This window comes from Arachis ipaensis, chromosome B1 (genome assembly GCF_059453495.1).
Source record: "Arachis ipaensis isolate K30076 ecotype BB chromosome B1, ASM5945349v1, whole genome shotgun sequence".
Lineage (NCBI taxonomy): Eukaryota > Viridiplantae > Streptophyta > Magnoliopsida > Fabales > Fabaceae > Arachis > Arachis ipaensis.
The window spans coordinates 91,614,833-91,686,921 of NC_142436.1; the positions used below are offsets into that span (position 1 = coordinate 91,614,833).

Sequence of the window (72,089 nt, forward strand, 5' to 3'; positions counted from 1 at the left end):
TTCCTTCATTCCCTTGATCCAATCTTTGCCTCCTAAATATGAAATCACTTAACAAGAATATCAAGGCATCTAATGGAATCAAGGTGAATTAAATTTAGCTATTTCAAGACCTCAAAAGCATGTTTTCACTCTTAAGCACAATTAAATGAGAAGTTATAAAACCATGCCATTTCATTGGATAAATGTGGGAAAAGATGATAAAACCCTCTAAATTCAACACAAGATAAACCCTAAATATGGGGTTTATCAACCTCCCCACACTTAAACCAAGCATGTCCTCATGCTTAAACCAAGAGAAAGCAAAGGGTATCAACATTTATTCAATGAAATCTAACTAAATACAACCTAAACTATATGCAACTATCTACATGAATGCAGTTGCTTGGTCAAAATAAATCAATGTCCAAGAAGCATATATGCACAAAGGCTAAGGGTATTAACAACCATGCCAAACCACAATTGAATTGAGCTATTAAATATTTTTACAAACTTGCATGAGGAGTGATGATCATAGGTGGAAAACATGTGATTGAGCATCAAACCCTCACCGGATGTGTTTGCACTTTATTCGCTCAAGTGTTTAGGGTTGATTCACTCAATTCTCCCCTAATCATGCTTTTCAAGATTTGTTTTTCTTCTAACAATCAACATCTATTCAATGCATGCATACAAATATCATGAGGTCTTTTCTTTAGGTTGTAATGGGGCTAGGGTCAAGGTAGGATGCACATTTGGTCAAGTGAGCTTGAAATTTGAATCTTTGATAAGCTTAAACTTCCCACCTAACCTATGACATTCTATACAATTAAGTTCTAACCTAACTACTCATTTTTTTTACTTTTTCACATACTTATGTATTTTCTTTTCTTGATCACAACACATATGCATTGATTCTTAGTGACTTTCGCTTTGCTTTGGGGCATTTTGCCCCCTTTTTTTTATTTCTTTCCTTTTTTTCTTTTTTATAATTTTCTTTTTGTTTCTTTTTCTTTTTCTTTTCTTTTGTTTTTCTTAAATTTTTTTCTTTCAAACTATATACAAGAACATCAATGCATAAGGTTTATACATTTAGTCAATACATGAGCATGTACCTAATTCCCAAATATTTACAACAAAAATACAAAACTACCCTTTATTAACCCAATGTCCTAAGGTTCCCACACTTGAATGATACACACACACTAGCCTAAGCTAATCAAAGATCCAAATTAAGGACATTTATTGTTTTCTTCTTTAAGGCTTGTAATGTGCTAAAATTATGAACAAGTGGGTTAATCGTAGGCTCAAATTCGTCTAACAATGAAAGATAAAAGGTAAGGCTATTTGGGTAGGTGAGTTAAGTGAAATGATGGCCTCAATCATATAAATGCATGAATACACAAAATAATGGACATAAAGAATCAAACAAATCAAAGATAACAATCATAGAAAGATAATAGTGCACACAAGAAGGAAAAATAAGTGGTTATAAGATGTAACCACACAATTAGGCTCAAAACTCACAAGCTTGTGTTCTTAGCTCAAAAATCATGTTCCACGATATATATATAATTCAAGCAAGTTTTATGAAAAGTGTTCACTCAAATCAATTGAAGTGCCCTATAGATAAAAATCTTGAAAAATTTAATTATTTTGACTAAGCTTATTGTGTATATATATGCAAGATTAAGATAATGCAAGTAAAAATCCTAAAAACCTAGAATGGAATGCAAAAGTGTTGAGATTAGAAACTTGTCACCCAAAATCGCCGATCGGTCGGACGACCTCCCCACACTTGAAGATTGCACCGTCCTTGGTGCACTCAAAGATGAGCAAGGGGATATGGCGACTTTCCGAATTGCTACCTTCAGCTGGTAGATCAACCGGTTGTTGCGCGTTCTTTTTTCCATTTCTATTTTTGCTTGTGGTGCATCATTCATGAAAAACAAAAATATAACACCATAAGTTAAGAAAATACAAAAGCAAGGAAGCATACATTGTTGGAATGAGGTAATAATCACTAGAATTGAGTGAATGAATTAGTGTGACAGTAATGACAAATGAGCATGTGAATTCTAAATTAGGCACCTTTTAGAACACACACTAGCACAAAAGGCGTTGTCACAAAATAAGCATGCACTTCACTTATCCTAGTGTGCTTGAGATGCTTTAAGTAAACTTGTAAGGTAAAACAAGCATTAAAGAAGTATGAAGGCATTCAAGGCTAAAGTATATGGATGCATATAATCATGAAACACAATGCATTAAAGTAAATGCACAACATCCAATATCAAGAGTTTTCCTAATCAAATAATAAGGTTCAAATCACATGGTGGCCAAATCATGCAATTCAAGAAGAGTTACAAGCTCGAAAGCAATTCTCATCACTTGGTATTCTTAAAAGGTAAGCATGAAAAATGCAAAACCAAGTAGCAAAATATAACCTCAACAATAGAATCCAACAAAGATTATAAACATAATGATGTTAAGATAACATCCCTTTTTAATACTCAGCAGCAATTAATGGTAAATAAGAATAACAATCCAGCACTTACAATGAAAAAGAGAAAATGAAATGAAAACTAACTAAAACTAACTAATCAACTAACTAACTAACTAATTAGTTAACTAAAATAAATGGTCATCAATGGTGTCTGGGAGTGTCGGATGAAGGGTAGAAGAAGGGAATAAGAAAGGAGAAGGAAAGAAATGGAAAGAAGAGAAGAAAAGAAATGTAGTGAAGGAAGGACATCCATGCGTATGCGCGCATGGCGCGCGCGGGCGGATGGTGATGCAATGAATGCGACGCGTACGCGCACATGGCGCGTCCGCGTCAATGGCTTATTTCGAGAGTGACGCGTATGCGTCATATGCGCGTACGCGTGAGTTGGTTTGTACGAAAGGCACAATGTGCACACAGCGTTCGCACAACTCTCGGGTTTTTGGCTTGGGGGTGGAATTTCTCAATCCACGTGTGCGCGTACATGGCGCATGCCCGCGGATAGGCAAAAATTCTTGATGCACGCGTACGTGTGCAGTGCGCGTATGCGCTGATGGTGCTTTTTTTTAATTTTTTTCTATGTTTTGGCACCAATCCAAGCATTCTATGCCTCCAAATAGCTACCAAAACACCATAAACCTTATTTAACATACTAAACTACCAATTATACTCAAAAAAATAAACCAAAAACATGAATTCAAACTAATTACCAATATGTACAAAAAGAGAAAATGAAAAGAAGTTACCATGGTGGAGTGTCTCCCACCTAGCACTTTTGTTTATTGTCCTTAAGTTAGACTTATGGGAAGCTCCTCTCAAGGTGGCTTGTGCTTGAATTCATCTTGGAACTCCCACCGATGCTTGGTTCTCCAATGTGCCACAAGATTTCTTATTTGTTGCACTAAGTGTTGATGGAGTTCTTCACAAGCTTGGGACTCCCAAAGTTGATCCTCTTCTTGTAATCCGGGATTCCACACTTTATTTTCACACCCGTCTTGAAGTTGATTCTCATTGATCCATGTGGGTGCCATAGTTTTGGAATTCTCTTTCAAGCAACCAAACAACATTCTAGACCCAAGCAATCTAGTTCTACACCAACCGTTGCAATTAAGCTTTGAACGTGTAACCTTTATGAGCTTAGAATGATATTTCCAACCACTAACCATCTCCCTTTTGCTCATAAAGCCATAAATATATCTAAGTTGACCATCCGTCTCAAGCAAACCATATTCAAGGGGAATAATAAAGCTTGAATATAAGGAATTTACCCACTTGAATGAAAGAATGGATGCTGGTGGCTTGGGGAGAGGTATCTCTAATGTGCTAGCAAGCTTTATTCCCTTGTGTTCTTCCTTGGTTACCTCTACTTCTTCACAAATTTCTTGAAATTCAACCCTTTTTTCATCAATTTCTTCAAACTCTTCTCCGTCACTCAAATCATAAATGGGAGGTTGAGAGAAATCTACCTCCACATCGCTTTCTATCTCATTGGGAGAGGGTTCTTCAAATTCAAAGGATTCGCCACCAAGAAGATTGGATGCATGGTCTTCATCACCAAGGGAACTCAATTCTTGCTTCACTCCCTCCATGTCCTCATTCAAAAATTGTTTTGGAGGTTGTGCACATTCCTCCTCAACATCAAATTTAATCTTCTTGGATGGATTTTCTATGATTTTAGCTTCCCATGGAGGTTCCGCATCCCCTAGGTCTTCAACCACTTCTTCCTCTTCTTCAATGATCATAGGCTCCTCCAATTGCTCTAATACAAAATAACACTCCTCATTTTCCACCGGAGTTTCCAATCTCTCCTTATGCTTTTCAATTAATTATCCATATGTGACCATGGGAGTGCTTTGAGTGCTCAAATATTGGGAGGTTAAAATGCTTACTACCTTGCTCAAGGTAGCCACAAATTCTAGTGTCTTCCTTTGCATTTCTCCTTGCCCTTGAAGTATAAGGCTAAGGGTTTCATCCATTGAGGATTGGAGTGGGAAAGATGGTTCATTGTCTTGGAGAAAAGGTTCATGATAGGAAGGTGGTTCTTCTTGGTAAGGATGTGGTAGTGTGTATTGAGGTGGTTCTTGGGAGTAGTGATCTTGGAATGGTGGTTCCATGTATGGCTCATGTGGTTCAAAAGGTAGTTGGTATGGTAGATATGGATCAAGGTCATGTGGAGGTGTTTGGTGAAAATAGGCTTGTGAGTGTAGTTGGGGTTCATGTTGACGATATGACTCATAGGCATATAGTGGTGGTTCTTGAAAGTCACTAGGAGATTCACCATAGCCATTGGATTGGTATGCATCATAGAATGGCTCTTCTTTATAGTGCATTGGTGGAGGTTGTTGCCATGAAGATTGATCATTGCATATGGCTCCTTCCACCTTTAGTTATCCCATCCTTGATACACATTCTCATTATAGTCCTCATTTTCTACAACATAGTGAGAACCAAACTCATAGCCAAAGTGAGAATTCATGATAGCAAGAGAAAATGAAAATAAAATCAAATAAGAAACAAAGGAAACCAAATCCTAAAACTAGCAAGAACTAACAAAGAAGCAAAAGGCAAACATATTCACAATATTCACATATATACAATAACCAATAACACAATACCATTGCAATTCCCCGGCAACGGCGCCATTTTGATTATATGGACTTTTGTGTGGTTTAGAATTTCACAAATGAAATCTCGTTGTAAAGTATAGTTTCTAAACTAACAATAATCCTTTCATACAAAAATTTGTTTGTCACAAGTACAAACCCCTAAAATCTATAAACTGAAGTATTTAAACCTCGAGTCGTTCTTCCTAGGAATTACGATGAAGTGTCTTGTTATTGGTTATGAGGTGTTTTGGGGTTTTTGAGATAAGAAACATGAAAAGTAAATGGAAATGAAATTCAAATAACAAAAAGGCCTTGGCAAGGGTTGGTGGTCAAGGATCTCTATCCTAATCACTAACCACAACATGAGAATTGGCAAGGATCAACCCCACTAAGTCATCCTCTAACTAATAAAGGAAAGTCAAATGAGCTGTGTCAATACAAGTCCATAAGTCCTAGTTCTCCACCAATTCAATTAGTGAGATCTAGAGTTAATGGCTCCCAATCGTCAATCACTTGGACATTAGTAACTCAAGAGTTCCTAAGTTACCTTCCCAAGCCAAGAGCACTAAAATTTTACTCTAAATTCCAACTAAGCATTTTATCAAACACTTAGAAGGCATAAGAGGAAAGCATAGTAAAATTGCAAGGAATGTAAATCTACACTAAAATCCAACCAAGCATTTCATCAAACACTTGGAAGGCATAAAAGAAAAGCATAGTAAAATTGCAAGGAATGTAAATCTACACTACTCAATTTTAAGGAATTAAACAACAACAAATCAAATCAACAATAATGGAACATGAATCATAAATTGCATTAAAGAAAAATGGAAGAACAAAAGTGCATCAACATAAAAGTAGAGAATTACAAGAATTAAATGCTAAACTAGAGAGAAGAGATATAGAAGAAGAAGAATTGCAAAAGGAAAAGTAAATTAAAGCATGAAATTAACCTAGATCTAAGAATTCCTAATCTAGATCTAACCTACTACAATAGAGTGAGGTCGAATCCCACCGGGATTGATTGGTCAAGCAACTTTAATCAGAGGAATGCTCTAGTTGAGCTAAGCAGAAATTGAGTTGAGATTTGCAGAAAAGTAAATGGCGGGAAAGTAAATAACAAAAAATGTAATTGCTGGAAGTAAATGGCAGAATGTAAATGACAGAAAGTAAATTGCAGAATCTTAAATGGGGATTTGGGGAAATGAACATAAAAATAAATGGCAGAAAGTAAAGAGAATGGGTAAGATCAGAAATGGGGGATTCATTGGGCTAAGGAGATGTTGTATTCTCCGGATCAAGTTCATTCTCATCTCTTCCTCAATCAATACATTCATTGATCTCCTTGGCAATCCTGAGTGATTGGATTCCAATTCCTTGGTCTAATTGCTCATGAGAAGAGATGAAGTATGGTCACTGATTATACCACATGTATTCCCAAATCAAAGTGTTGGAAGGATTATATGTCACTATATCCATCCAAACTCCAATTTGTTCCAACATGAGAAAGCATTTCTAGCATGATCTCTTCATTCCTCTTCCAAGGTTCCGAAGAGAACCAAGTATGAATAGCTTCTTTTCCAAGAAAACTACCCAATTGGATTAAGATTGAAAGCCTTCTAGTAAAATCAAGAGAAAAGAAAGAAGAAGAATAATGAAAACCATTATTGATCCATCAAATCGTAACAGAGCTCCCTAACCCAATGAAAAGGGGTTTAGTTGTTAATAGCTCTGGAAATGGAAGAAGATAAAGAAGAATGCATTCTCAAATTAACTAGAAATTACAGAGAAAGTAAAATATACAGAGTGTAGTTCTCCAAAAATGCCCAGCTGCTCTACTAGTTCAAAACTACTCCTATATATACTACTTTTCTGATCTTCTAGTTGGCTCTTCAAGTCTTGGATATGGGCCTTCGATCTTGAGTTGAAGCTGTTACAATCTTTAGTGGGCTCAGCTTTGCTTGCAGAAAAAGTGTGAGTTAGGCATGGAGGTTAGTTAGGACGTTAGTGGTGTTAACGTTAAGTGAAAATGTGGGTTCGAGAACATTAGTGACGATCACCGTTTTCACTAACGTTCCGAACCAAAAACGATCCACGTAAACTTCAACATTAGTGGCACTAACGTGACCACTAACGTTGCCTCTTGGTCCTTCGCAAACGTTATTGGCATTCACCTTTTACAATAATGTTGCTAATTGCCTCTTTTCCCCGCGTTAGAGTTCACGTTAGTATAACTAACATGACCCTTAACATGGGCATGCCTAAGCTTCAAGAGCATTAGTGACACTTACCTTTGTCACTAACGCTCCAAACGCCCCTCCTTCCCACGTTAGAGTTCACATTAATTAGATTAACGTGGTGGTAATTGCCATCTCCAACGTTAGTGACAAAGGTGAGTGTCACTAACGTTGGCCTATCACTCCTTGCTCCACGTTACCCTTCACGTTAGTGGTCTTAACGTGACCCCTAACGTGCGCAATGTTGGCCTAGTCCAACGTTAGTGACAAAGTTGAGTGTCACTAATGTTGGCAATTTCTTCCTCCTCCCACGTTAGAGTTCACGTTAATTATATTAACGTGGCTCTTAACGTGGCTTATGTATGGCCTTTTGGAACGTTAGTGGTATTCACTTTTACCACTAATATTGGAGCTCCTCTTTTCTTTCCACGTTAGCTCCCACGTTAATGTAACTAACGTGGCAACTAACGTGGGTGACGTTAGGATTTTTGTCAGTAAAGAAGTTCATAAAAACAGTCGTGTTGTAGGTATAGTCTCTAAACCAACAAAAATCCCTTCGTACAAACGTTTTGGGTGTCACAAGTAACAAACCCCTTTTAAAATTGTTAACCGAGTATTCAAACCTCGGGTCGTCTTCTCAAGGAACTGCAAGGAAGTATGTTCTTATTATTGGCTATAAAGGTTGTAATCGGGGTTTAGATAAATAAATAAATAACGTAAAGCAACTTTTGGCAAGGTAAGAGAAATTGGAAGTCCAACTTGGTTATCTCCCTCAACAATAATGAAAGTTGAATCTAAATTTCACTTAGTTAACCTTTACTAAAGTAAAGGAAAGTCAAGGGACTAATTAGTTTGACCTTCGAATCCTATTTATTTTCCTAAGAAAAAGTTGGGATTATTGAAGTTCAGTTCAATTAGCAAGATAACGATTATCAATTATGCTGAGTTTAATAATGTTGAGTTACTGATTTCTTAACTAAGACCAAAAGGGAAAAAGTAAAATTGTTGAGGGATAAAAATGTCCTTAGATGGGAAGCAATGATAACACAAATTAAGGAGAAAGCAATCAATAATTGAAATACCTCAAATAATCATTAATTCAAATCATAACATGGGAAGGATTCATAAGTCAAGTTGGCAACATTTATAGGTATGAATAAAGGCATTAAAGTAAATATTAAACCTGGATTGAGAGTCACTCTTACAAACTAATAGAAGTCCTAAATCCTAATCCTAATCCTAAGAGAGAGAGGAGAGAACCTCTCTCAAACTAAATCTTAATCATGAAAGTGAAAATTGGCGAGCTCTCCCTGAATGGATGCATTCCCCCACTTTATAGCCTCTAATCTGTGTTTTCTGGGCCGTAAACTGGGTCAAAAACAGCCCAGAAATCGCCCCCCGAGTGTATTCTGGTACGTTCAGGTCGTGGGCAAGTGACGCGGTCGCGTCGCCCACACAGCCGCGCGGTTTGAAGTTCGCAGATGCGATGCATCCGCGTGGATCACACGTTTGCGTCGCCTAGCGTTAGGGAAACTATGGCATATTATATATCAAATCGAAGCCCTAGACGTTAGCTTTCTAATGCAACTAAAACCGCGTCGTTTGGACCTCTATAGCTAAAGTTATAGCCATTTGAGTGCGAAGAGGTCAGGCTGGACATCTTACCAGTTTCTCCAACTTCTTGTATTCCTTCCACTTTTGCAAGCTTCCTTCCTATCCTCTGAGCCATTTCTGCCCTGTAATCTCTGAAATCACTTAACACACATATCAAGGCATCTAATGGTAATAAGAGAGGATTAATAATAAGCAAATATAAGATCAAAGAAGCATGTTTTCAATCATAGCACAAAATCAGGAAGGAAATATGAAACCATGCAAATATTATGAATAAGTGGGTAAAGAGTTGATAAAATCCACTCAATTGAGCACAAGATAAACCATAAAATAGTGGTTTATCGTTGGGCTATGATGGCTTTCGAAGGCGTTATTGGCGTCACTTTTCTCATTAACGCCACAAGCTTATGCCCATTCCACGTTAGTGGTCACGTTAATTAGACTAACGTGGCTACTAATGTGGCTCTTCCTTGCTTCCTTTGCCCTGAAATCAAGCAAATAAAGTGCATTAAAGCTCTATTCCAAGCCATGAGATCATGCATTATCTAATTTGTCATTCAATTCATGCATAATTCTCATGAAATCATGTAAATTTCACAATGTTTGCTTGAATCAAGATGTAAGTGTGTTTCTACCCAAAACTTGCTTATTTACTAAGAAAATGCATGAAACTACCCTAAAACAGTAAAGAAAAGGTCAGTGAAACTGGCCAAAATGCCCTGGCATCACAACACCAAACTTAAAGCTTGCCTGTCCCTAAGCAAGTACTAAAACATCAGAATGATGAATGAAAGAACGAGAGAAACAAGTTCTTATTATAGAAGTAAAGCTCTTGGTTTATGGGGTTTCATGCATAGCAACATAGGTTCATTCCTTTACTGGTTTCCAGGTCCTTATCATGCTCTTGAATACTTGCTTGATTGCATCCTATGAGATCCTTATTCTTTGATCCTCCCTTTTTTTCTCAGGGTTTATTGCATCCTTAGGCTAAGTGCTCTGTGAGGGGGCAACTCCTTAAAGTAAGCTTTTAGCCAACACTCCCGAACCAGTTGGTTCAAGGTGTTAGGTGTTGAAATACCCCTAAGGACTTACTCCCTCAAGTCTCTCTCCCCCATACATGCACACCACAGGCACATGGTTTGTTATTTTCTTTCCTTGAGGCCTTGGTGTCCAGCACCTCTTTGGGTTACTAAATGTTCTGTAGCAAGGTTGCTCTTGATAGTGGATTTTCAGTTGATAATCCCAGGTTAGTTAACCCAAGTTACCAAGTGATGAGCACTCGTAAGAACTTATTCATCCAAGCAGATCCTTGGTACAAGAACACCACAGACGCATCCCTCAAGATTTAAACCTTGGTGCCTAGCCTTATTTCTTATTATTTTTCTTTCTTTTTCAAACTCTTATTGTTCTTTCTCTTTTTCTTATTAGGATCTTGTTGTTTGGCTAATCTCATAGAATGTGCTTCAAGCATGTACTTCAATACACATAAGTGCCCTCATACCTTATAGGTGATCCAACTTAGCTAATCTATTACCACACCACAAACCTTGAGGACTTATTTCACCATATGAACCCTACTCTAGTTTCTTTCATAACATTCTCTTTTATTAAACTCAAAGGGCAAGCATACAAGTAAGTAGGATGAAAATGAAAACAGGTAACTTGGACCAGCACACATAGACTTAATAACTGAAAATGCTAAAGACAGAATTGAAAATTCCTAAGCTACTATGGAAGCATGTTCTATTTCATACATGATTTTCCTTATTTAAACTAGAAAAAGATAAAACGAAGAAGGAACTCCACCACCTTTTACTCATGGGGATGCCCATGCTCTCTCTTGTTTGTCCTCTTTGTGTCCACTTGTGTTTCCTTGTATCCGTGTCATTCTGGCTCTTTTCCAATCCTCAAGTGCTTTCTTTACTAATTCATGACTCCTTTCAACTATTTCTCTTTCTTCTCGCGCTAATTCATCCCTCACTTCTTCATATCTTGTGATTCCCAGATGCAATATAGGCAGTTGTCTGACTAAGTATCCGAGCCTGGCTTGAGTGTTCACATGATGTCCAGTCTCACTCATGTAAACTCCTTCTGAGAATGCCCTGTATTCATCGAAGAGTTCTGCTTGTTCTATTTGTTTCCGATGCATCTCATGTATGTGTGCACCTTGATGTGCTTGGATGTTGATTAACTTTTGGATGGCTTCTTGTTGTTGATCTTGCTTTTGATTTATCCTTTGGAAAGATTCATCCCATTGTCTCCCTTGTTCCAGTTGCTGCTCCATCAATTGCTTTTGCCACTCCTCCTGTTGATTCATCCATCTGGAGAATGATACTTCTTGGCAGTCCATCATTTGCAGTTGAAGCTCTTTCTGTGCCCCTTGATTCTCCACGTATTGTCTAGATAAGCCATCAATGGCTTCCTGTAATTGGTGCATGTCCAAAGTGGCTGGGGCTTGCTCTTTTGGGTCTTGTTCTTCTACAACTTGATGGGCTGTCCTCTTTCTTATCCTTCGTTGAGGTAGGGGAGATGCAACGGCATACATCCGTCAAACAGTAATTGGGATGCCCACTTTTATCCACTCGGGATCCCCGTCTTCGAACACCACCCCAGCCCTATCACACAGACGAAAAATAGTGTTGGGGTAGCCTAACTTTCCTCCCGAATCGCTTTTCTCAGCCATCTTCCTAATGCCTTGGGCTATGAGTTCGTGAACCTTGATCTCTCTCTCTTTGAGTATACATTGCACCATTGTTGCTCTCTTAAAGTTCACGTCTGAATTGTTCCCGGCAGGGAGGATGGATCTCCTTACAATTTCGAACCACCCCTTTGCTTCGGGAGTGAGGTCCCCTCTTTTGATGAACTTAGGCTTCCTATGGGATCTCGTACCCCAATCAGTTCCTTGTACGCAGATATCCTGTAAATTTGGTCATAATTGGGACTGCTATCTATTCTGGATTGATAGCTCTCTTCTGCGAATGGTATGGTTCGTAGCTTTAACACCCTCATGATGCTCATGGGACTAAAGTCCACTGTTGCTCCTCTTATAAATCTTATATAGGACTCATCCGCCCTATCATACCTGATTACGTTTGCATAAAATTCTCTCACAAGAGTTGCATTTACTTTTGTGACCGGATCAGTGAAGAGCTCCCATCTTCTCTTTTCCACTTTCTCTACGATTTCGGGGCACTCAGTTTTCTTGACTTGAAAGCCTAGCTCATATATGATCTCCTTATCAGTCATCCATCCAAATTGCAATACATGGTAAAAGGTTCTAAATTTTTTCTCATTGAAAGGGCGTTGCTCCATCGGCTCCTTCCCTTTTCTTCTTTTAGAGCTCGATGATGCCATGAGTGGCCTTTGATTCTGTATTTGTAAAAGTGTGGATGGTTGAAAGAGTGTGGCTAAGGGCGTGGGTGAGAGTGTTTTTGATGGAATAAGAGGTGTTGAAGGTATGAGCATTGGAATGTGAAAGGGTACGGACTAGGAACCACTTATATAGAATAGTGGTGAGTAAATGAAAGGTGTGGATTGATGGTGTAGGCTTATGATGAACGGATGGGATTTAGCATGGGATGGGCACAAGGATCATCACTTTTATGATGGGGTTGGTTCGATTTCCAAGCATGTCATTCTTCCAATGTTGCATGGCAACATTTCCCAATGTATTCCCTTTGAAGACATGTGTATTGTCCCCATTTTTGAAGTGGCCGAACCTTCCTTCTTCACTTGTCCCATCAATTTCTCTTTAATCCTTCTTTTATTTCCTATACAAGACAAAGGAGTAGAATTAATAACGTTGAAAGTTGGCGGCAAAATTAGAAAATGGGATAACTACTTTTTAAAATTTTTGTTTTTAACTAACTAAGTGCTATTCATGAATGCAAACCAACTGACTATTTAACTGTCCATGTATGCAACATTGGTGACACCAAACTTAGTTTGTGGCCATGTGGTGTAAAAAGATTTGTTCAAGGTTCTAAGAGTGACATGATATGAATTGCATTTATGTTCTCTTAGTGTGCCTTGAACACCAAACTTGTTCTTCACTATATGTTGCATACAAGGATTCGTTTAAGTGTATGTCGAAGTTGATTTGGAATTCATGAACCTTGCTTTATTAACTACTTTAAAAGCATATAAAACATGGGTTGCCTCCCATGAAGCGCTTCTTTAGCGTCACTAGCTTGAGGTTCTGCCTTTGTCAGGGTGGTTGGTAATGCTTCAAATCTTCTCCCCTCGCAGTGAATCTATCTCCATTGGCTTCATTAAGGATCTCCACATGTTCTAAGGAGAGAATTCTGCTGATGGTGAAAACTTTAGGCAGCTGAGATGGGATGCTGGGGAGATGAGGTGGAATACCTGTGAGATGAGCTGAGATCACCTTATCTCTTGGAGAGAAATCCTCTGTAGGGATATTTTTGTTCCTCCATCCCCTTGATGCCTTCTTCCTTGTTTCTTTTAATGTTACCCTGCTCTTTGTGGCCTCCTTTTCCAGGGAAATTTTGTTGCTGGTCTCATATGATTCTGGTGGGTTTGGCTCCTCTTGGGTTTCCTTTAGCTGTTGCACCTTCTGACTGTTTTGTTTACCAACTAAAGGGATTCCAGGTTGTACTATTTGTGCTTCGGTGCTTGTTTCTTTCACTAGTGCATCATTGTGATCTCTCCTTGGTTCCTTGTTTTCTTGATCTGCTTCTTGTGAGGGTTTGAAAACATTGAATGCGAGTTGTTCATCATGTATTTTCAGTATTAGCTCTCCTCGCTCCACATCTATAAGTGCTCTGGCTGTGGCTAGGAATGGTCTTCCCAATATGATTGGGTGGAGGTAACTCTCTTCCATTTCCAATATGACAAAGTCTGTGGGAAGGAAGTAGTTCCCAACCTTTACCAACACGTTTTCAACCACTCCTACTGCTTGTTTTTGAGTTTTGTCAGCCAGCTTGATGACTACGTCTGTGGGCATTAGCTCATTGATCTGCAGCTTCTTCATGAGGGATAAAGGCATTAAGTTGATGCTTGCTCCCAGGTCACAGAGTCCTTTATCAAAACTTGTTTCTCCTATGGCACAGGGGATGTGAAAACTCCCTGGATCCTTTTTTTTTTGTAGGCAACTCTGGTTGAATGAGAGCACTACACTCCTTATTCATCACTATTGTTTGCCCTCCATTGAGTGAGCTTTTCCTGGTCAGCAGCTCCTTCATACACTTAATGTATGAGGGCATTTGTTAGAGAGCCTTGATAAATGGTATGTTTACTTGAAGGGATGCAAACATGTCGAGGAACTTTGAGTATATTCTCTTTAATACACCACCTTTGAGTCTTTGGGGAAAAGGTGCATAGAGTTTCAGAATCTCCTTCTGTGTAGTTTTGGTTTCTTGGTTACCCTCTTCTTGCTTCTCTGCTGAAGTATCTTCAGAGTGTTCTAAGGGTTTGTTCAGCTCTTCCTCAGTCCCCTTATCACTTATAGTGACCATCTTGCATTCTTCCCATCTCACTTTCTTTGTTTCACCTCTCGGGTTTTTCTCTGTGTCACTTGGGAAACTGTCCGTAGGTTTGGAGATTTTCTCAGAGAGGTACCCCACTTGAAATTCCAGCCTCTTAATGGTGTCTCCCTGGTTTTTGATATTGGCTCGCACTTCCTCCTTGAACACCTTGTTATCTTGGATTTCCTTACATATGCCTTCAAGTATAGTCTCGATTCTGGAGAGTCTATCTTCGGATGATGGTGAGTTGAGATTGGAGGGATGAGAAGGGCCATTTTGGTTTTGATATGGATGTTGAGAGGTATTGTTAGGTGGGTGCTGATATGATCTCTGTGTGGAATGTTGGTGAGCTGCATTGTTGTTGGGGTTGTGACGTCTCTGATCTTGGCCTTGATCTTGTTGATTTTCCCACCCAAAGTTCGGGTGGTTCCTCCAACCCGGATTATAAGTTTTGGAGTATGGATCATGGGTCTACCTCGGTAAGTTCCCAATGTAGTTGGCTTGTTCCTGATCACCCTCTTCCTCTGCATTCACTCCTTCTTGAGCTGCTGATGAGGTGGTGACTGCTGCCACCTGGTTCCTTTCTATTTTCTTGGTAAGGTCAGCCAACTACTTGGTGATCATCTTGTTTTGAGCCAGCAGTGCATCCACGTTGTTCAGCTCCATCACTCCTCTAGTATTGCCCCTTTCAGAAGCATAGAAGTAATCATTCTCAGCTACAGTCTCAATGATATCTATGGCTTCTTCAATGGACTTCTTCTTTTTCAGAGATCCCTCGGATGAGTGGTCTACTGCCTTCTTTGATTCATAAGAAATACCCTCATAGAAAATATGTAACTGCACCCATTCATTGAACATGTCTGGTGGGCACCTACTTGTCAAGTCCTTAAACCTCTCCCATGCTTCATAGAGAGTTTTACCATCTTGTTTCCTGAAGGTTTGCACCTCAGCTCTCAACCTGTTGATTCTTTGAGGAGGGTAGAATCTTGCCAAGAATTTCTTTACCACATATTCCCAGGTTGTTAAACTCTCCTTCGGGAAAGATTCCAGCCATTTAGATGCTTTGTCCTTGAGTGAAAAGGGAAACAAAAGCAATCTATAGGTGTCAGGATGAACACCATTAGACTTCACAGTATCACATATCCTTAGGAAGGTGGTGAGATGTTGATTGGGGTCTTCTTGGATACTTCCTCCAAATGAACAGTTGTTCTGAACAAGGGTGATGAGCTGTGGCTTTAGTTCAAAGTTATTGGCATGTATGGTTGGCTTTTGGATGCTATTTCTGCAATTTCCTGGGTTTGGATTGATGTAAGAGCCCATAACTCTTCTCTCTTGCCCAGCATAATTTGCTGGTCCTTCTCTGGAATGGTTGTGAGCCTCTTCTTCATGGTGGTTTTCCATATTCTCCTCCATGTTTGGTTCAAAATACTCCTCTTCTTCCTCAGCACCAACGATTCTCTTTCCTCTTGCTTCCCTCCTTAATCTAAGGAAGGTCCTCTCAGGTTCAGAATCAAAGGAAGTTGAAGCCCCGCTTCTTCTACCTGTCATATAACCAATAGAGCAAAAAGCAGGAAAGAAAATTGATGGAGAAGTTACTCCTATTAGGGGTGCTGTTAGTGTGAGTGATGCAATATATCAAACAGTTAGTAGATTAGTGAACTGAATTATAAAAAAAATTGAAGATAACACCGCAAATGGGTAAGGGGAAAAGGGAAGAAAATAACTAAAACTAAAAGTGAATCACTCAAATGAAATTAAAAAAACAAAAGAAAAATGCTCAATCTAGTTATACACCAATTTAATCATTGTTGATACAAAATCAATCCCCGGCAATGGTGCCATAAACTTGATGCACGGAAACTTGCCTCTCAAAAAATTTCCCTTCGACAAGTATACCGAATTGTCATCAAGTAAAAACTCACAGTAGAGTAAGGTCGAATCCCACAGGGATTGATTGGTCAAGCAACTTTAATCAGAGAAATGTTCTAGTTGAGCTAAACAGAAATTGAGTTGAGATTTGCAAAAAAGTAAATGGCGGGAAAGTAAATAACAGAAAATGTAATTGCTGGAAGTAAATGGCACAATGTAAATGACGGAAAGTAAATTGCAGAATCTTAAACGGGGATTTGGGGAAATGAACATAAAAATAAATGGCAGAAAGTAAAGAGAATGGGTAAGATCAGAAATGGGGGATTCATTGGGCTCAGGAGATGTTGTATTCTCCGGATCAAGTTCATTCTCATCTCTTCCTCAATCAATGCATTCATTGATCTCCTTGGCAATCTTAAGTGATTGGATTCCAATTCCTTGGTAATTCAATCTCTCAAATCTTTATCAATAGCCAATTCCTTGGTCTAATTGCTCATGAGAAGAGATGAAGTATGGTCACTGATTATACCACATGTATTCCCAAATCAAAGTGTTAGTAGGATTATATGTCACTATATCAATCAAAACCCCAATTTGGTCCAACATGAGAAAGCATTTCTAGCATGATCTCTTCATTCCTCTTCCAAGGCTCCGAAGAGATCCAAGTATGAAAGATTGAAATCCTTCTAGTAAAATCAAGAGAAAAAAAAGAATAAAAATAATAAAAACTATTATTGATCCATCAAATCACAACAGAGCTCCCTAACCCCATGAAAAGGGGTTTAGTTGTTCATAGCTCTGGAAATAGAAGAAGATAAAGAAGAATGCATTCTTAAATTAACTAGAAATTACAGAGAACGTAAAATATACAGAGTTTAGTTCTCCAAAAATGCCCAGCTGCTCTACTAGTTCAAAACTACTCCTATATATACTACTTTTCTGATCTTCTAGTTGGCTCTTCAAGTCTTGGATATGGGCCTTCGATCTTGAGTTGAAGCAGTTACAATCTTCAGTGGGCTCAGCTTTGCTTGCAGAAAAAGTGTGAGTTAGGCATGGACGTTAGTTAGGACGTTAGTGGTGTTAACGTTAAGTGAAAATGTGGGTTCGAGAACGTTAGTGACGACCACCTTTTTCACTAATGTTCCAAACCAAAAATGTTCCACATTAACTTCAACGTTAGTGGCACTAACGTGACCACTAACGTTGCCTCTTGGTACTTCGCAAACGTTATTGGCATTCACCTTTTCCAATAACGTTGCTAATTGCCTCTTTTCCCCGCGTTACAGTTCACGTTAGTATAACTAACATGACCCTTAACGTGGGCATGCCTAAGCTTCAAGAGCGTTAGAGTTCACATTAATTAGATTAACGCTCCAAATGCCCCTCCTTCCCACGTTAGAGTTCACATTAATTAGATTAACGTGGCCACTAACGTGGTAGTAATTGCCATCTCCAACGTTAGTGACAAAGGTAAGTGTCACTAACGTTGGTCTATCACTCCTTGCTCCACGTTACCCTTCATGTTAGTGGTCTTAACATGACCACTAATGTAGGCAATGTTGGCCTAGCCCAACATTAGTGACAAAGTTGAGTGTCACTAACGTTGGCAATTTCTTCCTCCTCCCACGTTAGAGTTCACGTTTATTAGATTAACGTGGCTCTTAACGTGGCTTATGTATGGCCTTTTGGAACGTTAGGGGTGTTCACTTTTACCACTAACGTTGGAGCTCCTCTTTTCTTTCCACGTTAGCTCCCACGTTAATGTAACTAACGTGGCAACTAACGTGGGCTATGATGGCTTTCGAAGAAGTTATTGGCGATCACTTCTCTCATTAATGCCACAAGCTTATGCCCATTCCACGTTAGTGGTCACGTTAATTAGACTAACGTGGCTACTAATGTGACTCTTCCTTGCTTCCTTTGCCCTGAAATCAAGCAAATAAAGTGCATCAAAGCTCTATTCCAAGCCATGAGATCATGCATTATCTAATTTGTCATTCAATTCATGCATAATTCTCATGAAATCATGTAAAGTTCACAATGTTTGCTTGAATCAAGATGTAAGTGTGTTTCTACCCAAAACTTGCTTATCTACTAAGAAAATGCATGAAACTACCCTAAAATAGTAAAGAAAAGGTCAGTGAAACTGGTCAAAATGCCCTGGCATCAGATATGTATTTAAAAAAATTAATTATTAACATAGAAAACATAATCCACATGTCGTGTTTTAATTAGTCCACATTTTTATTATATCAATACGTATAAATTTACAGGCCTGCTACACATACAAGCCTTTTTAGCTTACAAGTTATACAAGCTGCCCATGTGGTGCACGAAATTGTGATCTCAGGCAACGGCGCCAGAAACTCTGTACGCACGTCTTAATAAATCATTTTTCATTCACAACTTCGATACAACTAACCAGCAAGTGCACTGGGTCGTCCAAGTAATAAACCTTACGTGAGTAAGGGTCGATCCCACGGAGATTGTTGGTATGAAGCAAGCTATGGTCACCTTGTAAATCTCAGTCAGGCAGATAATGATTGATTATGAAGTTTTTGAAAATAATACTAATTAAACAGAAAATAAAGATAGAAATACTTATGTATATCATTGGTGAGAATTTCAGATAAGCGTATAGAGATGCTTTTATTCCTCTGAACCTCTGCTTTCCTGCTGTCTTCATCCAATCAATCCTACTCCTTTCCATGGCTGGCTTTATGTAAGGACATCACCGTTGTCAATGGCTACTTTTAATCCTCTCTGGAAAATGGTCCGATGCGCTGTCACTGCATGGCTAATCGTCTGGAGGCATCACCCTTGTCAATGGCTGCATCCCATCCTCTTGTGAAAATGGTCCAAATGCTCTGTCACAGCACGGCTAATCATCTGAGGTTCTCGATCATACTTGAATAGGATTCACCCTCCTTTTGCGTCTGTCACTACGCCCAGCACTCACGAGTTTGAAGTTCGTCACAGTCATTCAATCCCAGAATCCTACTCGGAATACCACAGACAAGGTTTAGACTTTCCAGATTCTCATGAATGCCGCCATCAATCTAGCTTATACCACGAAGATTCTGATTAAGAGATCCAAGAGATAATCATTCAATCGAAGGTAAAACGGAAGTGGTTGTCAGGCAGGCGTTCATAGGGAATGATGATGATTGTCACGTTCATCACATTCATGTTGAAGTGCGAATGAATATCTTAGAAGCGGAATAAGTTGAATTGAATGGAGAAACAGTAGTACTTTGCATTAATTCATGAGGAACAGCAGAGCTCCACACCTTAATCTATGGAGTGCAGAAACTCTACCGGTAAAAATACATAAGTGATGAAGGTCCAGGCATGGCCGAATGGCCAGCCACCAAAACATGATCAATAGTCTCCTAAGATGAACAATAGATTAAAACTGATACCAAAGATATCTAATACAATAGTAAAAAGTCCTATTTATACTAAACTAGTTACTAGGGTTTACAAAAGTAAGTAATTGATGCATAAATACACTTCCGGGACCCACTTGGTGTGTGCTTGGGCTGAGCTTGAATGTTACACGTGTAGAGGTCAATCTTGGAGTTGAACGCCAGTTTGTAACGTATTTCTGGCGTTCAACTCTAGCTTGTGACGTGTTTCTGGTGTTTAACTCCAGACAGCAGCATAGAACTGGCGTTCAACGCCCTTTTACGTCATCTAAACTCGGCCAAAGTATGGACTATTATATATTGCTGGAAAGCCCTAGATGTCTACTTTCCAACGCAATTAGAAGCGCGCCATTTTGAGTTCTGTAACTCCAGAAAATCCACTTTGAATGCAGGGAGGTAAGAATCCAACAGCATCAGCAGTCCTTCTTCTACCTCTGAATCTGATTTTTGCTCAAGTCCCTCAATTTCATCCAGAAAATACCTGAAATCACAGAAAAACACACAAACTCATAGTAAAGTCCAGAAATATGAATTTAGCATAAAAACTAATGAAAACATCCCTAAAAGTAACTAGATTCTACTAAAAACATACTAAAAATAATGCCAAAAAGCGTATAAATTATCCGCTCATCACAACACCAAACTTAAATTGTTGCTTGTCCCCAAGCAACTAAAAATCAAATAGGATAAAAAGAAGAGAATATACTATAAATTCCAAACTATCAATGAAACATAGCTCCAATCAGATGAGCGGGACTTGTAGCTTTTTGCCTCTTGAATAGTTTTGGCATCTCACTTTATCCATTGATGTTCAGAATGATTGGCATCTATAGGAACTCAGAGTTCAGATAGTGTTATTGATTCTCCTAGTTCAGTATGATGATTCTTGAACACAGCTATTTCATGAGTCTTGGCCGTGGCCCTAAGCTCTTTGTTTTCCAGTATTACCACCGGATACATAAATGCCACAGACACATAATTGGGTGAACCTTTTCAGATTGTGACTCAGCTTTGCTAAAGTCACCAATTAGATGTGTCCAGGGTTCTTAAGCACACTCCTTTTTTTTCCTTTGGACCTTGACTTTAACCGCTCAGTCTCAAGTTTTCACTTGACACCTACACGCCACAAGCACATGATTAGGGACAGCTTGGTTTAGCCGCTTAGGCCAGGATTTTATTCCTTTAGGCCCTGCTATCCACTGATGCTCAAAGCCTTGGGATCCTTTTTATTGCCATTGCCTTTTGGTTTTTAAGGGTTACTGGCTTTTTGCTCTTGCCTCTTGGTTTTAAGAGCTTTTGGCTTTTTCTGCTTGCTTTTTCTTTTTCTTTCTATTTTTTTTCGGTAATTTTTTTTCTTTTTTTTTCTGCAAGATTTGTTCTTTGCTGCTTTTTCTTGCTTCAAGAATCATTTTTATGATTTTTCAGATTATCAAATAACATGTCTCCTTGTCATCATTCTTTCAAGAGCCAACATATTTAACATTATTAAACAACAACTTCAAAATACATATGCACTGTTCAAGCATTCATTCAGAAAACAAAAAGTATTGTCACCACATCAATATAATTAAACTAAGTTCAAGGATAAATTCGAAACTCATGTACTTCTTGTTCTTTTGAATTAAAACATTTTTCATTTAAGAGAGGTGATGGATTCATAGGACATTCATAACTTTAAGACAGAGTTACTAAATACTAATGATCATGTAATAAGACACAAACTTAGATAAGCACTTAACATAGAGAAAATGAAAAACAGAGAATAAGAACAAGGAATGAGTCCACTTTAGTGATGGTGGCGTTTCCTTCTTGAGGAACCAATGATGTCCTTGAGCTCTTCTATGTCTCTTCCTTGTCTTTGTTGCTCCTTCCTCATTGCTTTTTGATCTTCTCTAATTTCATGAAGGATGATGGAGTGTTCTTGATGTTCCACCCTTAATTGTCCCATGTTGGAACTTAATTCTCCTAGGGAGGTATTGATTTGCTCCCAATAGTTTTATGGAGGAAAATGCATTTGAGGCATCTCCGGGATCTCATGGTGATGAGCTTCATGCGTCTCTTGAAATCCATGAATGGGCTCTCTTGCTTGCTCCATCCTTTTCTTAGTGATGGGCTTCTCTTCCTCAATGGGAATGTCTCCTTCTATTAAAGCTCCAGCTGAGTAACATAGATGGCAAATGAGATGAGGAAAAGCTAGCCTTGCCCCAGGAGAGGGCTTTTCGGCTATTTTGTAGAGTTCAAGGGAGATGACTTCATGAACTTCTACTTCCTCTCCAATCATGATGCTGTGAATCATGATGGCCCGATCCACAGTAACTTCAGATCGGTTGCTAGTGGGGATGATGGAGCATTGGATGAACTCCAACCATCCTCTAGCCACAGGCTTGAGGTCCAGTCTTCTTAATTGAACCGGCTTGCCTTTGGAGTCAATCTTCCATTGAGCTCCTTCCACACATATGTCCATGAGGACTTGGTCCAACCTTTGATTAAAGTTGACCCTTCTAGTGTAGGGGCGTGCATCTCCTTGCATCATAGGCAAGTTGACCGCCAATCTCACATTTTTCGGACTAAAATCTAAGTATTTTCCTCGAACCATAGTGAGATAATTCTTTGGGTTCGGGTTCTTACTTTGATCATGGTTCCTAGTGATCCATGCATTGGCATAGAACTCTTGAACCATTAGGATGCCGACTTGTTGGATGGGGTTTGTTAGAACTTCCCAACCTCTTCTTTGGATTTCATGTTGGATCTCCGGATACTCATTCTTCTTGAGCTTGAAAGGGACCTCGGGGATCACCGTTTTCTTGGCCACAACATCATAGAAGTGGTCTTGATGAGCTTTGGAGATGAATCTTTCCATCTCCCATGACTCGGAGATGGAAGCTTTTATCTTTCCTTTCCCTTTTCTAGAGGATTCTCCGGTCTTGGGTACCATCAATGGTAATGGAAAAACAAAAAGCTTATGCTTTTACCACACCAAACTTAGAATATTGCTCGTTCTCGAGCAAGAGAAGAAAGAAGAGATAAAGAAGAAGAAGAAATGGAGGAGAGGGAGAGAGATGTGTTTCGGCCATGAAGGGAAAGAGAGGGTTGAGTTGTGTGAAAATGAAGAGGAATGGAGGGCTATATATAGGGAAGGGAGGGGGGTAAGGTTTCGACCATATAGGGTGGGTTTGGGTGGGAAATTGATTTTGAATTTTGAAGGTAGGTGGTGTTTATGAGGTAGGTTTATGGGGAAGAGTGGATGGATGTGAGTGGTGAAGTGGTGATAGGGGAGAGAGATTGAGGTGATTGGTGAAGAGTTTTGGGGAAGAGTGTTTATGGGATTGTGTGAAAGAGGGGAGAGAGGAAGTGAGTGGAGGTAGGTGGGGATCCTGTGGGGTCCACAGATCCTAAGGTGTTCAAGGATTTACAACCTTGCACCAAATTAGGCATGCAAAATGCCCTTGCACACAACTCTGGGCGTTCAGCGCCAGAATGGTGCTTGTTCTGGGCGTGGAATGCCCATTTGTTGCCCGTTTCTGGCGTTGAACGCCAGAACCATGCTTGTTCTGGGCTTTCAGCGCCAGCTCTTCTCCAGGGTGCAATTCTGGCATTCAAATGCCCAGATGCTGCTCATTTTGGGCGTTCAGCGCCAGAACCATGCTCTGTTCTGGCGTTGAATGTCAACCAGATGCTTCTTACTGGCGTTTAAACGCCAGTAAGGTCTTCCTCCAGGGTGTGATTTTTCTTCTGCTATTTTTGATTCCGTTTTTAATTTTTTTATTTATTTTGTGGCTCCACATGATCATGTACCTACAAAGACATATAACTAATAAAAATATAATTAAATAAAAATTGGGTTGCCTCCCAACAAGCGCTTCTTTAATGTCAATAGCTTGACAGTGGGCTCTCATGGAGCCTCACAGATGTTCAGAGCATTGTTGAGACTTCCCAACACCAAACTTAGAGTTTGGATATGGGAGTTTAACACCAAACTTAGAGTTTGGTTGTGGCCTCCCAACACCAAACTTAGAGTTTGACTGTGGGGGCTCTGATTGACTCTGCAGTGAGAGAAGCTTTTTATGCTTCCTCCCCATGTTTACAGAAGGATGACCTCGAGTTTTAAACACAAGGGAGTCCTCATTCAATTGAAGGACTAGTTCACCTCTGTCAACATCAATCACAGCTCTTGCTGTGGCTAGGAAGGGTCTTCCAAGGATGATGGATTCATCATCATTCTTCCCAGTATCCAGGACTATGAAATCAGCAGGGATGTAAAGGCCTTCAACCTTTACTAACACGTCCTCTACTTGTCCATAAGCCTATTTTCTTGAATTGTCTGCCATCTCTAATGAGATTTTAGCAGCTTGCACCCCATAGATTCCTAGTTTCTCTATTACAGAGAGGGGCATGAGGTTTATCCCTAACCCAAGGTCACACAGAGCCTTTTCAAAGATCATGGTGCCTATGGTACAAGTTATTAGGAACTTCCCAGGATCCTGTTTCTTCTGAGGCAATGTCAGTTGATCCAGATCACTTAGTTCATTAGTGAACAAGGGAGGTTCATCTTCCCAAGTATCAACACCAAATAATTTGGCATTCAGCTTCATGATTGCACCAAGGTACTTGGTAACTTGCTCTTCAGTAACATCCTCATTCTCTTCAGAAGAGGAATACTCATCAGAGCTCATGAATGGCATAAGGAGGTTTAATGGAATCTCTATGGTCTCTAGATGAGTCTCAGATTCCTTTGGTTCCTCAGAGGGAAGCTCCTTATTGATCACTGGACGTCCTAGGAGGTCTTCCTCCTTGGGATTCACGTCCTCTCCCTCCCTTACAGGTTCAGCCATGGTAATTAATTCAATGGCCTTGCACTCTCCTTTTGGATTCTCTTCTGTATTGCTTGGGAGAGTACTAGGAGGGATTTCAGTGATCCTTTTACTCAGCTGGCCCACTTGTGCCTCCAAATTTCTAATGGATGACCTTGTTTCATTCATGAAACTCACAGTGGCCTTAGATAGATCAGAGACTAAGTTTCCTAAATTAGAGGTATTTTGTTCAGAGTTCTCTGTCTGTTGCTGAGTGGATGATGGAAAAGGTTTACTATTGTTAAACCTATTTCTTCCACCATTATTAAAGCCTTGTTGAGGCTTTTGTTGATCCTTGCATGAGAGATTTGGGTGATTTCTCCATGAGGGATTATAGGTGTTTCCATAAGGTTCACCCATGTAATTCACCTCTGCTATTGCAGGATTTTCAGGATCATAAGCTTCTTCTTCAGAAGATGCCTCTTGAGTACTGTTGGATGCAGCTTGCATTCCATTCAGACTCTGAGAAATCATATTGACTTGCTGAGTCAATATTTTATTCTGAGCCAATATGGCATTCAGAGTATCAATTTCAAGAACTCCCTTCTTCATAGGCGTCCCATTACTCACATGATTCCTCTCAGAAGTGTACATAAACTGGTTATTAGCAACCATGTCAATGAGTTCTTGAGCTTCTGCAGGTGTTTTCTTTAGGTGAATGGATCCACCTGCAGAGGTATCCAATGACATTTTAGCTAATTCAGACAGACCATCTAGAATATGTCCAGGATGGTCCATTCTGAAAGCATGTCAGAGGGACACTTTTTGGTCAGTCCTTTGTATCTCTCCCAAGCTTCATAGAGGGATTCTCCTTCTTTCTGTCTGAAGGTCTGAACATCCACTCTAAGCTTACTCAGCTTTTGAGGAGGAAAGAACTTGGCTAAGAAAGCCTTGACCAGCTTATCCCAAGAGTTCAGGCTATCCTTAGGTTGAGAGTCCAACCATATTCTAGCTCTGTCTCTCACAGCAAAAGGGAAAAGCATGAGCCTGTAGACTTCAGGATCTACTCCATTAGTCTTAACAGTATCACAGATCTGCAAGAATTCAGTTAAGAACTGAAAAGGATCCTCAGATGAAAGTCCATGAAACTTGCAGTTCTTCTGCATCAGAGAAACTAATTGAGGTTTCAGCTCAAAATTGTTTGCTCCAATGGCAGGAATGGAGATGCTTCTTCCATGTAAATTGAAATTAGGTGCAGTAAAGTCACCAAGCATCCTCCTTGCATTATTATTATTTTCGGCTGCCATCTCCTCTTCCTGTTCGAAAATTTCTGTAAGGTTATCTCTGGATTGTTGTAATTTAGCTTCTCTTAGTTTTCTTTTCAGAGTCCTTTTAGGTTCTGGATCTGCTTCAACAAGAATGTTCTTGTCCTTGCTCCTGCTCATATGAAAAAGAGGGACAGAAAAATAATAATAATAGGGGTCCTTTTTACCACTGTATAGAGGTCCCTGTGTAAGTAGAAGAAAAGAAGAAGCGAAAATCCGAACTCAGAGAGAGAGGGGGTTCGGATTTTTGGTGAGTGAGGAAGAGATGTTAGTAAATAAATAAACAAATAGAAGAAGATGAGAGGGGGAAGTGAATTTTCGAAAATAATTTTTGAAAAAGAGTTAGTGGTTTTCGAAAATAGTTTTTGAAAAAGGTTAGTAATTTTTGAAATTTTAAAATCAAAAGTTAAAATAATTAGTTAATTAAAAAGAAATTTTGAAAAAGGGGGAAGATATTTTCGAAAATTAGAGAGAGAGAGTTAGTTAGGTAGTTTTGAAAAAGATAAGAAACAAACAAAAAGTTAGTTAGTTAGTTGAAACAAATTTGAAAATCAATTTTGAAAAGATAAGAAGATAAGAAGTTAGGAAAGATATTTTAAAATCAAATTTTGAAAAAGATAAGATAAGAAGATATTTTTGAAAAGATATGATTGAAATTAGTTTTGAAAAAAGATTTGATTTTTAAAATCACAATTAATGACTTGATTCACAAGAAATCACAAAATATGATTCTAGAACTTAAAGTTTGAATCTTTCTTAACAAGCAAGTAACAAATTTGAAATTTTTGAATCAAAACATTAATTGATAATGTTATTTTCGAAAATTATGAGATAAAATTAAGAAAAGATTTTTGAAAAATATTTTTAAAATTTTCGAAAAGATTTGATTTTTGAAAAAGATTTTGAAAAAGATAGGATTTTTAAATTTAAAATTTGATTTGACTCATAAGAAACAACTAAATTTTAAAAAGTTTTGAAAAAGTCAACTCAAATTTTCGAATTTTATGAGAGGAGAAAGGGAAAGATATTTTTTTTTTTTGAATTTTTATGATGAGAGAGAAAAACATGAAAAAGACTCAATGCATGAAAATTTTGGATCAAAGTATATGATGAATGCAAGAACATTATGAATGTCAAGATGAACACCAAGAACACTTTGAATGTCAAGATGAACATCAAGACTTATTTTTGAAAATTTTTATATGCAAAGAAAACATGCAAGACACCAAACTTAGAAATCTTTCATGTTTAGACTCTATGGATGCAAGAATGCATATGAAAAACAAGAAAAGACACAAAACATGAAAACATCAAGATCAAACAAGAAGACTTACCAAGAACAACTTGAAGATCATGAAGAACACTATGAATGCATGAATTTTTCGAAAAATGCAAGATGAATATGCAATTGACACCAAACTTTCAACTTGACTCAAGACTCAAATAAGAAACATGAAATATTTTTTATTTTTATGAATTTTTTTATTTTTCTGGATTTTTTTATATTTTTTTCGAAAAAACATATAGGAAAAAGAAAATACGGATTTCAAAATTTTTTAATATGAATTCCAGAAATCTTGTGCTCTTTAGTCTAAAGCTCCAATCTGAGGGTTAGGCATGGCTTAATAGCCAGCCAAGCTTTAGTATGTAACTTAGACATGCCACGGCTGACATACCAATTAACCTGCCTCTGTGCTGATGGTTGGAAGCACCTATCCAAAAGAATTAGACATGGCTTTACAGCCGGCCATGCTTCAACATGCTTCATGAAACTCTAGAATTCATTCTTAAAAATTCTGAAGAAAAATATATTTTTGAAAAGATTTATATATATATTTTTTTCGAAAACAGATGAGAAATTTTTGAAAGGTTTTTGAAAAAATTTTGAAAAATAAACCAAAAAGAAAATTACCTAATCTGAGCAACAAGATGAACCGTCAGTTGTTCAAACTCGAACAATCCCCGGCAACGGCACCAAAAACTTGGTGCACGAAATTGTAATCTCAGGCAACGGCGCCAGAAACTCTGTACGCACATCTTAATAAATCGTTTTTCATTCACAACTTCGATACAACTAACCAGCAAGTGCACTGGGTCGTCCAAGTAATAAACCTTACGTGAGTAAGGGTCGATCCCACGGAGATTGTTGGTATGAAGCAAGCTATGGTCACCGTGTAAATCTCAGTCAGGCGGATAATGATTGATTATGAAGTTTTCGAAAATAATACTAATTAAATAGAAAATAAAGATAGAAATACTTATGTATATCACTGGTGAGAATTTCAGATAAGCGTATAGAGATGCTTTCGTTCCTCTGAACCTCTGCTTTCCTGCTGTCTTCATCCAATCAATCCTACTCCTTTCCATGGCTAGCTTTATGTAAGGACATCACCGTTGTCAATGGCTACTTTTAATCCTCTCTGGAAAATGGTCCGATGCGCTGTCACTGCATGGCTAATCGTCTGGAGGCATCACCCTTGTCAATGGCTGCATCCCATCCTCTTGTGAAAATGGTCCAAATGCTCTGTCACAGCATGGCTAATCATCTGAGGTTCCCGATCATACTGGAATAGGATTCACCCTCCTTTTGTGTCTGTCACTACGCCCAGCACTCGCGAGTTTGAAGTTCGTCACAGTCATTCAATCCCAGAATCCTACTCGGAATACCACAGACAAGGTTTAGACTTTTCGGATTCTCATGAATGCCGCCATCAATCTAGCTTATACCACGAAGATTCTGATTAAGAGATCCAAGAGATAATCATTCAATCGAAGGTAGAACGGAAGTGGTTGTCTGGCACGCGTTCATAGGGAATGATGATGATTGTCACGTTCATCACATTCATGTTGAAGTGCGAATGAATATCTTAGAAGAAGAATAAGTTGAATTGAATAGAGAAACAGTAGTACTTTGCATTAATTCATGAGGAACAGCAGAGCTCCACACCTTAATCTATGGAGTGCAAAAACTCTACCGTTAAAAATACATAAGTGATGAAGGTCCAGGCATGGCCGAATGGCCAGCCCCCAAAACGTGATCAATAGTCTCCTAAGATGAACAATAGATTAAAACTGATACCAAAGATATCTAATACAATAGTAAAAAGTCCTATTTATACTAAACTAGTTACTAGGGTTTACAGAAGTAAGTAATTGATGCATAAATCCACTTCCGAGGCCCACTTGGTGTGTGCTTGGGCTGAGCTTGAATGTTACACGTGTAGAGGTCAATCTTGGAGTTGAACGCCAGTTTGTAACGTATTTCTGGCGTTCAACTCTGGCTTGTGACATGTTTCTGGCGTTTAACTCCAGACAGCAGCGTAGAACTGGCGTTCAACGCCCTTTTACGTCATCTAAACTCGGCCAAAGTATGGACTATTATGTATTGCTGGAAAGCCCTGGATGTCTACTTTCCAACGCAATTGGAAGCGCACCACTTTGAGTTCTGTAGCTCTAGAAAATCCACTTTGAGTGCAGGAAGGTCAGAATCCAACAGCATCAGCAGTCCTTCTTCTACCTCTGAATCTGATTTTTGCTCAAGTCCCTCAATTTCAGCCAGAAAATACCTGAAATCACAGAAAAATACACAAACTCATAGTAAAGTCCAGAAATGTGAATTTAGCATAAAAACTAATGAAAACATCCCTAAAAGTAACTAGATTCTACTAAAAACGTACTAAAAAAATGTCAAAAAGCGTATAAATTATCCGCTCATCACCATGCCCAACAAAAAACGACGCGCACCCACACACCACACTCGAACGTGAAAACCACGCGCGACACTCAACAGTTTCACTTGCTCCAACACGTGCTCATAATGAAAAACTCTTCCTCTTCTACCTCAATCAACACCCAAGCGCTCGAGATTCAAGCCACGTTCAAAACAAAGAAAAGCTCTGAAGAAACCGTCCAAGTCCTCGCAAAAAGTACAACAAATCAAGAAGCAAATATTCAAATCTTCATCAAAAAATACTAAAAAGAACGAACAAACATCATTCATGGTACTGTTTCATTTTTCATCTAGGTTCTTCACATTTCTATTTCTGATTTCGAAATCGAAGTACTATATCGTGGTATTTTTCTCTCTGTTTGACTGTTCTAGGTTTAGATCTCATATTACTGTTCTAATGAAACTCTTCAAGTTGTTTACGCTATTTTACGTAGTTCAAGTGAAATGATTTTTGGGTGTATAGATATAAACTCTGTTTTGTGAATGTTAGGAGGCCTTTTAAGTAGGTTTGTATACATATAAACTGTGTATGGAGCATTTCTGGGTGTATATGTCAGTATAGAATGTGACTGGTGCTTCTAGTGGCATTTTGAACAAAAATATCATTCTGAACTCGTTTAATTTATGATTTTACTTGTTTAATTTTGTCTAATTGAAAAAAAAAACAAAATGTGTATAGGACTGGATTTGGGTGTTTGTGGCTAGAATTTGGGTGCACGTGACTGGTTTTTAGGTGTATAGCTCTGGTATTTGGGTACATTTTTTATCTATTAATAGTATTTCTTTTTCCTTGCAGTAAAAATGACAACCAAAAACAAAGTGGAATAGTATTTCTTTAAGTGAATATATATATATATATATATATATATATATATATATATATATATATATATATATATATATATATATAGATATATCTTACAACAAGTCAATTTTTCCTAATACAAATATAGGTTATTTAAATGACTCTAGTTTTGCTTTGTTTACAGCAAACCAAAGACTTGAAGTGTGCTACCAGACTACTGAGTGAAAAATTTGAAAAGATGAGTGAATCAAAGAAAGCAATTTTTCGTGAATTAGGATTTGGGGAACTCATGCACATCCCACCTATGAATGTGCCTCACAAACTTTTAAAGGAGTTGGCTAACTCCTTTATATTGGGGAAAAATACACTAGAAACCAGCTATGGTTCCTTTAAGATTAGACCGAAAAATAATAGGAGATGTCCTTAGCCTCAATGCATCAGGTAATTGATTACAGAAAACCTCTATAGTTTCATTATCTGTAATGTATTCTTTGCATTATCTTATTCTGATCTCATGTAATCAAGTAATAGATTTAGATGCATATGAGTGATATTTGGGTGCACATGAGTGATATCTGGGTGCATGTGAGTGATATTTGGGTGCACATGAGCAATATTTGGGGTGCATGTGAGTGATATTTGGGTGCACACAAGTGATATTTGGGTTCATATGAATCATATTTGGGTGCATTTCAAGTAATAAATTATTTTTTTGTAGGAGATCTATTTTCTGAAAAAGTGAGTTATAAGAATCTCTCCGAAGAGAACCAACTCATTTTTAGAAGGTTCTAGGGCAACACTCTAAAGCAGCTGACCGATGAGATGATGAGCATCGGTGTTGAAAATGAACAAGATCAGCTGATGTTTAAGAGGATTTTCATCCTCTATATTCAGATGGCGTTCTTGCTGCCAATTACAATAACCAAAGTATCACCTACGCACATAGCTCCAATTTTTCAGATGGAGAAAATAATAGAGGGTAACTGGGGAGCCCATGTGCTTAATTTCATCATTAAAGGCATAACAAATTTCCGTCTGAAAAATAAAAAATCAATTGACGGGTGCCTTTATGCCTTGATGATAATTTATTTCCATCTCGTTAAAAACAAGGAGAAGAAAGGAGAGGGAAAAGCTGCAGTGCCCTGGGTTAGCAACTGGAATAGAGAGTAGCTGGTTGCAAGAATTAGAGCAAAGATAGATGGCCATATGGTAAGCAAACAGAATGCGTTCTCTAATTTGTGTGTGTTTTATTTATCTAGATGCTGTAAACTAACATTTCTACTATTTCAGGGCATCGTCAAGATGGCAAAGACAAAAAAGAAACTGAAAGAAATAAAAGAAAAAGAAAAAAAAAAAGAAGAAAACAAAAAACAAAAAAGAAAGGAACCAAGTTCTTCCTTTGAGAATGATTCATCAGAGACTGATGTTGATGTTTCCTCTGAGTCTGAGTTGGAAGAAGACTCAGAGGAACCTACAAGGAAACAACCTAAAAGGGGAGCCAAAATGTAAGTAATATTTTTTGGTGCATTTTGTCAATTTTAGGTTGTTTTTCCCTAATAAGTGTTTGCTTTCCATAATGGAATCCAGAAAGAGAAAGAAAATTTTGGAGGATTCCAGTTTAGAGATCAAAAGTGAATCCACTGATGAGTAAGATTCTGAAATTATCATCACTTTCTTTCCTGTTTCTATCAAAATTTAATGTATTAACACATTGTCTCTCATTTAATATCAGGAGTGAAGAATCCTTGCTAGTTAAAAAACAAAAAACAAGCAAAAAATTCACACTGCTACCAAAAAGTATGAACTGCCTTCGACAGTATCTCATCATCATTATTGTTGTATTTGTTTGATTCATAATTTTTTGATTTTCAGGATGCAATCCAAAAAAAGGAAGCACGTAATTGAGGATTCGTCTTCAGAAGAAGAAAATCATTCCTACGATGGGTAAGATACTTTCTAAACCTATCTTAAACTCTGTAATCACAATTATATTTTGTTAACATGTACTTTTGAATGTACTGTCAGAACTAAAATTGGAACTGAAACAATAGAAGAATTTTTAAGACAACGTCAAAAAGGGTATGTTGAATTTGGGTGCATATTACCTTTTTTAGGGTGTTTTAGTTGCTGATTATTTATCTTCTGTTAATTGATAGAATTTTGATATACTGAATGATATTTATTCTGTACTTAGAATGCCGGAGGTGAGCTTAGCAACCGAGACTGATCCTTTATTTCAAGGACAAATGGAGCAAAGCAGTGTAAACAAACCTTTGGATTCCATGTAATTTCTTTTTCTCATACCATTTTCTAAATTCTTTTTTTACCCGATTCTTCTAATTCTGTATATATTTTTTTAGAACAAAGAGCCCTTTAAAGTTTTATTCAAGAAAAAAAAAGGCAAGAAAAAAACCAAAAATCTGCAACTACGTAAGTTCTAAAAAAAAGAGCATTTCGGGGTGCATTTGGTTATTATTTGAGTGCATTGTTATCTTATTTGGATGTATTTCAAGTTTAGTCGGGAAGAAGAATTGTTGAGTGACCCAGCTCAACAACACATCATCGTTTTTCGGCCATCCTCTCAACCGCTTGATATGTAAGTTTTATAATGAAATTTCAACCCCTCTAATCTATTTTAAAAGGGTTTTCTTAACATTTTATTTTTGTCTTGTTTAGAGTTCCAATTCAACTATGCCTGCTTTCATCCCAGGCAACATTAGAAAGCCCTATGCCACCATTTGAACCATCCCCCCAACAGAGAGGTGAGCAAAATTATTCGGGTGCAGTTCGTTATTTTTTGGGTATATTGTTATCTTATTTGGGTATATATCCTGATATTTAAGCTGAAATTGATTTTTCACAACACTCCAGAACCCCCAAAAGTTGATGAAAGCACACCAACAATGCCACCAACTCCATCTAAAATGTAAGTTCATCAAAATATAAATTAATTTTCAATATCATTCGTTTATTCTCATTCTTATAGTATGATATATGTTAACACGCAGGAATCCAGCCCCTGAAGCGACTGCTGCTACACTATTGATGATGGCCAGGACAGCGTCCTATATACCTAAAGAATTACCGTTGCCATTATTCAGTCTTGGCTTGACTGATTCAAGCCAAGAAGAAACACAGACCCAAGAGGTTGTTGGGCAAGAGAAGCTCAGGTGGTAAAAAGTCCAGAAACCACAATACTAATAGAAGAATTAGATGTGCTGGTGGAAATGATTGCAAAGAGTGGAGAAAAGAAAACACCAGATTTCCCAGAAGGTAAAACTCTGCAACTGAAAAGCAAACCGTGGGCCAGACTTTTGACAAATTTAAAACTCCTATGAGGAGAAATTTAATGTCAGCCGAAATGAAAGAAAAATGCTACCTCTGGGCGACACGTATAAGGACATACCCAGACGACAGTACTGATGAGTATGATTTAATTTGCACACTGAATGCCTAACAACCGTTGGTGCTGTCAAGATTCCACTTTGCATCCTTAAAAGCTACTTCATATATTGAAGCTGACGTAAGATCAGAACAAGATTACTAATTATGTTATGAAATGTGACTGCAATATTAATTGATGTAATTAATTTGGCTGTTTTATTTTTCTAGATTGTGACTTCCATGTGCCTAATCCTCAACCAACATAATATTAAAAGATTTGAGGAAGAAATCTACTGTCTCCCTCCTAATATTGTGGTAAGGTGTAATATTTAAAATTTTGGGTGCATTTTGTTATCTTTTGGGTGCATTAAACGATTTCTTTTGGTGTTTCACAAATGCTGCAAAACATGGCCATTGGCAATCATCCAAATGGAAAGTTCTTACACCCAAAGTCCAAAAAGCCATTTAAAGTTGAAGACTACCCAATGTTTTTACCCTTTTTGGACCGGAAAAAATTAGCATCACCTCCATACGTAAGTTTTCATTTCTAAAACTTCTCATCACAATTCTTTGGTTATCTATGAATTGAACTAAAACATTGTTCAATGTGGAGATGTTTTAGATTTTTGCGCCTGCTTGCTATTCAAATCATTGGTGGATGTGGTTGGCTGATGTAAGAAAGAAAAAGTTTTATATACTTGACCCCTACCACAAGACGTGTCCCTCCAAAGACAGAATGAAGCTAAATAAGTTTATTGTAAGTTGGACATGTTTTTTGCGTTATGAAATTTGGGTGCATTTCAAATCAAAGTAGGGTGTATATTATTTATATTTGGGTGTATTGATTTATTTGACTTATTCCTTCTTATATTCGGCTTTGTTTTTTATTTTTAGGGGTATGTGATTTCAAGAATTAGAGTATATGCTGAGGGAGCACCTCTCAAAAGAAAAGATCGTGAAATTGAGCCTCCTTACATTGACATTTCAGGCCAAAACATAGAGTACATATATTTCACTCTGAAAAATTGTGTTTTCAATTGCTGTCCTATTTTAATTTGGTAAATTATTTTTGGTTTTCAGGTATGATTGTGCTATTTATGTCATGAAATGGCTTGAAATAATTGAGCATCAAAATGTTAAAAAGGGGAAGTATGAGTGGGACAATTGGACTCAGGTAATTATGTTTAAAACTATATATCTCTCTATTACTTTTCTAAATTAATAGATTTAATTCAAATAATATTCTTTCAAACTGTAGGCGGAGGTCGACCACTTCAGAGTTGAATTTGCTTCCCGGATTCTTTTTCATGACATGAATCGTGACAGAGATGCAGCGATCAAGGGAAGTGAAACAACGAGATTGTCGAAGCCATCTGCAGCTTTGTTAAGCCCATATTGTTAAGTAGATTCTTATGACATTGAAATTGACAGTGATTGACTGCAGCTTTGTTAAGCCCATTTTGTGAATATTTTATTAAATTGTATTATGAAATTTGTTTGGATAAATAAACTGTCTGTGCTGTATTCAAAGGCTGTAAATTACAGGTACATAGAAAACAAAGGAAAACAAAACCAAACCAAATAATGCACCCAATTACTTTACTTATGCACCCAAATATCACCCTTATACACCCAAATATATACCATAAATACCCTAAACCCTAAACCCTAAAACCCTAAAACCCTATAACCCTAAACCATAAATACCTAAAACACTAAAATCCTAAACCCTAAACCCTAAATCCTAAAACCTAAACCTTAAAACCCTAAAACCCTAAACACTAAACCCTAAACCCTAAAACCTAAAACCCTAAACCCTAAACCCTAAACCCTACTTTTTAAAATCCTAAAGTCTAAACCCTAAACCCTAAACCCTAAATATGCATACAAATATAACCCATAAACATCCAAATATATACCCTAAATACCTAAAACCCTAAAGCCTAAAACCTAAATCCTAAAACCTAAACCCTAAAACCCTAAACCTTAAACCCTAAAACCCTAAAACCATAAACCCTAAACCCTAAACCATAAAACCAAAAACCATAAAAACTAAACAAAACAATAATTTATAACATAAACAACAGCATCTGAAAATATATAAATGTAAAATATCAAACACAAGAAAATTCAGAAATACACCCAAAAAACTAATCTTTACATCTGTAAATATAGACCAAAAAACTATCCCCTGCTGCTGGTTTCCTAAACTGATAATTCATAACACGTTCTTGATATTGGCTGGAATTTGGATGCACCACTGATGCAGAATCAAAGAGGTTTAACTGGAAATAATAAACTCACATATTAGTAAAACTATTAACAAGAAAATTAAACTCAATCACCACATATTTAAAGAACATGACTTTTACCTTGTTTAAAGCTTTCGTTTTCTTCTTCCTTGAGGCATTTGCAATCTGTTTGTCCAACTTTGAACCTAGCCTATTGGTATGCGAAATCGTGATCTTCAACAATGGCGCCAATGGCTTGGTGCTCTCAAACGTGAATCACACTTTGTCACAATTCCGCACAACTAACCAGCAAGTGCACTGGGTCGTCCAAGTAATAAACCTTATGTGAGTAAGGGTCGATCCCACGGAGATTGTCGGCTTGAAGCAAGCTATGGTCACCTTGTAAATCTCAGTCAGGCAGATTCAGATAGTTATGGAGATTTGATAATTAAAACATAATTGAAATATAAACTAGGATAGAGATACTTATGTAATTCATTGGTGAGAATTTCAGATAAGCGTATAGAGATGCCTTTCATTCCTCTGAACCTCTGCTTTCCTGCTGTCTTCATCCAATCATTCCTACTCCTTTCCATGGCAAGCTTTATGTAGGGCATCACCGTTGTCAATGGCTACATCCCATCCTCTCTGTGAAAATGGTCCAATGCGCTGTCACTGCATGGCTAATCATCTGTCGGTTCTCAATCATACTGGAATAGGATTTACTATCCTTTTGCGTCTGTCACTACGCTCAGCACTTGCGAGTTTGAAGCTCGTCACAGCCATCCCTTCCCAAATCCTACTCAGAATACCACAAACAAGGTTTAGACTTTCCAAATCTCAAGAATGGCCGTCCATGGGTTCTAACTTATACCACGAAGATTCTAATATCTCGGACTCGGTCCTCTGTATTAGATATCTAAGAGATACTCATTCTAGCTTGTTTGCATGTAGAACGGAAGTGTTTATCAGGCACGCGTTTATAGGTGAGAATGATGATGAGCGTTACATAATCATCACATTCATCATGTTCTTGGGTGCGAATGGATATCTTAAAGAAGGAATAAGCTTGAATTGAATAGAAAAATAGTAGTACTTTGTATTAATTCATGAGAAACAGCAGAGCTCTACACCTTAATCTATGAAGTGTAGAAACTCTACCGTTGAAAATACATAAGTGATAAGGTCCAGGCATGGCCGAATGGCCAGCCCCCTAAACGTGATCAAAGGATCAAAAGATAATCCAAAGATGAACAAAAGATGTTCCAAAGATGTAAATACAATAGTAAAAAGTCCTATTTATGCTAAACTAGTTATTAGGGTTTACAGAAATGAGTAAATGATGCAGAAATCCATTTTCGGGGCCTACTTGGTGTGTGCTTGGACTGAGCATTGAGCTTTACACGTGTAGAGGCTTCTCTTGGAGTTGAACGTCAGTTTGTAACCTGTTTCTGGCGTTTAACTCCACTTTGCAACCTGTTTCTGGCGTTTAACTCCACTTTGCAACCTGTTTCTAGCGTTTAACTCCAGAATGCAGCATGGAACTGGCGTTGAACGCCGGTTTACATCGTCTAAACTCGAGCAAAGTATGGACTATTATCCATTGTTGGAAAGCCCTGGATGTCTACTTTCTAACGCAATTAAGAGCGCGCCATTTGGAGTTCTGTAGCTCCAGAAAATCAACTTTGAGTGCAGGGAGGTCAGAATCCAGCAGCATCTGCAGTCCTTCTTCAACCTCTGAATCTAATTTTTGCTCAAGTCCCTCAATTTCAGGCAGTAAATACTTGAAATCATAGAAAAACACACAAACTCATAGTAAAATCCAGAAATGTGATTTTTATTTAAAAACTAATAAAAATATACTAAAAACTAACTAAATTATACTGAAAAACTATGTAAAAACAATGCCAAAAAGCGTATAAATTATCCGCTCATCACAACACCAAACTTAAATTGTTGCTTGTCCCCAAGTAACTGAAAATCAAATAGGATAAAAAGAAGAGAATATACTATAAATTCCAAACTATCAATGAAACATAGCTCCAATCAGATGAGCGGGACTTGTAGCTTTTTGCCTCTTGAATAGTTTTGGCATCTCGCTTTATCCATTGAGATTCAGAATGATTGGCATCTATAGGAACTCAGAGTTCAGATAGTGTTATTGATTCTCCTAGTTCAGTATGTTGATTCTTGAACACAGCTACTTTATGAGTCTTGGCCGTGGCCCTAAGCACTTTGTTTTCCAGTATTACCACCGGATACATAAATGCCACAGACACATAACTGGGTGAACCTTTTCAGATTGTGACTCAGCTTTGCTAAAGTCCCCAATTAGAGGTGTCCAGGGTTCTTAAGCACACTCTTTTTTTTTTGCTTTGGACCTTGACTTTAACCGCTCAGTCTCAAGCTTTCACTTGACACCTTCATGCCACAAGCACATGGTTAGGGACAGCTTGGTTTAGCCGCTTAGGCCAGGATTTTATTCCGTTAGGCCCTCCTATCCACTGATGCTCAAAGCCTTGGATCCTTTTTATTTACCCTTGCCTTTTGATTTTAAGGGCTATTGGCTTTTTGCTCTTGCCTTTTGGTTAAAAGAGCTTTTGGCTTTTTCTGTTTGCTTTTTCTTTTTTTTTCTTTTTTTTCGCTATTTTTTTTTTCTTTTCTTTTTTTTCTACAAGCTTTTGTATTCACTGCTTTTTCTTGCTTCAAGAATCATTTTTATGATTGTTCAGATTATCAAATAATATTTCTCCTTTTTCCTTATTCTTCAAGAGCCAACATATTTAACATTCATAAACATCAAATTCAAAAGACATATGCACTGTTCAAGCATTCATTCAGAAAACAAAAAGTATTGTCACCATATCAAAATAATTAAACTAGTTTCAAGGATGAATTCGAAACCCTGTACTTCTTGTTCTTTTGTTTTTAAAACAGTTTTCATTTAAGAGAGGTGATGGATTCATAGGACATTCATAGCTTTAAGACATAGACACTTAGACACTAATGATCATATAGTAAACACACAAACATAATTAAACATGAAGCATGGAAACCAAAAACAGAAAATAAATAGACAAGGAGATTAAGGAATGAGTCCACCTTAGTGAGGGTGGTGTCTTCCTCTTCTTGTAAAACCAATGGTGCTTTTGAGCTCCTCTATGTCTCTTCCTTGCCTTTGTTGCTCCTCCCTCATGGCTCTTTGATCTTCTCTAATTTCATGGAGGATGATGGAATGCTCTTGGTGCTCCACCCTTAGTTGTCTCATATTGGAACTTAATTCTTCTAGGGAGGTATTGATTTGCTCCCAATAGTTTTGTGGAGGAAAGTGCATCCCCTGAGGCATCTCAGGGATTTCATGGTGAGGAATTTCCTCATACTTTTGTTGAGTTCCATGATCTCTTGTTTGCTCCATCCTTTTTTTAGTAATGGGCTTATCCTCTTCAATGAGGATGTCTCCCTCTATGTCAATTCCAGCCGAATTACAGAGGTGGCATATGAGGTGAGGAAAGGCTAACCTTGCCCAAGTGGAGGACTTGTCAGCCACCTTGTAAAGTTCTTGAGGTATGATCTCATGAACTTCCACCTCCTCTCCAATCATGATACTATGGATCATGATGGCCTGGTCTATAGTAACTTCAGACCGGTTACTAGTAGGAATGATTGAGCGTTGAATGAACTCTAGCCATCCCCTAGCCACTGGTTTGAGGTCATGCCTTCTTAGTTGAACCGGCTTGCCTCTTGAGTCAATTTTCCATTGAGCTCCTTCCTCACATATGTCTATGAGGACTTGGTCCAACCTTTGATCAAAGTTGACCCTTCTTGTGTAGGGGCGTGCGTTCTCTTCCATCATTGGCAAGTTGAACGCCAGCCTTACATTTTTCGGACTGAAATCTAAGTATTTTCCCCGAACCATGGTAAGCCAATGCTTTGGATTCGGGTTCACACTTTGATCATGGTTTCTAGTGATCCATGTGTTTGCATAGAACTCTTGAACTATTAGGATCCTAACTTGTTGAATGGGGTTGGTGAGAGCTTCCCAACCTCTTCTTTGGATCTCAAGTTGGGTCTCTGGATACTCATTCTTTTTTAGCTTGAAAGGAACCTCAGGGATCACTTTCTTCGTGGCCACAACTTTATAGAAGTGGTCTTGATGGACCTTTGAGATGAATCTCTCCATCTCTCATGACTCAGAGGTGGAAGCAATTGCCTTCCCTTTCCTCTTTCTAGAGGTTTCTCTGGCCTTAGGTGCCATAAATGGTTATGGAAAAACAAAAAGCTATGCATTTACCACACCAAACTTAAAATGTTTGCTCGTCCTCGAGCAAAAGAAGAAAGAAAGTAGTAGAAGAAGAAGAAAATGGAGGAGATGGGGGAAGAAGATGTATTCGGCCAAGGAGAAGAAGAGAGGGTTGCTTTGTGTGAAAATGAAGGAGTGAGGGGTTTATATAGGAGTGAGGGGGGTGTTAAAGTTCGGCCATTAGGGTTAGGTTTGGGAGGGAAAATAGTTTGAATTTTGAAGGTAGGTGGGGTTTTTGGGGAAGAGAGGATGGATGTGAGTGGTGAAGAGGTGATGGAGAAGAGTGAATGAGTTGATTGGTGAAGGGTATTTGGGGAAGAGAGTTATGAAAAGGAGTGAAGAGGAGAGAGAAGAAAAAGTAGGGATCCTGTGGGGTCCATAGATCCTGAGGGGATTCTGTGGTGTCCACAGATCAAGTGGGTTCAAGGACTTAACATCCCTGCCCCAGTTAGGCGTGTAAAACGCCCTTGCTGTGCAATCTTGGCATTTAATGCTAGACTGCTGCCTGTTTCTGGCGTTAAACGCCCAAATGCAGCTTGTTTCTGGCGTTTAACGCCAGGTAGATGCTTGGTTCTGGCATTAAACGCCAGCTTGGTGCTTGTTTCTGGCGTTAAACGCCAGACAGATGCTTGTTTCTGGCGTTTAACGCCAGCATGCCTCTCCTCCAGGGTGTGCTATTTTTAATGCTGTTTTTCATTCTGTTTTTGATTTTTTTTAGTAGTTTTTTGACTTCACATGATCATCAACCTAATAAAACATGAAATAACAAAGAGAAAATAAAATAGATATAATTAAATAACATTGGGTTGCCTCCCAACAAACGCTTCTTTAATGTTAATAGCTTGACAGTGAGCTCTCATGGAGCCTCACAGATAATCAGAGCAAGGTTGGAACCTCCCAACACCAAACTTAGAGTTTGAATGTGGGGGTTCAACACCAAACTTAGTGTTTGGTTGTGGCCTCCTAACACCAAACTTAGAGTTTGACTGTGGGGGCTTTGGTTGACTCTGCAGTGAGAGAAGCTCTTCATGCTTCCTCTCCATGGTTACAGAAGGAGATCCTTGAGTTTTAAACACAAGGTTATCCTCATTCAGTTGAAGGACCAACTCTCCTCTATCCACATCAATCACAGCTCTTGCTGTGGCTAGGAAGGGTCTTCCAAGGATGATGGATTCATCCTCTTCCTTTCCAGTGTCTAGGATTATAAAATCAGCAGGGATGTAAAGGCCTTCAACCTTTACTAGCACGTCCTCTACTAGAACATAAGCCTGTTTTCTTGAGTTGTCTGCCATCTCTAATGAGATTCTGGCAGCTTGCACCTCAAAGATTCCCAGTTTCTCCATTATAGAGAGTGGCATGAGGTTTATCCCTGACCCAAGGTCACATAGAGCCTTCTCAAAGGTCATAGTGCCTATGGTACAAGGTATTAAGAACTTTCCAGGATCCTATTTCTTCTGAGGCAATGTCAGTTGATCCGGATCACTCAGTTCATTGGTGAGCAAGGGAGGTTCATCTTCCCAAGTCTCATTACCAAATAATTTGGCTTTCAACTTTATGATTGCACCAAGGTACTTGGCAACTTGCTCTTCAGTAACATCCTCATTCTCTTCTGAAGAAGAATACTCATCAGAGCTCATGAAGGGTAGAAGGAGGTTCAATAGAATCTCTATGGTCTCTAATTGAGCCTCAAATTCCTTTGGTTCCTCAAAGGGAAATTCCTTATTGGTCACTGGACGTCCCAGGAGGTCTTCCTCACTAGGATTCACGTCCTCCTCCTCCCTTGTAGGTTCGGCCATGATGGTTAAATCAATGGCCTTGCACTCTCTCTTTGGATTTTCTTCTGTATTGCTTGGGAGAGTACTAGGAGGAGTTTCAGTGACTCTTTTACTTAGTTGGCCCACTTGTGCCTTCAAATTCCTAATGGAGGACCGTGTTTCATTCATGAAACTTACAGTGGCCTTAGATAGATCAGAGACTATATTTGCTAAGCTAGATGGATTCTGCTCAGAACTCTCTGTCTGTTGCTGAGTGGATGATGAAAAAGGCTTGCTATTGCTAAACCTGTTTCTTCCACCATTATTAAAGCCTTGTTGAGGCTTTTGTTGATCCTTCCATGAGAAATTTGGATGATTTCTCCACGAGGGATTATAGGTGTTTCCATAGGGTTCACCCATGTAATTCACCTCTGCTATTGCAGGGTTCTCAAAATCATAAGCTTCTTCTTCAGAAGATGCCTCTTTAGTACTGTCAGATGATTCCTTCAATCCATTCAGACTCTGAGAGATCATATTGACTTGTTGAGTCAATATTTTATTTTGAGCCAATATGGCATTCAGAGTATCAATTTCAAGAACTCCCTTCCTCATAGGCGTCCCATTATTCACAGGATTCCTTTCAGAAGTGTACATGAACTGGTTATTTGCAACCATGTCAATGAGTTCTTGAGCTTCTGCAGGCATTTTCTTTAGGTGAATGGATCCACTTGCAGAATGGTCCAATGACATCTTTGATAATTCAGACAGACCATCATAGAATATATCCAGGATGGTCCATTCTGAAAGCATGTCAGAAGGACACTTTTTGGTCAGTTCCTTGTATCTCTCCCAAGCTTCATAGAGGGATTCACCTTCCTTTTGTTTGAAGGTTTGAACATCCACTCTAAGCTTGCTAAGCTTTTGAGGAGGAAAGAACTTGGCTAAGAAAGTCGTGACCAGCTTATCCCAAGAGTTCAGGCTATCCTTAGGTTGAGAGTCCAACCATATTCTAGCTCTGTCTCTTACAACAAATGGGAAAAGCATAAGCCTGTAGACCTCGGGCTCAACCCCATTGGTCTTAACAGTATCACAGATCTGCAAGAATTCAGTTAAAAACTGAAAAGGATCTTCTGATGGAAGACCATAAAACTTGCAGTTCTATTGCATCAGAGAAACTAATTGAGCTTTAAGCTCAAAGTTGTTTGCTCCAATGGCAGGAATTGAGATGCTTCTTCCATGTAAATTGGAATTAGGTGCAGTAAAGTCACCAAGCATCTTCCTTGCATTGTTATTATTTTCGGTCATGTCTCCTTCTTTTTCGAAAATTTCTGTCAGATTTTCTCCAGAGAGTTGTGCTTTAGCTTCCCTTAGCTTCCTCTTCAGAGTCCTTTCAGGTTCAGGATCAGCTTCAACAAGAATGTTCTTATCCTTGTTCCTGCTCATATGAAAAAGAAGAAAACAGAAAAGAAAATATGGAATCCTCTATGTCACAGTATAGAGATTTCTTTACGTGAGTAGAAGAAGATAAGAATAGAAGAAGGAAAAGATGAGAATCCAAACCCAAGGGTGAGGAGTGGGTTCGAATTCTTAGATGAAGAGAAGTATTAGTAAATAAATAAATAATTAGAAGGAGATGAGGGAGAAGAATTTTCAAAAATTTGATAAAATAAAATAAAAGTATTTTTGTTTTTAAATTAGAATTAAAATTAAAAATTTGAAAATTAAGAAAGGAAAAATTAAATCAAATTAAATTAAATTTAAAACAATTAGTTAATTTAAAAAGAAATTTTGAAAAATATGAAGGTGATTTTCGAAAATTAGAGATAGAATTAGTTAGGTAGTTTTGAAAAAGATATGATTGAAATAGTAAACTTTTAAAATCAAACAAAAAGTTAAGTGATTAATTGAAAAAGATTTAAAAATCAAATTTTGAAAAGATAGGAAGTTAGAAAAGAAGTTATAAAAGATTTTGAAATTGAATTTGAAAAAGATGTGATTGAAACTTATTTTGAAAAAAGATTTGAAAAAGAAATTTAAAAAAAAAGATTTTGATTTTGAAAATTAAAGTTGATTACTTGACTAACAAGAAACAAAAAGATATGATTTAAGCTTTAAAGATTGAACCTTTCTTAATAGGCAAGTAACAAACTTAAAATTTTTGTATCAATCACATTAATTGTTAGTAAAGATTTTGAAATTATGAAACAAAATAAGAAAAAGATTTTTGAAAATCAATTTGAAATTTTTGAAAATATGAAAGAAAAAAATGAAAAAGATTTGATTTTTGAAAAAGATTTGAAAAAGATAGAATTTTTAAATTGAAAATTTTGCTTGACTAAAAAAAATATGATTTTGAAAATCTTTGACTAATTCAATGCAATTTTCGAAAATTAGGAGTAAAATAAGGAAAAGATATTTTTTTATTTTTGAATTTTAATAAGGAAAGAGAAAAACATCAAAAAGACCCAAGACATAAAAATTTTGGATCAAAACACATGATGCATGCAAGAATACTTTGAATGTCAAGATGAAAACCAAGAACACTTTGAATGTCAAGATGAACACCAAGAACTTATTTTTGAAAATTTTGAAGAAGAGAAAAACATGCAAGACACCAAACTTAAAGATTTTTAATTTTTAGACACTAACAAATTAAAAATGCATATGAAAAACAAGAAAAGACACAAAACAAGAAATTTTAAAGATCAAACAAGAAGACTCACCAAGAACAACTTGAAGATCATGAAGAACAAATGCATGAGTTTTCGAAAATTTTAAGAAAAATTAAAAAGATGCAATTGACACCAAACTTAAAATTTGACACAAGACTCAAACAAGAAACACAATATTTTTGGGTTTTTTTTTTTTGAAAATTATTTTGGGAAGAACGAAAAAGAAGAAATTTTTTTTGTATTTTTCGAGAATAAGAAATAAAAGGCTTAAAATTAAAATAAAATTACCTAATCTGAGCAACAAGATGAACTGTCAGTTGTCCAAACTCGAACAATCCCCGGCAACGGCGCCAAAAACTTGGTATGCAAAATCGTGATCTTCAGCAATGGCACCAATGGCTTGGTGCTCTCAAACATGAATCACACTTTGTCACAATTCCGCACAACTAACCAGCAAGTGCACTGGGTCGTCCAAGTAATAAACCTTACGTGAGTAAGGGTCGATCCCACGGAGATTGTCGGCTTGAAGCAACCTATGGTCACCTTCTAAATCTCAGTCGGGCGGATTCAGATAGTTATAGAGATTTGATAATTAAAACATAATTGAAATATAAACTAGGATAGAGATACTTATGTAATTCATTGGTGAGAATTTCAGATAAGCGTATAGAGATGCCTTTCGTTCCTTTGAACCTCTGCTTTCCTGCTGTCTTCATCCAATCATTCCTACTCCTTTCCATGGCAAGCTTTATGTAGGGCATCACCGTTGTCAATGGCTACATCCCATCCTCTCTGTGAAAATGGTCCAATGCGCTGTCACTGCATGGCTAATCATCTGTCGGTTCTCGATCATACTGGAATAGGATTTACTATCCTTTTGCGTCTTTCACTACGCCCAACACTCGCGAGTTTGAAGCTCGTCACAGCCATCCCTTCCCAGATCCTACTCGGAATACCATAGACAAGGTTTAGACTTTCCAGATCTCAAGAATGGCCGTCCATGGGTTCTAACTTATACCACGAAGATTCTAATATCTCGGACTTGGTCCTCTATATTAGATATCTAAGAGATACTCATTCTAGCTTGTTTGCATGTAGAACAGAAGTGTTTGTCAGGCATGCGTTCATAGGTGAGAATGATGATGAGCGTCACATAATCATCACATTCATCATGTTCTTGGGTGCGAATGGATATGTTAGAGAAGGAATAAGCTTGAATTGAATAGAAAAATAGTAGTACTTTGTATTAATTCATGAGGAACAGCAGAGCTCCACACCTTAATCTCTGGAGTGTAGAAACTCTACCGTTGAAAATACATAAGTGATAAGGTCCAGGCATGGCCGAATGGCCAGCACCCTAAACGTGATCAAAGGATCAAAATATAATCCAAAGATGAACAAAAGATGTTCCAAAGATGTAAATACAATAGTAAAAAGTCCTATTTATGCTAAACTAATTACTAGGGTTTACAGAAATGAGTAAATGATGCAGAAATCTACTTCTGGGGCCCACTTGGTGTGTGCTTGGACTGAGCATTAAGATTTACACGTGTAGAGGCTTCTCTTGGAGTCGAACGCCAGTTTGTAACCTGTTTCTGGCATTTAACTCCACTTTGCAACCTGTTTCTGGCGTTTAACTCCAAAATGCAGCATGGAACTGGAGTTGAACGCCAGTTTGCGTCGTCTAAACTCGGGCAAAGTATGAACTATTATATATTGCTGGAAAGACCTAGATGTCTACTTTCCAACGCAATTGAGAGCGCGCCATTTGGAGTTCTGTAGCTCCAGAAAATCAACTTTGAGTTCAGGGAGGTCAGAATCCAGCAGCATCTGCAGTCCTTCTTCAACCTCTAAATCTGATTTTTGCTCAAGTCCCTCAATTTCAGCCAGAAAATACCTGAAATCACAGAAAAACACACAAACTCATAGTAAAGTCCAGAAATGTGATTTTTATTTAAAAACTAATAAAAATATACTAAAAACTAACTAAATTATACTGAAAACTATGTAAAAACAATGCCAAAAAGCGTATAAATTATCCGCTCATCACCTATTTTTTGGACGTCCTCTGGTTCGAACCCTTGGAGGGCTTTGAAGCTCGTTAACGGATTCCAAGTTGGCATCTTCATGAGATAACGAACATGTCCCCTTCCTTTTGCTTTCAGTTTTTCCATCTCAACCATGACGTTATCATATGCACGGTGCAGAATGGCAGTCAGCTCCTCTGATTCTGATGCAAATTCGTAAATATTTTGTGAACGAAACACCAATTCGTCAAATCTCTTGCTTCTTGGCTCCAATAAGGGCTCGTCGTGGCTGCTCTTGATGTGTGTGTGTCGCCTCTTTACCATCTTGCTCCATTGTTCCAATATATATGTCGGTGACACTTGGGTTACTCGTTCAAAGCTTAACACGCTTAGTGCGTGACGGCACAATATCCCTCTTGACTCGAATAATAAGCATTGGCATTTCACTTGGGCTGCTACTGAGTCGTAAGTAACCACAAACTTGTTGAATGTTGAACTAGAAACTTGTTCTCCAACTTCATATACTGAATAGCCTAGAGCGGAGTTTATTAATCTTGTGATGCAATTCGCCTCCCTTTGAATTGTGCTTGGACTTTCCTAAACTTTTGGTGAGTGTACACATGTTGAAACTGAGCTTCAATGAAGGATTTTGTTGCACACGGTATCACCATATGAAAATCTGCAGCATCTAATTCTCTCTCCGCTTGCTCCCTGCTTCCGAGGCAATTATCGTATTGTTTGACAAATTGAATAAGCGAGCTGGTCCAGGTAATAAACTTGTTAAAAAATGAATGCATGTTGTCGCTCCTTTGTGTGCTTCTCATCCTAGCCCAGAAGTGGTGATCCAGATAAATTGGAACCCATATATGACGGTCTTCATAAAGATCTGCAAAATACACCCAAATCAGACAATAATGCACCCAAAAACATGCATATTGCACCTCTGCTACAAATTTTAAAAAACATTACCTGAAAGCCACTTGTTGTCCACAAGACCATACTTCAGCAGAAAATCATTCCAGTTCCTATCAAATGAATTTTTGCTATGAGAGTTTCAAACAACTTGGCTCTTTTCTTGTTGGATTTCTACATGTCCTTTGTACCCGTTTAATTTGCTTGGAATCTTCTTCGTGATGTGCCAAGTACACCAATGGTGAATTGTTGTGGGCAAGCCTCGAGAGCCCTTTTCATTGACGCGCATTGATCGGTGAGAATCCCTTTCGGAGCATTTCCTCCCATGCAATGAAGCCAACATTGAAATAACCATTTGAATGATTCAATTTCTTCGTTTTTCATCAAAGAAAATCCAAGAAGTGTTGACTGACCGTGATGATTCACCCTGACAAAAGAACCATAAACCAGATTATATCTGAAACGGATTACCACAAAAATAGAATTATCATCTACAAAATACACCCAAATAATGATTTTGTGCACCCAAAAACTGCTAATATACACTTCTGCAGCAGATTCGTAAAATAACATTAATTCAGCATGATAAACCAGAACACCATATTACCTGTTTATATTGTAGGTGGTGTCAAATGAAATAACATCTCCGAAATACTCACAGCCAGCTCTGCTCCTTGCATCTGCCCAAAAAGCAAGCTTAATGGACTAATCGTCCTCGAGTTCGAGCTCGAAAAAGAAATTCGGATTTTCTCTTTCATTCTTAATAAGTATTTCCCGAATTTTTTTGGATCCTCTTGTTCCAAAACATTCCGCACTTCTCTAGTGATGTAATTCCTCACGTCTTTTTCGATAAAATTTAACTCGCAGTGACCCTCGGCTGTTGCAACAAATGATTGAACAGTTTTGCTAGGTCTGATAATGGCTTCCTCGTTATTCTCTATCGTACGACGCACAGAGAGGCTTAGTTCCCTGTTCTGTTTAAGCATCTGTGCTTGATCTGGATAGCAAGGATGTGAATGATGTAACACGACCTTCGAAATGATCCAAAAACTAACATCCTTCAATACGTGTATATAAATTCTTGCAGCACAATTTAAACCAGCTGAGAGATTTGTCTTCTCGGTCGGAGATATTTTTGATTTCCATTTTTCCTCTCTAGTACATGTAATCAATTGATTCTTAATTTCGTTTCCCTTCTTATTTGTGCACCGAACTCTTGTAGAAAAACCTACAAGCTTTGAATAATCCTTGTAGAATTTTGCAGCATCGTCAAGAGTTCTAAAAGTCATCCCAACCTTGAGAACAAACTGGTCATCAACTGCACAGAAGGTTTACAAAAATACACTCAAAAAATACACTATATTAAAATAGAAACTAAAAAAAATTCAACTAAAATAATAAACTGTAACAAACTATAAATGCACCCAAAATTTCCTTCAATGCACCCAAATTTGTCTGATCTACACCCGAATGTCTGATATAAAATGGAAAAATTGTTTTAATTCTAAGGAGAACTAGTGCATTAGATTCAGTTGAAATAAGGAAGAACAAAAGAAAATATCACAGCAAAGGTACATAGATTATTCAGCTACTCAATCAAAAAAACTACTAATCAAATTCAAATTCACATTCAATTACTAAGTAAATCTAAATCACACCTCAGGAACGTCATTGGATACAGTCTCAAAATCCACTTCGCTCTGGTTCAGCTGAGAATCTGAAACTGAATCATCCATTATCTTCAAATGCAAAACGATTCGCAAAATCTGAAGCGAGAAGGCACAGAGAGAAAAGCAGGTAAAGGAGGAAGAAGAAGGCACAGAGAAACGCTCGAAAGAGACCGAGGAAAGAACGCAAGGAAACGGAGAAAAAATTCGAAAAAAGAAATGAAATCCTTTTGAAAAAGGAAGTTATATATTCGTGTGTTTCTTAATTGAAAAATCTGTTAAACAGACGCGTGAAACATACGTCCAGAGAGAAGCGCGTTTTAGAGATAAGGAGTATAGAGGACTTGTAAGACTTATATAGAAAAAATACTTGTATGTGAAAATTTTTTAATAAATTTATCATCGTATCAAAACAAACACCAAATAATAACCAAAAATAATAAATTTTAATAACCCTCTAACATTCCCTCCTACCATAAAGCCATTTTCTTTCCCTTTAAAAATGCAACGCTGTTATTTTCATTTATTTTTAAATTTAACTTACAAACACACCTAAAACGCATTCTATGTTTGGAAGCAAACTATACCGCTGAAGAAAAGAAAACGAAAAATTGAAAATATATATTAATAAATTAAGTAAAACAACAGATTGATGCCCGCATCTTTACCTTAAAATCTTGGTTTAATTAACTATTGGCCTGTATAATTTGATTAAATATTTAATTAACTCCTTATTGCTTAAAAAATGATAATTCAATCTCTATATTAAATAAAAAGTTTTAGTAAATCTTTACTAGCTAATTGTTATTTTTTAGAAAAAAAATATTAAAATATTTATTTTTAAAATATTTTACAATTCATCCTACACTAATTATATTTTAAAAATATTTCATATTTTTTACCAAAAAAAAAAATTAATGAGGACTTGATTGAAAATTATTATATAATATAAAGATTCAATTATATATAAATTTTTGAATAATAAATAACTAATTAAAATTTTAATAAAATTACATAAATTAAAAGAATAATTAAACCTAAAATCAAGTCACCAAAAAAAAAAAAAAAAACTAAAATCTTAAAGCAATAACTTAAGTCTCTAAATTAATTCAAATACTTATTCTTTACTCGAGTTAAATTTAGGGAAAATGGGGCAGCGGAGCATATTACAACTCAACTTGAGATTTAAACAATTATGCCAATCAAATATTTAGATGTGCTCACCGACTGTTATGACAAAGAACAATTATGCATATCAGGACAAAGCATTTAATCACAAAATACCAATCAGCGAGTAATACTAATAAGCTAAGTATTTCCTATGATTCTTTTTTCACAGAGTAATATCTTTTATTACTTTATAGTAAAATCATACAGTATTAGAATAATATATCATATATCTTAATGGTTTAGCCGTTTAGAGTAATACACTATGAAGCACGGACACTTTGCTGAGTTACCCTATCTGCGTGTCGGACACATTTCGGACACGACACTCACTGACACTCGTCTGACACGCGTGTCTACTGTATCCAAATCGTGTCTCAATAAAAATAAAAAATTATTCTTCGGACACACTTGGACACACCTAAATACCATCATGTGTCAGCGTGTCCGGTCTTATTATTAATATATATTCTTAAAATAAATTTAGATATAATATATATTATTATTTATTAAAATAAAAAATATTTTAAATACTTGATATAATTAAAATAAGACATTAAAAATAATTTAAAAAATTAATTTATATTTTAATATCAATAAAATATTAAAATATCATTACGGTTTATCTAAAAAATACTTTATATTTTATGTGTATGCGTGTCCGCGTGTCATGTAAAATTTTAAAATTCGCGTGTCGGCGTGTCCCGTGTCGTGTCGTGTCCCGTGTCGATGTCAGTGTCCGTGCATCATAGGTAATACAGTATTAGAATACTGTTTCAGTAGCAAAATTCAATTGTATAAAAAAAATTCATAGATAAAAGTAATAACAATGCGACAAAAAAGAGCGAGTTGGGCTTCGCTTGCCAGCTACTTTATACGCAGTGCAATGCACTTGTTTCTCGCTTTAATTTGTATACGTATAAAAACAATAGAAACTAAAATCTCTTGTTTATGAATTTTCGTTTTTCTTTTTTTAATTTATGAATGTGTGTTAAGACTTGAGAATACTATATAATCAGCCGACAGTGGTGAATGGAAGGACGTGTGGGCTCCAAACATATTGACTAAATTTAAAAAAGGATCCAATTTTCTAATTAATAATTCAAGAGCCAGAATTAAAAATAAAAAAAAATTTACACTAATTATTTTTTTTTCTACCACTTTATAATATTTTTTTTATCGAAGTTACCATAGAGATTGACTAGTGCTTCTCAACGAGTTTGGCCATTCGTGGGAATTATGTATAATTCATTAATTTATTAATTAATAGATAAGTTATTCTTGAAGCAATGATAGATATCATGTTTGACAATACTGACTGACACAAATTATTAGTTCATATGTATTTTTATTAATTAATATCTTAGCTTATAATACAAGTCGTTGATCATTATTCAATATTTCTCATATATATAAAATTGTCCATTATCTTGCAGGGAAGATTTTTGTCGCTATACATGGTATCAAGCCGGAAGCAAGAAATGGAAGAACATTATTTTCATTGAAAATTAGCATCGACAAATGACGCACATAACAATACATTATCGATGTCAATGTCAAAAATGTCCCTAGTTAGAGGCTTAACTAGCTAGTTGTTGGTTCGAAATAATTTAAATTAGTAAAGAATGTATAAAAAATATTTGTTTGGCCTCTATCAAACAGCGAAAACAGTTATATTTGAGTTTTTCACATATGGAGTGCAGATGAAATTTGATTAGTTGAAAGAGGTTATAAATAGACAAAATTTAAAAATAATAAAGGTTGGAGTTCTTATTCAAAAAATATTCTTGTAATTTTATATCTCCAGAATTTTTTTGATCTTGTCTAAAGTTTATTTTCTGTAGAATTCCTTCCATAGTCTTTATGTTTTATTTTAATTTTTTTACAAATTTATTTTCTTTTTGCAAAGATTTTCCTTCTTTCTTTTCCTTTCTTTTACATTTATGCATTGTATTTGAATTCAAAATCCTTTGATCATGTGAGAGACATTTTTATTGATTTACAAGTTAGTTATTTTGTTATCTTTGATTTTTTATTGATTTCATTTTGATCTAGTATTCTTAAATTTTTCTTTTCCATTTTAAGTTTTCTTTTTATCATTTTGGTGCACAATGCGAAACTGGTATTCAAAAAGAGGAGTAGGTTTTGCTTCCAGATTATTAGATATCGAACCGATCCAGATTTGCTAAAAATCTGCATAACAAAATTAGCACGCCCGGGAGGACAGTTTTGAAAAATTGTGTCAAAAAGATTTTTTGGTAATGATTTAGTTTGTGTGACTTAGAAGTGAAAAAGTTAAACATATAATAGATGATATATCTAATACTAATGTTGGGTAATCTATGAATGATAATATTCCTGTTGTAGTTGCTTGATAAACTCCATTTTATTTTTCTAAATTATGCTTAAAAGTATGGAGTTTATCAACTAAATAACAAAATTTGGCTTAATTCATGGAGTTTTTCAATTATTACTTCTAATAAACCCATGGATGAAAAATATGCTTTTTATGCTCTTTTAGTTTCCTTTTATGCCATTCGATACCGTGATCAATTTTATTTAAATATTTTAGGGTTAAGGTGCTTCAATGGTTTCAAAGGATAAAAAAGAATGGTGCGAATAAGCAAATTTGGAAAGCAATTCGGATTGGAGTTTGCTGAAGTCTCGCGTAGGTGAGAATATCTCGCATGAGTTAGTTTCTCACTTTAGCAAGCATTCCTCGCGTGGTTGAGTTTTTCGTCTGAGCCACCGAATTCCGCGTGTGCGAAAATCCTCTACGTGCTTGGCTTAATGAAACACATCCATCTTTGTTTTGGGCTTCCAAAAGGCCTCCAATTGCTATATTCTGATGTATTTGGATGCCAAGAGGATGGGGAGGAATACACTTATAGATTGATATTTTTACATTTTTTTTATGGTTTAGTGAGATTCTAGAGAGAGAAGCTCTCACTTCTCTCTAGAAGTCCTTATGTTTTCCTTAATTTTTTTGTTAGTTTTAGATTTTAGCTTTATTTAATTATAGTTTTGATACTTGATTTTGTATTCTTGTACTTTAATTCTTTTAGAATTTGTAGTATTTTCCTTATATTTTTGCTAGTTTATGAACGTGTGAACTTGTGAATTTTTAATTTCCTTTAATTAATGAATTCGATGTTTTATGTTTTTTAGTTGCTTATTGGAATTGTTATTGTTATTTTCTTGTCTTGGATAGTTGTAGATTTTACTAATTATTGCAATTTGTGAAGCTTTATGTTTATGCACTTTAGGTGTTTGATAAAATATTTGAATTAGTAATAGAGTAGATTTTCATTCTTAGATTGGGATTGAGTAATTAGGGACCCTTGAACTATCAATGTCCAATATCGATTGGTAATTTAGAGTTGTTTGTTGATTTGGTTTTCATTAATGCTAGTCTTTCACTAACACTAATTAGTGAGTTGGCTAGGATATGTGGATTGAAGTCAATTATGTCTACTTGACTTTTCCCCCGATGTTTAGGGATGACGAAGTGGGATTAACTCTTAATAATTACCATTTTTATGGTTGATAACAAGGATAGGAAACCTAGATGCTCAACCTTTGCAAAGATTCCTTTTAGCATTTGAATTCCTTATTACTTGCTCTTTTAATTTCTTGCTATTTAATTTCCACAATTGAGCTTGACCCCCGATTTCCTTCATAGCTAATAATTGAGTACTTGATTGCAATTCCTAGGGAGAACGACTGTGGGATTTAAAACTCCCGGTTATTTGATTTGAATTCTAACAATCTTTTAAACTTTGATTGAGAGTTGTTTGTTGGTTTAGGACTATACTTACGATGAATTTGAGTTTTTAAAACTTGTGAAATTCTAAACCGACATCTAGCTCGCATCATTGCTCAAACTTCTACAGAGCTGATGTCGCATACAGAATGCATCATTCAAAAACCAGGAGTTGAGTTTGGAGAAAATGTGGTAGTTAATAATCCACCCGTGGGAAATACTAGACGTAATTGATAAACCACTATTTTATGGTTTATCTTGTGCTCAATTGAGTGATTTTTATCAAGTCTTTGCACACTTATTCATACAGTTTTCATGATTTTACAATTCCTTCTCAATTCTACTATATGATTGAAAACTTGCTTCCTAAGCCTTTAAATTGTGTATTTTTAATTCCCCTTGATACCATTCGATGCCGTGATCTGTGCGTTAAGTGTTTTCAGGCTTTATAGGGCAAGAATGGCTTAGAGGATGGAAAGGAAACATGCAAAATTGGAAGGAGCACAAGAAATAAAGGAGATAACTAGCGAGAAGCGACGCGCACGCTTGGCTCACGCGTGCGCGTGCCTGACGCGTACGCGTGACACGCGAAGATGACCAGCGACGCATGCGCGTGACTGACACGTACGCATGACATGCGCTATCTGCAGAAATCACAGAAAATGCTGGGGCAATTTTGGGATGAGTTTGGACCCAGTTTTTGGCCGGAAACACACACTAGAGCCAGGGGACGAGCAGAGACTCAACACACATTCTTATTCGCATAGTTTTAGTTTTAGTTTTGAATTTTAGAGAGAAATTACTACTTCCTCTAGGTTTCCTTCACATTCATAGTTTTTAGAGTTTATGCTTTTTGATTTGGATATTGAGAAGAGTTACTACCTCTGTTGAAGTTTCATTATTCTAGTTTGTTTCCTTATTCCTTTACTCTTTTATTGCTTATTAACCCTGTTCAGATAAGTATGTTTATGGATTTTGGAATTTATTAATGCAAAGAACTATTTTTACCTTTAATTGATTTTCATTTATTACTTTATTTAATTTATCATGTCTTATTTTTATCCCCTTTATATGCTTGTGAACGTTATATTCATGTCAATGGAGTAGATTCCCCAATTGACTGGGGAGTTAATTAAAAGGAAACCCTTGAGTTGGAATACTCAAGTGTTAATTTTAATTGAAAGTTTTTGGCTGGCTCTCTAGTCTCTGACTCTAATCCTTCCTTAGGAGAGGATTAGGACTTGGGATTCAGAGTTGGTTAGTTAGTTGCTTGACTTTCCTTTATTCAGTAAGGGATAACTAAGTAAAATAACAACCTTTTACTATTACACTTGGGAAAGTCCAACAAGGATAGAACTTCCAATTAATCTTCTCCCGGTCAAGGCTTTTATTTTAATTAAATAAATTCTCTTGCTAATTTCCATTGCTTTAATTTACAATCATTTATTTTTCCCGTCCTCCAATCCTTAAAATTTCTCGAAAAATTCCTGACTAATAAAATAGCACTTCTTTGTCAACTCGTTGGGAGACGACCTGGGATTCCTACTCCCAGTATTTTTATTCTAATTTTGTGACAACCCTTTCTAAATTGATAAGTGGATTTTCGTCAGTTAAGAACTGTACTTACAACGCCGGTCTATTTATAAATTCTTAATCAGCTAATTTCCGCCACGTCAGTAATCTATGCCCTCAAGCTTTCCAAATACAAACACAACCACCTGTGACCGCTGGTTGGCCTCCTTTTGGTCTTCCTCATGGTTACACCTCACCCATGAGTGGTTATGTGCCTCTGATATGGATTTTTACTAACCAATATCCACAAAATTATCGGCAAGTGCACTAGATTGCATCAAGTAGTACCACGGTGAGTGGGTTATCCTTCTCACAGGATTAAAGGATTAAGGAACAATAATCAATTGGCTATTCTAATTAAACAAGTCAAATTTGGATGAGAATCAATAAAGAGAATAATATAAAACTAAATAACTTGGCAGTAAAGTAAATGACTAGAAGGTAATTGACTGAAATTAAATAATAAGAAAGTAAATAGCTAAAATGTAAGTGATTGAAATTAATAAATGGAGTAAGAACATAAACATAAATTAGATCTAAATTGTAAAATTTGAATAAAGCAATAAATGAAAGCAATAATCAAATAATTAAGACAATTATATGAAGGAGAACATTGAGGTTCAGAGATGTTAACTCTTCTGGACTCATGGATTTCAACTATATCTCAATCATGCAATGATTGATCTTTGGCAAATCTTAAGTGATTGAACTCCAGTTTTTTGGTATCCAACTTCTCTTAACTTAATCAATTGCCAATTCCTTGATCAATTGTTCATGAAAAGAGATGAAGCCTATTTTCTTATTTCTAACCACACAACTCTTAGGAATCAGAACTTAATTGATTATATATCACATATCAATTATAAATTCAAAATTAGAAGAATTAGAAGAGAGGATCTTCAAGCTTAATTCTTATGAATCAACCTTTCAAATGATCATGAAATTTAACCCAAATTCAAACCATCTTTCAATGAATTTGAATCGTTCAAAATAAGAATGAAAATTCTCTCTTAGAAACAATGATACATTGATTAAAGATAGAAAATCAATAGATTTACTCCATTAGAGATTAACAAAACTCTTTCCCTCAGTGAAGAAGAGTTAGTGACTCAAGTCTCACAAGAATTACAAGAATGAAAACTATGCAAAAAAGCACAAAATGGCCAAAAGTCCCCTTTTTCAATTCTTTCTCCCCCCTTTTATACTTCCTTCTTGCCTTCAGATTCAAATTCCAATTCAAGTCCAATTCAAGTTGGATTCAAGTCCAAATCATCCCAATTCAGCCCATGGTATTAGTAAGGTTAATTCATCTCATAATTTCACCAAATTGGTTGATTAGTTAAGCTCCCAAGTGAAAGAATTGATTCTGTGAAGATTGGTGTGGAGAGCCTTCATAATGCCGTGCCACGGCACACCCCAAATTCAACATATGTTGCCCCAAAATATCCCTTGCATGTACTAGCAGTGGCATGCCATGCTTAGCCGTGGCACGGAAAAGCACATTCATCAATTTTTGCCCAAATCTAATGTGTGAGGTGCCAGGCGTAGGGTGCCTAACTCATGCTATGGGACGCCAAGAAAGTTTGTCCTTGGATGGCCCATAATTAAGTACGCGAAGTACCAAGCGTGGTACGCCAGGTAAGAGCCGTGGGACGCTGGCTTCATGCTTTGGCATCAAAAGCGTATCAGTCAAAGCATAACCTAACTTCAAAGTGTGTTCTTCTTAGGTCTTGTTTTGCTTGGTTCATCTTCAATATCTCCTAAAACACATTATTCAAGGCATTAAACACACTCTCAACTAATATATGAATTTATTGCTAAAAGAAAACAAAACTATTGTAAATTAAATGAAATTCATAAAGAAAAACTTCTAATGATGCGAGTGCATCACAACATCAAACTTGAATGGTTGTTTATCCTCAAGCAAAAAGAAAACTTTGGGAAAAGAGAAATAAGAAAAAATTGAAGTGCCTGAGCAAGAATTGAATTATTCTTTGAATGTTTGCATCTATCCAAGTTAATGGGACTTATTAAGCATGGTGGTTATGATTAAACTTTTTTTCCTGGGTGAATGTTGAAACCTTGAAATCTTAGGAATGAAGAATTTCCCTAAACTCAGGCTTAAATGAAACAGTGATTCCACAAAAATTCATTTATTCAATTTAAATTCAAACTACTCAAGGACAAAAACAACAATTTCAAGTAAGGCATAGACTAGTGCAACAATAGATAAGATAACCAAAAAATTACAATAAAATAGAAAATAGTTAAGGAATAACACAACCTGTTGGCTCCAACTTCTTTACTCATCATTCACATCATTGTTGGCTTAAGTATTTCTTGGTGCCCAGACATTTGGTGCCTTTGATTCCCAGAATCCTTGCTCTTCCAATATTTTCCTCACTCTTTCTTCATGAATGATTTGAACCTCCCTCATTTCTTGCCCAAGTTTCTTTGTTATTCTTGGTTATGCTTTTGCTCATACAGTTGGATGTGCTTGCTCAAATCCCTACACAAGTAATCCAGCTTTTCTTAAACATTGAACTCACCTTCTGCCCTGTTCCCATTCATGCATTCTTCCGGAGCTTTAAACTCCCTAAACTATCTTTGTTGTTGATTTTGCACCTCAATTAATTGTTGAATTTGTGCTTGTTGGTTGATAAATCCTAATTTTGTGGTTTATATTGTGTAGAATTGGGGGGATTTTGTCAATATTTCTCACACTTATTCACAAGAATTGCATGGTTTTTGTGTTTCCTTCCTAATATTGCTCCATGATGAAAAATATGCTTCTTGTCTTAAAATTGTCATATTTTAATCCTCTTTTATTGCCATTCGATGTCATGATGTATTTGTTGAGTGATTTCAGAATTAATAGGGCAAGAATGGCCTAAAAGAGAGAAGAAAGCATGCACAAGAGGAAGGAACATGAAGATTTGGATTATTGGAAAATTTAGCATTGGTCCCTTTGATATTGGAGTTGTTGCTCTTGGAATTGAAGTTGTTATTCTTTGAATCTTAATTGTTGGTTAGAAATGCCTTGCATAGCTTTCTGAAGTTCATCCCAATTAAATTGATTTCCTCCCTGAGTTTGTTGGAATGTTTGGCTTGAATCCTCCTGAAATCGTCGAAATTGAAATTATTTGGATTGCATCAATGATGGATTACTTTGTGGAATTTCTTCATGGTCCTGATGTTGAAGTGATGGATCAAGGAACTGTGGCTCTTCCTCTTCATGAGCTTCTTGTATTGGTTCAGGGGTTGCTAATTTTACTTTTTTTCATTGATTTCTTTGTATTTGGCCTCTCTGTCAGGATGGGAATATCATCTCTAATCAAAACTCCAACTTCTTCAGAAAGGCACTGGATAATATTCGAAAAACCCAATAAAGAGCCTGAAACTGAGGTTGAAGACAGGTGATAAATTTCATTTGGTATTATTTTATCTATTCTCACCTTAGCCCCAATCATCATGCAGTGAACCATCACATCCATTTCTCTTGTAAGTTCAGACCGGTTAGTAGTGGGTGTGGTTAAATGGTAAATGAATTCCATCCACCCTCTAGCCACTAGTTTAAGCTCACTTCTTCTCAGATAAATTATTTTTCCATGTATGTTTCTCACCCATTGAGCTCCAGACAGGTCAATGTCCTTCAACACATCATCATATCTCTATTTATCATTTTTCTTTCTCTCATGGAAGGGCATTTCATGGGGTGAAAAAGCTGAAATTCTTAATTTAAGAATTTTTTTTATGTTTGCTAGGCTCAAATCTGTTTCCTTGCCTCATACAAAGCTCTTAAATGTGAGGGGCTTACTTGCCCTTGTTTGCTCATCAGTGAGTCAGACATTCGTCATGGATTCTTGCACTAAGAGCTAGCCCACCTTTGGTCTTGGGTTAGTTAACGCTTGTCATCCTCTTCTCATTATTTGTTCTTGTATCTCTGGATATTCATCTTCCTTGAGGTTGAAAGGAACCTCAGCAATCACTTTTTTCTACATGTCCAGTTGTTTCTTCCTTCTCTTTAGAAGAGAATTTATTAGAATCAACTGAAGAAGTAGCTGGCTCATTTTCTTTCCTTTTTGACATCTTTGGTGCTATTGCCTCTGATGATACAGAAGAGACGAGCTTGTTTTTATATATATATAATATGACCCTAGAGATAGATACCATATTTCAAGCCTAAAATTCACTCTCTTGGATAACTTAGCAGTCCAACTATCATTTATATTTATTTCTAAATATTCATTAAAATAATTCAAGGTTACATCAGCTAGTCATTGATTAGAAGTTCAGGTGTTAGAAGATGAGTTCTTAGCTGCTAATCATTGATTAGAAGTTCTGTATACTAGTGCAGCTAAAGGAAAAAGTTTTGCAGACTAGAAGAAAGCATGAATAAGCATATTTTCTTCCATGACCGAGATATTTTGTCCGTTTTGTATCGCTCTTATTCTTTAAATAAATCCATCATAGTATTTTACTGAATTCAATGTAACTTTCAAATGATGTATAGTATCCATGCTTAAATTAGATACCTGAACAACTAGGAAAAAGGGAGATTTGACACCCAACACCTCAAGCAAATTATCCAATGCATCATGAAACTCCTTCTCTATAAGAATTGAAACAAAAAAAATTTTAAGGTTTCTGCATTACTAAAATTGATCAGATTAGAACTGCAGAGTACCTCTCGTTAGTTTTCACCCTCTGATATTGTCACATTCCTGAAGAACCAAGAGAAAAAAAGAAGAAGCAAAGATCAGATTCACATTCAGACCAAACCCACCTAAAAGATAAGAATGGAAAAGAAATAGTAGTGCCATCACTAGAAAAATCAGCTTACTTGGTTGCCCACTTTGCTTAGGCATGGACCCTGCATAATCAAATCAGCTTATTTGGTTGTTTCTGGTGGCTGAAGACCATGAAGAGTTCCCTGTGCAGCAGCCCATTGTGCCTCTCTCTTCTTTGCCATAGTCTTTCTTTATGGTGAATGCAGTCTATTTTAAATGAACAAGTTTAATTAAGAATGTTGAGGTTTATGGATCATTTAAGATAAACCGTGTAGATAAAGGGCTGGCTAATAATTGATCAACCGTTTATCATTTCTTTTTTTATTACTTAATTTTCTTAAGCATTTATGTCATCCTCTTCTGCATTTTTGCCATAAAAATTTAGTTAACTTTAATATTTACCTAGCAACCCACCAAAATCAAAACATATACACAAATTAGACATATACTTTGATGGTGGCTGTGGAGAAGTGTCAGATGATGTTGGTGGTGGAGTCATGAAGGTTTCAATTTTAGTTCTTGTACCTGATGAAACACTATTATTACATTAATTTGAAGCTGAAGTCAAATTAGACATGTTTTCTTCCACTACTACCACTTGTTGCTGCTACTGATTTTGTTATTGTTGGAATATCAAACTCTTCAAGTGTTAATGGTTGAGATCAATTAGGGGTTGAGAACTTCTGTGTTCATAGTATAGTAGACTAATGGATTATATGCATACAACGTGTCATGCAACCAGAAAATCTATGAGATGTAGCTTAGAAGCACCCAACAATTTTTCATACAAGTAGAACCAAAATTCTAAAAATATAGTACTTGTATTTATTCTCTATGCCACCTTGGAACATTAGCAAGAATGCGAGTTACCAGAAAAAGATAACAGGGAGATGGATCCATAGTTCCATACCAAGTATTTTCAGATGAAAGCGCTTATATATAGGACTGGAGTGATCAACCTTGAAGCCCATCTCCTCGAACATTCTTGATGAGCGGATAATTTATACGCTTTTTGGCATTATTTTTAAGTAGTTTTTAGTATGATTTGATTAGTTTTTAGTATATTTTTATTAGTTTTTAAATAAAAATCACATTTCTGGACTTACTATGAGTTTGTTTGTTTTTATGTAATTTCAGGTAATTTCTGGCTGAAATTGAGGGACTTGAGCAAAAATCTGATTCAGAGGCTGAAAAAGGTCTGCAGATGCTGTTGGATTCTGACCTCCCTGCACTCGAAATGGATTTTCAGGAGCTACAGAAACCCAATTGGTGCGCTCTCAATTGCGTTGGAAAGTAGACATCCAGGGCTTTCCAAAAATATATAATAGTCCATACTTTGCCCGAGTTTTTATGACGCAAACTGGCGTCCAAACTCCAACTTCCTGCTATATTCTGAAGTTAAACGCTAGAAACAGGTTGCAAATCAGAGTTAAACGCCAGAAACAGGCTACAATCTGGCGTTTAACTCCAAAAAGAGTCTCTACACATGAAAGCTCAATGCTCAGTCCAAGCACACACCAAGTGGGCCCGGAAGTGGATTTCTACATCAATTACTTATTTTCTATAACCCTAGCTACTAGTTTAGTATAAAAACTACTTTTAGTGATTTATTTCACGTCTTTCGACCGATCTTTGATCATTTTTATGCTATCTTAGACGTTTAGGGGGCTGGCCATTCGGCCATGCCTGGACCACTTTCACTTATGTAATTTTCAACGGTGGAGTTTATACACATCATAGATTAAGGTGTGGAGCTCTACTATTCCTCATGAATTAATGCAAAGTACTATTGTTTTTCTATTCAATTCAAGCTTGTTCCTATTCTAAGATATTCGCTTGCACTTCAACATGATGAATGTGATGATCCGTGACACTCATCACTATTCTCAACCTATGAACGCGTGCCTGACAACCACTTCCGTTCTACCTTAGATCGAGCGTGTATCTCTTAGCCTCCATTCCGAAATATCGGAGTCTTCGTGGTATAAGCTAGAATTATTGGTGGCCATTCCTGAGATCCGGAAAGTCTAAACCTTGTCTATGGTATTCCGAGTAGGATTTGGGAAGGGATGAGTGTGACGAGCTTCAAACTCGCGAGTGTTGGGCGTAGTGACAGACGCAAAAGGATCAATGGATCCTATTCCAACATGATCGAGAACCGACAGATGATTAGCCGTGCGGTGACAGCGCATTTGGACCATTTTCACTGAGAGGACGGGAAGTAGCCATTGACAACGGTGATGCCCAACATACAGCTTGCCATGGAAAGGAGTATGAATGATTGAATGAAAGCAGTAGGAAAGCAGATATTCAGAAGGAGCAAAGCATCTCCATACACTTATCTGAAATTCTCACCAATGAACTACATAAGTATTTCTATCTTATTTTATATTTTATTTATATTTTAATTATCAAAACCTTATAACCATTTGAATCTGCCTGACTGAGATTTACAAGGATGACCATAGCTTGCTTCAAGCCGACAATCTCTGTGGAATCGACCCTTACTCACGTAAGGTTTATTACTTGGACGACCCAGTGCACTTGCTGGTTAGTTGTGCGAAGTTGTGAAGAAAAAGTGAGATTATGAACGTGCGTACCAAGTTTTTGGTGCCGTTGCTGGAGAATGAATAATCACGATTTCATGCACCATGTTTTGGCGCCGTTGCCAGGGATTGTTCGAGTTTGGACAACTAACGGTTCATCTTGTTGCTCAGATTTTGGTAATTTTATTTTAATCTTAAGCTTTTTGTTTTAATTTTTATTTTCAAAAAATTTTCAAAAAAAAAATTAAATTATTCTATGACTTCAGAATTTTTAAGAATGAATTCTAGAGTTTCATGATGATTTGTTGAAGTCTGGCTGGCTGTGAAGCCATGTCTAATTCTTTTGGACTGAGGTTTCAACTTATCATCACAAGAGCCCTTGGACTCCCATCTGATCAGTTGTTGTATGCTTGATTTGTATGCTGAAGCTTGGCTGGCCATTGGCCATGTCTAGTGTTTTGGACCGGAGCTTTCATTGAAAGCTTGGCTGGCTAGTAAGCCATGTTTAATTCCTGGACCGGAGCTTTAGACTAACATTGCTTGATTCCTGGAATTCTTATTAAAAATTTTGAAATCCTTATTTTTCTTTTTCCAAATTATTTTCGAAAAATACAAAAAAATTTAATAAAATCATAAGAACCAAAAATATTTTATGTTTCTTGTTTGAGTCTAGTGTCAATTTTTAAGTTTGGTGTCAATTGCATCCTCTTAATTTCCTGAAAATTTTCGAAAACTCATGCATGTGTTCTTCATAATCTTCAAGTTGTTCTTGAATATTTTTCCTTGTTTGATCTTTGCATTTTCATGTTTTGTGTCTTTTCTTGTTTTTCATATAGATTTTCAATTTGTTAGTGTCTAAACATTGAAAATTTCTATGTTTGGTGTCTTGCATATTTTTCTTTTCTTAAAAATTTTCAAAAATAAGTTTTTGGTGTTCATCTTGACTTTCAAAGTGTTCTTGGTGTTTATCTTGACATTGAAAGTGTTCTTGCATGCATCATGTGTTTTGATCTTGAATTTTCATGTTTTGAGTCATTTTGATGTTTTTTTTTCTCTCCTCATAAAAATTCAAAAATAAAAAAATATCTTTCCCTTATTTCACTCATAATTTTCGAAAATTTGAACTGATTTAGTCATAAAGTTTTAAAATTTAGTTGTTTCTTGTTAGTCAATTCAAATTTTCAATTTAAAAGTTATATCTTTTTCAAATCTTTTTAAAAAATCAAATCTTTTTAATTTTTTCTTTCATATTTTCGAAAATTTCAAAATGATTTTCAAAATCTTTTTCTTATTTTTATTTCATATTTTCGGATTTAGTGCTAGCATTCAATTTTTAGATTCAAAAAAATTTTTAGTTGTTACTTGCCTATTAAGAAAGGTTCAATCTTTAAATTTTAGAATCATATCTTTTAGTTTCTTGTTAGTCAAGTAATCAACTTCAATTTTTAAAATCAAATCTTTTTGAATTTCTTTTGCAAATCTTTTTCAAAATGATTTTCAATCATATCTTTTTCAAAATCAATTTCAAAATCTTTTTTAACTTCTTATCCTTTCAAAATTGATTTTCAAATCTTTTTCAATTAACTACTTAAATTTTTAGTTTGATTTTAAAATTTTTCTATTTCAATCATATCTTTTTCAAAACCACCTAACTAATTTTCTTTCTCTAATTTTTGAAAACTACTAACCCCTTTTTCAAAATTCCTTTTAATTAACCAATTGTTTTAAATTTTAATTTAATTTTAATTTCTCTTTGAATTTTTGAATTCTAACTAATATTTAAAATAAAAACAAAAATATTTTTATTTTATTTTACTTAATTTTCGAATTCTTCTCTCTCTCATCTCCTTCTATTTATTTATTTATCTACTAACACTTCTCTTCTACGCACAATTCGAACCCCCTCTTCTTATCTGTGTTCGAATTTTTCCCTTCTCCTTCTTCTATTCTTCTCTTCTTCTACTCACATAAGGGAATCTCTATACTGTGACATAGAGAATTTCTCTTCTTTTCTGTTCCCTTCTTTTTTATATGACCATGAACAGGGATAAAGACATTCTTATTGAAGCTGATCCTGAACCTGAAAGGACTCTCAAGAGGAAACTAAGAGAAGCTAAGGCACAACCTTCTAGAGAGGACCTGACAGAAATTTTTGAAAAAGAAAGAGACATGGCCGAACCCAATAACAATGCCAACAATGCAAGGAAGATGCTTGGTGACTTCATTACACCCTCTTCTGACTTCTGTGGAAGAAGCATCTCAATTCCTGCAATTGGAGAAAACAACTTTGACCTTAAGCTTCAATTAGTTTCTCTAATGCAGCAGAATTGTAAGTTTCATGGACTTTCAATGGAAGATCCTCATCAGTTTTTAGCTGAGTTCTTGCAAATTTGTGACACTGTCAAGACCAATGGAGTTGATCCCGAGGTCTACAAGCTTATGCTTTTCCTTTTTGCTGTAAGAGACAGAGCTAGAACATGGTTAGATTCATAACCTAAGGATAACCTGAACTCTTGGGATAAGCTGGTCAGTGCTTTTCTGGCCAAATTCTTTCCACCTCAAAAGATGAGCAAGCTTAGAGTGGAAATCCAAACCTTCAGACAAAAGGAAGGAGAATCCCTCTATGAAGCTTGGGAAAGATATAAGCAACTGATCAAAAGGTATCCTACTGACATGCTTCCAGAATGGAGCATCATATGTATATTCTATGATGGTCTATCTGAGTTGTCAAAAATGTCATTGGACCATTCTGCAGGAGGATCTCTTCATCTGAAAACCCCTGTAGAAGCTCAGGAACTCATTGAAATGGTTGCAAATAACCAGTTCATGTACACCTCTGAGAGGAATCCTGTGAACGATGGGACGCCTCAGAAGAAGGGAGTTCTTGAAATTGAAACTCTGAATGCCATATTGGCTCAGAACAAAATATTGACTCAGCAAGTCAATATGATTTCTCAGAGTTTGAATGGATTGAAAGCTGCATCCAACAGTACTAAAGAAGCATCTTCTGAAGAAGAAGCTTACGATCCTGAGAACCCTGCAATGGCAGAGGTGAATTACATGGGAGAACCCTATGGAAACACCTATAATCCTTCATGGAGAAATCATCCAAATCTCTCATGGAAGGACCAACAGAAGCCTCAACAAGGATTCAATAATAATGGTGGAAGAAATAGGTTTAGCAATAGCAAGTCTTTTCCATCATCTTCTCAGCAACAGACAGAGAGTTCTGAACAGAGCCATTCTGGCCTGGCAACCATAGTCTCTGATCTATCCAAGACCACACTAAGTTTCATGAATGAAACAAGGTTCTCCATTAGAAATTTGGAGGCACAGATGGGTCAGCTGAGTAAGAAGATTACTGAAACTCCTCCCAGTACTCTCCCAAGCAATACAGAAGAAAATCCCAAGAGAGAGTGCAAGGCCATTAATATGACCAAAATGGCTGAACCTGGAGAGAGTGAGGAGGACGTGAATCCTAGTGAGAAAAGCCTCATGGGACGTCCTCTGAACAGAAAGGAGTTTCCCTTTGAGGAACCAAAGGAATCTGAGGCTCATATAGAGACCATAGAGATTCCATTGAACTTTCTTCTGCCATTCATGAGCTCTGATAAATATTCTTCCTCTGAAGAGGATGAAGACACCATTGAAGAGCATGTTGCTAAATATCTAGGAGCAATCATGAAGTTGAATGCCAAGTTATTTGGTACTTAGACTTGGGAGGATGAACCCCCATTGTTCACCAATGAACTGAGTGCATTAATGAGGCAGACATTACCTCAGAAGAAATCGGATCCCGGAAAATTCTTCATACCTTGTACCATAGGCACCATGACCTTTGAAAAGGCTCTGTGTGACCTGGGGTCAGGGATAAACCTCATGGCACTCTATGTAATGGAGAAACTAGGAATCTTTGAGGTACAAGCTGCAAGAATCTCACTAGAGATGGCAGACAAATCAATGAAAAAGGCTTATGGATTAGTAGAGGACGTGCTAATGAAGGTTGAAGACATTTATATCCCAGCTGATTTCATAATCCTAGACACTGGGAAGGATGAGGATGAATCTATCATCCTTTGCAGACCCTTTCTAGCCACAGCAAAAGCTGTGATTGATGTTGACAGAGGAGAGTTGGTCCTTCAGTTGAATGAGGACTACCTTGTATTCAAGACTCAAGGTTCTCCTTCTGTAACCATGGAGAGGAAGCATGAAAAGCTTCTCTCAATACAGAGTCAAACAAACCCCCACATTCAAACTCTAACTTTAGTGTTGGGAGGCCCTAACCAAGCTCTAAGTTTGGTGTTGAGAGGCCACAACACTGCTCTGATTATCTGTAAGGCTCCATGAGAGCTCACTGTCAAGCTATTGACATTAAAGAAGCACTTATTGGGAGGCAACCCAATCTTATTTAATTATATCTATTTATTTTCCATTGTTATTTTATGTTTTCTTTAGGTTGATGATCATGTGAAGTCACAGAAACAACTGAAAAATCAAAAACAGAATGAAAAACATCATTAAAAATAGCTCACCCTGGAGGAAGACCTTGCTGGCGTTTAAATGTCAGTAAGAAGTACCAGACTGGTGTTTAACGCCAGAAAGAAGCATCAAGCTGGCGTTAAATGCCTGAAACAAGCACCAAACTGGCGTTTAACTCCAGAACAGAGCATCTACTTGGCGTTTAACGCCAAAACAGGGAGAAAGGCTGGCGTTAAATGCTATAAACAAGCAGCAAACTGGAGTTTAACGCCAGAAGTGCACTCTAAGGGTGTTTTGCATGCCTAAATGGAGCAGGGATGCTAAGTCCTTGACCCCTCAAGATCTATGGACCCCACAAGATCCCCACCTATCCCACCTCTCTCTCTCTCTCTCCCACCTTTTCATAACACTCTTCCCCAAATACCCCTCACCAATCACATCCATAACTCTTCTCCAAATACCCTTCACCAATCACATCCATCCACTCTTCCCCAAAAACCTCACCTACCTCCAAATTCAAAATCCTTTCCCTCCCAAACCCAACCCTAATACACGAAACCTAAACCTCCCCCCACCCCAATATAAACCCCTCCACACTACCTCATTTTCACCCATCACAAACACTCCTCTCCCCCTTGGCCGAATACACACTTCCCCTTCATATCCTCCATTTTCTTCTTCTTCTTTTGCTCTAAGACGAGCAAACATTTTAAGTTTGGTCTGGTAAAAGCGTTGCTTTTTGTTTTTCCCATAACCAATAATGGCATCTAAGGCCAAAGAAACCTCAAGAAAGAGGAAACGGAAAGCAATTGCTTCCACCTCTGAGTCATGGAAGATGGAGAGATTCATCTCAAAGGTCCATCAAGACCACTTCTATGAAGTTGTGGCCAAAAAGAAGGTGATCCCTGAGGTCCCTTTCAAGCTCAAAAGGAGTGAGTATCCAGAGATCCGACACGAGATTAGAAGAAGAGGATGGAAAGTTCTATCTAATCCTATTCAACAAGTCGGGATCTTAATGATTCAAGAGTTCTATGCAAGTGCATAGATCACTAAGAACCATGATCAAAGTATGAACCCGAATCCAAAGAATTGGCTTACAATGGTTTGGAGGAAATACTTAGATTTCAGTCCGAAAAATGTAAGGTTGGCGTTCAACTTGCCAATGATGCAAGAAAATGCACGCCCCTACACTAGAAGGGTCAACTTTGATCAAAGGTTGGACCAAGTCCTCATAGACATATGTGAGGAAGGAGCTCAATGGAAAATTGACTCAAGAGGCAAGCTGGTTCAACTAAGAAGGCATGACCTTAAGCCAGTGGCTAGGGGATGGTTGGAGTTCATCCAATGCTCAATCATTCCCACTAGCAACCGGTCTGAAGTTACTATAGACCGGGCCATCATGATCCATAGTATCATGATTGGGGAGGAAGTGGAAGTTCATGAGATTATACCTCAAGAACTCTACAAGGTGGCTGACAAGTCATCCACTTTGGCAAGGTTAGCCTTCCCCCACCTCATTTGCCACCTCTGCAATTTGGCTGGGATTGTCATAGAGGGAGACATCCTCATTGAAGAGGACAAGCCCATCACTAAGAAAAGGATGGAGCAAACAAGAGAGCCCACTCAAGGACCTCAACAAGAGCATGAGGAAATTTCTCATCATAAAATCCCTGAGATGCCTCAAGGGATGCACTTTCCTCCACAAAACTATTGGGAGCAAATTAACACCTCCCTAGGAGAATTAAGTTCCAACATGGGACAACTAAGGGTGGAGCACCAAGAGCACTCCATCATTCTCCATGAGATTAGAGAAGATCAAAGAGCTATGAGGGAGGAGCAAAAAAGGCAAGGAAGGGACATAGAGGAGCTCAAGAGCACCATTGGTTCTTCAAGAGGAAGAAGATGCAACCCTCACTAAGGTGGACCCGTTCCTTAATCTCCTTGTTCTTATTTTTTTGTTTTTCGATTTTTGAGCCTTATGTTTTATTTATGTTTGTGTCGTATTACATGATCACTAGTGTCTAAGTGTCTATGTATTAAAGTTATGAATATCCTATGAATCCATCACCTCTCTTAAATGAAAAATGTTCTAAAAACAAAAGAACAAGAAGTACATGATTTCGAATTCATCGTTGAAATTAGTTTAATTATTTTGATGTGGTGACAATACTTTTTGTTTTCTGAATGAATGCTTGAATAGTGCATATGTCTTTTGAATTTGTTATTTATGAATGTTAAAATTCTTGTCTCTTGAAAGAATGATGAAAAAGGAGAAATGTCATTGTTAATCTGAAAAATCATAAAATTGATTCTTGAAGCAAGAAAAAGCAGTGAAAAAGCAAAAGCATGTGAAAAAAAATATATAAGCGAAAGAGAAAGAAAAAGCAAGCAGGAAAAGCCAAGAGCTCTTTAAACCAAAAGGCAAGAACAAAAAGCCAGTAACCCTTTAAACTAAAAGGCAAGGTAAAAAGGATACAAGGCTTTGAGCATTAATGGATAGGAGGGCCCAAAGGAATAAAATCCTAGCCTAAGCGGCTAAACCAAGCTGTCCCTAACCATGTGCTTGTGGCGTGAAGGTGTCAAGTTAAAAGCTTGAGACTGAGCGGTTAAAGTCATGATCCAAAGCAAAAAAAGAGTGTGCTTAAGAACCCTGGACACCTCTAATTGGGGACTCTAGCAAAGCTGAGTCACAATCTGAAAAGGTTCACCCAGTTATGTGTCTGTGGCATTTATGCATCCTGTGGTAATACTGAAAAACAAAGTGCTTAGGGCCACGGCCAAGACTCATAAAGTAGCTGTGTTCAAGAATCAACATACTGAACTAGGAGAATCAATAACACTATCTAAATTCTGAGTTCCTATAGATGCCAATCATTCTGAACTTCAAAGTATAAAGTGAGATGCCAAAACTGTTCAGAGGTAAAAAGCTAGTAGTCCCGCTCATCTAATTAGAGCTAAGTTTCATTGATATTTTGGAATTTATAGTATATTCTCTTCTTTTTATCCTATTTGATTTTCAGTTGCTTGGGGACAAGCAACAATTTAAGTTTGGTGTTATGATGAGCGGATAATTTATACGCTTTTTGGCATTATTTTTAAGTAGTTTTTAGTATGATTTGATTATTTTTTACTATATTTTTATTAGTTTTTAAATAAAAATCATATTTCTGAACTTTACTATGAGTTTGTGTGTTTTTCTATGATTTCGGGTAATTTCTGGCTGAAATTGAGGGACTTGAGTAAAAATCTGATTCAGAGGCTGAAGAAGGTCTGCAGATGCTGTTGGATTCTGACCTCTTTGCACTCGAAATAGATTTTCTAGAGCTACAAAAACCCAATTGGCGCTCTCTCAATTGCGTTGGAAAGTAGACATCCTGGGCTTTCTAGAAATATATAATAGTCCATACTTTGCACGTGTTTTGACGACGCAAACTGGCGTCCAAACTCCAACTTCTTGCCCTATTCTGAAGTTAAACGCCAGAAACAGGTTGCAAATCAGAGTTCAACGCCAGAACAGGCTACAACCTGGCGTTTAACTCTAAAAAGAGTCTCTACACATGAAAGCTCAATGCTCAGCCCAAGCACACACCAAGTGGGCCCGGAAGTGGATTTCTGCATCAATTACTTATTTTCTGTAACCCTAGCTATTAGTTTATAAAAACTACTCTTAGTGATTTATTTCACGTCTTTTGACCGATCTTTGATCAGTTTTATGCTATCTTAGACATTTAGGGGGCTGGCCATTCGGCCAAGCCTGGACCACTTTCACTTATGTAATTTTCAATGGTGGAGTTTCTACACCTCATAGATTAAGGTGTGGAGCTCTGCTGCTCCTCATGAATTAATGCAAAGTACTATTGTTTTTCTATTCAATTCAAGCTTGTTCCTATTCTAAGATATTCGCTTGTACTTCAACATGATGAATGTGATGATCCGTGACACTCATCACTATTCTCAACCTATGAACGCGTGCCTGACAACCACTTCCGTTCTACCTTAGATTCAGCGTGTATCTCTTAGCCTCCATTCCGAAAGATCGGAGTCTTCGTGGTATAAGCTAGAATTATTGGCGGCCATTCCTGAGATTCGGAAAGTCTAAACCTTGTATGTGGTATTCTGAGTAGCATTTGGGAAGGGATGACTGTGACGAGCTTCAAACTCACGAGTGTTGGGCGTAGTGACAGACGCAAAAGGATCAATAGATCCTATTCCAACATGATCGAGAACTGACAGATGATTAGCCGTGCGGTGACAGCGCATTTGGACCATTTTCACTGAGAGGACGGGAAGTAGCCATTAACAACGGTGATGCCCAACATACAGCTTGCCATGGAAAGGAGTATGAATGATTGAATGAAAGCAGTAGGAAAGCAGAGATTCAGAAGGAGCAAAGTATCTCCATACGCTTTTCTGAAATTCTCACCAATGAATTACATAAGTATTTCTATCTTATTTT

The 72,089-nt window shown here is 37.0% G+C and overlaps 2 non-coding genes across 2 annotated transcripts; both read left to right on the forward strand.

Moving 5' to 3' along the window:
* Positions 1 to 25,312: 25,312 nt before the first annotated feature.
* Positions 25,313 to 25,420, forward strand: LOC148577458 (small nucleolar RNA R71). Its single transcript, XR_015903359.1, has one exon. It is a non-coding gene; the product is annotated as a small nucleolar RNA R71 (small nucleolar RNA).
* A 17,422-nt stretch (positions 25,421 to 42,842) lies between these two features.
* Positions 42,843 to 42,950, forward strand: LOC148577459 (small nucleolar RNA R71). Its single transcript, XR_015904420.1, has one exon. It is a non-coding gene; the product is annotated as a small nucleolar RNA R71 (small nucleolar RNA).
* Positions 42,951 to 72,089: the final 29,139 nt, after the last annotated feature.